At 33.7% G+C, this 72,089-nt stretch overlaps 2 protein-coding genes across 2 annotated transcripts; both read right to left on the bottom strand.

Moving 5' to 3' along the window:
* Nucleotides 1-20,157: 20,157 nt before the first annotated feature.
* Nucleotides 20,158-22,201, bottom strand: LOC115976032 (protein ELF4-LIKE 4-like). Its single transcript, XM_031097104.1, has 2 exons — nt 21,958-22,201; nt 20,158-20,800 (listed from the first exon to the last, which is right to left on the bottom strand). The coding sequence occupies exon 2, from the start codon at nt 20,758-20,760 to the stop codon at nt 20,416-20,418; it is 345 nt and encodes a 114-aa protein (XP_030952964.1). The 5' UTR covers nt 20,761-20,800; nt 21,958-22,201; the 3' UTR covers nt 20,158-20,415.
* Nucleotides 22,202-40,152: 17,951 nt separating this feature from the next.
* LOC115967851 (zinc finger BED domain-containing protein RICESLEEPER 1-like) lies at nt 40,153-52,467 on the bottom strand. Its single transcript, XM_031087008.1, has 4 exons — nt 52,369-52,467; nt 42,319-42,390; nt 40,219-42,134; nt 40,153-40,171 (listed from the first exon to the last, which is right to left on the bottom strand). The coding sequence occupies exons 1-4, from the start codon at nt 52,465-52,467 to the stop codon at nt 40,153-40,155; spliced, it is 2,106 nt and encodes a 701-aa protein (XP_030942868.1).
* Nucleotides 52,468-72,089: the final 19,622 nt, after the last annotated feature.

The raw sequence follows: 72,089 nt of genomic DNA, 5'->3' as shown, positions 1-72,089 counted from the left end.
TTATTTAGGCTTTTTCTAAGAAGGAAGTCAGATCTAACATCTTCACGAAATAGGCTTTAGGGTTCTATTTTGCCATTGCCAATATGTACGCAAGCATTAAATCTGATCTAAGAAGCTTTACTGCGAAATAAGTTTAGAGTGAGTTCGGTTCAACTTTTCAAAAATGGGCTTTTTGAAAAAGTGGGGTTTTCAAAAAATGCAGTATGAAAAAGTGTTTTTTAAAAAAGTTAAGTGTTTGGTAAAAGCTATAAGAAAGTGTTTTTTGAAAAAACTTAGTGTTTGGTTAGTACTTATAAAAATGGTGGTTTGAGTGGTAAATTACCAAAAAGGACAATGTATATATAAAATATTGTGAAAATACTTTCTAAAAAATTATTCTAAAATGTACTTTCAAAGTTTCTAAAAAAATTATTTTTTTTAACCAATATTAACTAATAATAACCTACCACTTAAAATTTATTGTAAAAGTATTGTAAAAATATTGTGATAGCATTTCTCAATTTTAATTTCTCATTCTTTATTTTATTTTCCCTTATTTCTTTACCTTTTTTTTCATCCATATTTCCTTCTTCTTTTTTCATCCATATTTCCTTCTTCTTTTTTCCCCCCTCTCTTTTTCTTTTTTCCTTCTTTACCCTTTTTTCCCTACCACTTCCTCCAAAACATTCCAGTGCAGAGCTCTCTTTCTTTTTTTATTTTTCTTCTTCCTTTCTCTCTTTTCTCTTACCACTTCGTCTGCAAGTTTCTTTCCCTCTATCCCATCAAAACACACAAACTTATAACTCTATTTCACATCCTCTAAACTATTACTTCATCAAAGGGGAGAGAGTGAGAACTGAGAAAGATCAACGATGACGGAGTTCAACAATGATTGAGAAACCCAAAGAAAATGCCGCTAGGTGAAAGGTCAAGGTACAAGGAATCCCGCTTCTGCAGCATAGAGACGAAGTTCAACGATGACATGCCTCTGCTCTTGTCTCACAATCTCTCTTCTACTGGCTTCAACTTTGTCGTTGCTACTTTGGTTCGTATAATCGCCCATAGAGACGAAGTTCAAACTATTACTGTAGGGGAAAGATTTTTTTTTTTTTTTTTTCCTTTGCTGATTTGGGAATTTGTTATAGATTTTTTTTGTGTTTGGATTTGAAAATTTGTTATTGAATTGAACTTGGGTTTTCAATAAAATGTGAAGGGCAATTTGGTGATTTCCTTAGCTGATTTCCTTAGCTGATTTCCTCAGCTAAATTGAACTTGGGTTTTCCATGATTTTTTTTTTTCCTTAGTTGATCTCTTTTGGGTTTTCAATAAAATGTGAAGGGCAATTTGGTAACTGAACACAGAGTCCAATGGTAGAATTTATGAACGCGCATTGACTTTTGGAAAATGCTATAAATAGCTCCAATTTCAGAACGCGCATTCTCTTCACATTTTCAAAACGCAACTTTTTCTAAAATGTTGCTTTTTAGACCTCACCAAACGCATATATTAAGTTTATGGTTTCAAAAAGTGCTTTTTAGGTTAGAAAAGTGCAAACAAACAGACACTTAGTTGAAAGTACTTATTAAACAAATGTTAGTTTGTAACATGTTAGCATACATACTCATAAAAAATATATATATATATATATATATTGTAAAAATATATATGTGTGAGTTTCTCAAATAAAAAAAAAATATATATATATATATATATATATTGTAAAATGAAATAGCACAAATATAAATATAATGCTTTGTGCATAATATAATAGGCCAAAAAGGTCTTAGTTCCAACTCCCACAACCTTGTTGCTAAAGATTAGCTCAAAGCTGTGAAGTTTGGAACGTAAGTCAAATTGGCCATGAAGCTCGAAGAGGAGTGTCCTTTTTGGGAGAGAGGGAGTACTTTAGTGGTGCATGCAAACATATTTTACTAAGGGGTTTCTCTACAATTTCAAAACTACGTGCTGCTATTTTTCTCTACTAGTACCTATGACTTTCTCTGTTGTAGTTGTTGTTATTCTCTTCTCTTGTTCTATTCTTATTTATACACAAATTTTGGGACTTTCCTACCCCTTTTCCAGTTGACTCTCTTCCTCCATCTTTGGCAATTCGTATTACAAAAGAGGTCTTGATTTCTTTCTCTATTTGGTAAATACACTAATCTTAACGCTAACTCTCAAATCCCAGCAACCCTTCTTTTCTAACGAGGATTATACTATTTAACCAAGGTTCAATCTTAAGATTTTCTAAGCATGCACCTTATGGTCCACCATGTTCTCCATCCATTCGGTCAAAACACTTCCCAACAAGTTTTTTTTTTTCCGAAAGGACCATGACGGAATTCCAAAAACCAAAGAGTCTCTCCCTTCACCAAGCCATAACTCTCGAGCTTCAATCAGCGGTAAGTCCTCCTCTCTTTCCAAGTTTGGGATGCAAAGGAGCAGGACCCATCCTTTCCTTCACACTGCTCAATGCCTTAAAATCCATAATTGCTTCCTTGGACCATTTCTTTCACGTTCTGCAGCGTTTGATATCTCCTTTCTTATCTCATTGGATCTCATTCTACAGCATGAAACCTAGGAATTTCCCGTTCTGTAATGTTTGGACTTGGGGATTCTCCTCCTTTCAAGGCATGTTTTCCTCCGTTCTATCGTGTTTTCTTCCGTTCTACCGTGTTCTTCTATTCTCCTATCTTTTCATTGGAATGCCCAGTGGAGGTTTTATGTTCCTCCAATTTCTTCTAACTCCTTTATACAAAGGGGTTAGGTCTTTTTAGGCCTGCTTCATATTATTCCCTAATGCAAGGTCTTGGGTCACTTATAGGCCCACTTACTCTCATACCCAATGTTATTCTATAGAAGACCTTTTGTGGGCTTTTTCTATTTTCTTTAATATATTTGGGCCATTCTCGTGCCTAGGTGCTAACTCTCTTTTCTTTTTTTTCTCAAACCAATAGGCTTTGATTCATTAAGCCTTAAGGCCTTACTTGCTGGCCCAAAATGTGTGAAAATTTGGATACCTACAAAGATAACAGAGAAAAGAAAGTGAGAATTTGTTCTTATTTATAATTTGACAAAAGCAAAATGTTTGCAGGGTGTTATGTCCCTTTTACCACCTTGCCACTTGTATAGTGTAGACAAGCTCATTTTTTGGATTTGGGTTTAGTTGAGAGGATCAAGTTTACTACTCACATCAACATTGGAGGTGATGACAACTATCAATGTGTAATTAATTGCGTCCAAACAACATGCCAACAAAGGGTGAGAAGAGAAAGAAACAAACTAACTATAAAAAAATTGCTTTTACTATGACTGGTGTGATAGGAAAATAAAGGTTTTAGTGTGAGGATGGAGAAAAAAAAAATGACGGGCTGCCAAACAAGGTGAAGACTTGATTCTTACATCAATTGAATGTTGCGCACAATTTTTTTTTTTTTTTTTTTTCCTAATACAATAATTTTTAAGAGCGAGAAGATTTGAACCTTCAATGTCTCCATTAGAAACATTAGAAGGTGTTAGTTGACTTATAAGACTCTTAGCTCTAGGCACAAAACTTTTGAAATCCAAGTGTTAATGAAAGATAAGGATAGGTGAATTAAGTTAAAATTAGAGTACCATTAAAAATATATATTTTAAAATTTAAGAGGGTTATTTTTTTGGGTGGGGGTTATTTTTGTTGGTGGGGGGGGGATGGGGGACTCTAATAGCATCTTAAGGGTGTCATGAAAATCCTCATGTAAAGAAAGTGAGTCTATTTGGATCGAGGATATTGTCAAAATTTAGGCTTTATTTGGAAGTTGATAAAGAAATGGAATGTGTAAACTATAAAAGAATATAACTGAATGGAATGAAATGAAATAGAATGAGTTTAAGAAATAGAACAGAATAGAATATAATTGAAGCCATATTGTTTGGATTTTTTTTTAATAGTAAAGGAGTGAAACTTAAACAACCCTGTTTAAGAGAACCATGAGAAGAAATGGGAATTAATAATTTTGTAAGTGATACTACTCCTTGTATTAAAAAAGAAATTTTCATTTGTTATAATATTTTTACTGTTATTTTCATATAATTATTAATATTAATAATAACTCAAAATAAAAAAGAAAAAGGATAAAAAGTGTAAAAAACAAAAACAAATTGATTATGATGATGGCTTAGAATTATAGCCCATTTAGGGTAAAACAACAAGATTCTGATACAAAAATTAAGAAGTAGAAAAATAATGAGAAATAATAAGTGATGGCTTAGAATTAATTCCCATTTTTTAAAAAAAAAATACTCCTCTCTTATTATTCTATTTTGATTAAAATTTCATTTTATTCTATTTTCTCCCTTTCTTCTCAATTTTGAGAGAAAAAAAAAAAGTGTACCTTCATAATCATTCAATTCCCTAGTTTGTGCTTGTGCGGCTGTGGGTTGGGCTAGTAGCCCTTCAAAGCTCGTTTAATCAAGTGTCAGAGATTGGGTCTCCAATGATTTTCGGGCCTTGTGGAATGCTTATTTAACTGGACTTATCTGGGTGTACAAAATTGGCCCCAAACAGATTTCAAAACTGTTCCAAAGCACTCTTTAATTTTGCACCCTTTTTTTTCTTTTCTTTTTTCGATTAAAAAAAAGAGCCTTTTTTTTGTATTTGTTGATAATGTTTGATATCTTGTACCTTGTTATTGCGATATAGAATTTATTCTCTCTATCGCCAAAAACTTTTTCAAACAAAAGGTCTTGCAATACTGATGGTAAAGGAAAATTAAGTTGATGTGGGGGAGGCAATGATTCAAGCAAGAAAGATAGATTTGTGAAAATTGATTTTGTTAATATTACAAAGGACATAAGAGTTATGGAGAATGAAGGAATGAGAATGTATGCCAAAGGACATAAGAGTTATGGAGAACGAAGGAATGAGAATGTATGCCAAAGGACATAAGAGTTATATGCTTTTGTTGTTTGAATTTCAATGATGTTATCTTTTGGCTAAATATAAATTACACCATTTAAGTTTGGTGATTTATCATTTTCGTCTCTTAGATTTTACTTTGTTATTTTAGTTCTTAACGTTTATGTTTGTTATCAACGTTTGCCATTTTGTCTATAAAATATGTTAACTATTAAAAAAAAAAAGTCTTCTTAAGCCTTCATTTATTTTTCACTTGAAAATATTATTTGAAATAGAAAATATTTTCAAGTGTTTTGTAATATTCTTAAAAATGCTCAAAAAATGATTTTTTTTCAACTACTTTCAGTCTTTCACGCATATTCTCAACTTCCAAACATATGTATAAGTATAATAAACAAATTCCAAAATAAATCCAAAATAATAGAAAAATATTAATGGAAAAGAAAAGTTAAGAGAGAATGTGGGATCGGCAACACAAAGATGGAGTCTCATGGATCAAGATTGAGAGAGAAAGACAGAAAGAATGTGTGTGTGTGTGTGTGGAGGTTGTGGTTGATAAGTTTTGTACAAGACAAAATATTTTGCATGAAAATAGAGGCGCATATAATTTTACTCCAAAATGCTCTAGATTGACCAACATTTCCAGTTGTACCAAACACCTTAAATTGGAGACTATTTTAGGTGAAAAAAATCCAGTTAATACTAAAAAATTAATAAAATTTCATTTTAGTATTAAAAATATTTTTAATGACAATTCACCAAAACTTAAAGTGAGTAAATTGTATTTTCGCCAAAAATAAAATGAAAATTTAGTCATTTTTTTAGTATAAAAAATATTTCTTTTTAATAATAGTTAACCAATTTTATGGATGAAAGGACCAACGTTGACAACAAACATGAACCTTAAGAACTAAAATGACAAAAATGATGATTCATCAAATTTTAAAAAGTGGAATATGCATTTTAGCCATTTTTAAAAAAGAAAAAAAAATAGAAGAAAATGTCAATTTATATTCATTCTTTGGTAATATGTTCTAAATAACCTTTGTACTTTTGACATTTTGGACATATCTAGTGTTGGAATTAAAGGGAAAGGAGAATCTTTTGAGAAAATAATAATAATAATAATAATAATAATAATAATAATAATAATAATAAAGGGTTATGTGGTTTAGTATGACGACTTACATGATCTAAAAGAGAAAGTATAAGTAGCTACAACTTTTTTTTTTCTATAATTCAATAGTTGGGGCCTTGGGGGAGGGTCGATATAAACCCTAAATGAATTCATTTGAAACATTAAGAAGTGCCAACAAATTTAACTGTAAGGCTCTTGGCTAAGTAGCTACATCCTTATTATTCTTGGTTGTCTTTACAATGAATCCTAAGTTGGTATATATAGAGGTTAGGGTTAACCTTAATTGGACGTGCAATATAATTTTCACAAAAATTATAAATCTAGTAATACAAAAATTTCCACAATTTTGTTGTTGACAAGATCCATAAATGATGCATAATAAAAATAATGTCAATTATAAACCCAATTTAAATTAAATTTTTTTATTAAAAAAAAGAAAGATGCAATGGGGTTTGATTGATACTCATGGTGTCTACTTTAGGTGAAGACCAGGGCCGGCTCAACAATTTTTGGGGGCCTTAGGTGAAAATTGTAAGCGGATTTTTTTTTAAAAAAAAAACTTTAAAGTCTAAATTTGTACAAATAAAAATTAATTTATTACATGGTTCAATAAATTAGTATCACTATAATACAAATGAGTTGATATAATATACATCAAATTATTAATTAGTGTGATAATTTATAATAATTAATAAAGTAAGAGTTTGCATTAAAAAAAAAAAGTGATAACTTATTAATTAGTGTGGGGCCGTGTGGAGACTAGCTTAACTTAGGCCTTATGATGTGTTGGGGCTTGTGGACAAGACAATACTATGTGCGTTGTGCAGTCTTGTCCTATCAAGTTGTGTGTGTATTATTATTGTGCAGTATTCTGCATTTTATGATACAATATGACTTTTTTAATGCATTTTATTGACCAATAAAAGTTCCTAAATTTTTTTTTTGGTAATTAAAATATATAGATAAATATTATATATATATATATATATATATTTTTTTTTTTTACAAATGGGGGCCTTTTTTTATTTGGGGATCTATTGCATCAATTGCTTATATGGTTCAGCCGGCCTTGGCGAAGACACCAATAAGTTCTTCTTGGTGTATTGCTAGATTCGAATCTAGATCTCTTACACAACAACAACAAAAGATAATTTACTAATAAGCCGTGAAATTGATGTATTACTTCCATCACAATCTGCAACTTTAGCAAGTTACAAAATGTGTCTCTAACATTGCCAGGTGATTTAAGTACTTTTTTTTGTTTGAGGGAAAAAGATAATTCAGATCAAAGATCTTTCATGATCTGAGGTATTCAAGTAATTGGTATTTAAGCCATGACGTTGTTGATCCAACTGATCAAAGCCAGCATTAAAGCTCTTTGCCTGTTGCCCAAACCCAGGAAACGTAGGAAGATTGTGAATTTGTGATCATTCATGATATGCACTTATGGCTTATTGTCTTCTATTGATTGCATTTGCATCTCCCAAGGGCAATAGTAGTCAGATAGATATTTTTGTTTTTCTTCTTTTGGTTGGTCTGAACTCTGAACTTAGACTGGCCCCTTTTTAGTCCATATCAATACCATTTTGCAGTTCTATGTATGAAGCCAGATAATGGTCCAGACTGAAGGTCTTTTGAACAATCCCTCTGGCTTTGTATCAACAGGGACAAGTGCACTATCCCTGAACGATGGACTACAGAATCAGACGTAATAAAGAGAACATCATGAGACTACAGTAGTTTCTACTTGCCATGCCTATGGAGTGGTGACTACAGAACAAGACTAGCTAGTGCTAGCCACAGTTGAAATAAGGCAATAGTATCACTCCAAGTCCAACATGCTCTTTTTCACTATTTGTTGACTTGTTATAGCATTCGGGTAAGTTTGCAAAACCTTTAATCTATAAGATTCTACTTTTTTTTTTTTTTTTTTTCCTTTTCGCTTTTCAAAACATTCTAGGTGAAATTTTCTATTTTACATTAAATTTTATTAAAATAATAAATTTTCTTGATTTCTAAAATTATTTTTCCTTCTTTACATGCAAAAATCATTGTCTACTCTTTTTTTTCTTTCTTGAAATACATAAAGAAAGAATAAATAACTAAATACAAAATAAATAGTGTTAGTATAAATTTACTCGGTTTCTGTAACAAACTTATAAATTTACATAATTATATACATATTGATCTTAGTCTTTTTGGGCAAAACTGTGTAAATTCTATACATTTTTTCCATTGTATATACACAGATGCGAATGACCTTTTTTTTTTTTTTTGACCTTAAATTCCGAGCAGTGCAATTAATATTATTTTATATAGTTTAATTACTAATAATTTTTTATTATGAATTATGTTAGTACCACATAATTGGGCAAAGTTTTGTACCACAATTCGCTGCATGACGAGTTGTGATTGGTAAAAGTGTATCCCCACATGACCCATTGACACTAATTTACCAATTACAACTCATAATGTGACAAATTGTGGCACAAAATTGTACCTAATTATATAATACCAGCGCAACTCTTTTATTATATACTAATCATAAATATCACCTGAATTGAAATTTTTGTTTCATGTACACAGTCAGAGGAATGTCAAACAAGACCCAATTAAGCACTTATTCCAAAACAAGATGTAAAACAAAAAACACATGGCATGTTTTGCTAATGTCCTGTTAGCACGAGAACAGAATGCAAGTATGCCTCGAAATGAGGAATATTCGATATATTAGAGACATGCGTTTAAATATATATTTTCAGTTTTTAAATATTATATGTATTTTTATATATTTTTTCACTCATACGTATTTTTAAAAAATACAAATACTATTACTAAAACAACATTACCAAACGGGCTTCGTTACAAGAGAATTTTACAAAATAATTCGATGTTTCTTATGTTAATATGTATTATCATATAACTCTATAGCTTTTTTACTGTAAATTTTGAAGCATAGAGGGTGCATTTACCAAGAAGGGCGGAGTGAAGATTTTAAACTAGCAGAGTTTGGAGTAAAAAAAAAAAAAAAAAACTTCAAATAAGCATCTATATAGTATTAAAAAATTATAAATATATAAAATCGTTGTTTCTAAATACATTAAAATGTATATTTACCAACAAAGATAAAAACAAAAACAAAATAATGTTTTTTTTTTTAATACTATACTGGTTAGAATTTTCATTTTTTGGTTGAGGTTAGAGCATTCAGAGTACTAGTGGTGCTAAAATTTTAGTTTTTAGATAAAAAAAAATTACTTTATCTATTTTACCACTTCACTTTACAATACTCTCAATATCAAATGTTATTTTTTTTTATTACTTCATTTAAAATAATATAAAGAACTCGTTAAAATAATAAAGGAAAAGAGAAAATTTGAGTTTTTTAATTGAAGGAAGAGATATAATCTTAATAAAATATTGTATTTTATTTTTAACAACTTGTTACAATCAAATGGTATCCAAAAAAAATTCAGTTTTAGCTTTTCCAATAACACATGATATTTTGGTTCTTTAGTGGTAAAATAGCAGTTTTTTTGCTAAAATACAATCACCATTGTGAATATTTTTATTGTTTTTGTTAAGTTTTTGGGTTGGATAGTTACTATTTGGGTGAGGCTAGTTAGGCTTATTGAGAAGAAGAGGGTCTAAAGTTTTGGAAAGGGCCCAACTACAAAAATTAAATATATTAGGGCTCGTTGGTAAGAGATCTCTAGTAACATTGTTTGTATTTTTTGGAAATACGTGTGGGTGAAATAATGTGTGAAAATACGTATAATGTTGTTTAAACACTGAAAACTGTTGTTTAAACAACGATAACAAACAGACGCATAATAACTAAAAAAAAAAATGGACCTTGAGGGGCCTGGCCCCCTTGGACCGCCACTTAGGTCCATCCCTAATTACCAATATATGTGTATGTTAGGTTTAGCCGTTTAGGTGTAATTAAGTGATTGCTAAGGTTAATAAAAACTTCTATTTCACGTATGCAAATAATAGAAGTTGCATGTTACAATAACAATAATTTTTTTTTTTTGAGAAGATTAGAGCATTCACATTAGTTTCCTCTTAGAGCATTCACATTAGTTTAACTATTTATTATTTTCATACACACACCTCAACCTCAATACGTTATTAATATTGAAATTTAATGTAGTGAGGATAGAGGCTCACTATATGTAGCGAAACAATAATACTTATTAGAAGACACATGAAAAAGGTAATACTAGTGTTTTAAGCCGTATTTATAATACATTACATAATCAAAGTACAACTACAAAAATGCCTAACCTTTATAATTATAAGCTGGGATTATAAACAGTGGACACTAGACACACAACCAATTAGGGGTGGCAAAATCTGACACGACTTGCGAACCCGACATGACTAACCCGTTTATAAATAGGTCATAAGTTAAGGCTAAATGAGTTTGGGTCGTATTCAGGTTGACATTGCTAACCCGTTTAATAAACGGGTTAGATTCGTATTTAACATGCAAACCCATCTAACTTATTTAGCTTACTAAGTTATTAGTTTTTTTTGTTGTTGATATTATTGCTAAATTTATGGTTGTTTTTATATGTTTGTTACTATATTTATGGTTGTAATTGTATTTTAATTTTAGATATATGAAAATTGATAAAAATTATATAGGTTAGGTATGACCTATTAATCAAATAGATTATTAAACCAGTTATTTGTTTTGACTTTTACATGACTTGTCAATTAAACGAGTTAAACGTGTCGTGTCAGGTCGGCCTGTTTAATAAACGAGTTGTGTTCAGGTTGAGGATTCCTAAAACGTTTACTAAACAAGTCAGGTTCAGGTTAATCCATTTAGCTGAATACTCATGGCTTGACTCGACACGAACCCGACCCGCGAATACAAATTGCCACCCCTACATTCAATATGGGATAAACATTAGTGAGACTGATATGAATGCTCAACAATAACAATATTAATATAGTTTGACTGTTAATAACAATATTGATATTGTTTTACTAACAATAACAATAACCAACAAAAAATAATGTGAAAATATGGTCTTATATATGATTTTTGTCTTTTGCTTCCTTAAGCATTGATTCATATTACCAAGAATGGGCTTAATGCCTAAAGTAGTTTAGGTATTAAATTATTATTTTTAGAATGAACTTGATGAATCTTTCTCTCATTTTTCAAGTTAATTTAAAAAAAAAAAAAAAAAATTAAAGAGATAGAGAGAGAAAGAGAAGATATTTATCATTTGACTAACACACACTTATTTTACTTAAGAAAAAAGAAATAACGATATAATGGTGATGGTAATCACTCAACAACCCAAGCGGGCTTCATTAATTTACAACTAGTCCATCCAACTGTTTCACTAATTCTACCTATAGCAGAGCGTTAAGACTTCAAAATTTTGGTGTGGTCACGATCCAACAAGGACCTTGAGGATAGGTAATGATGGGTCAAACTCTTCTTCCATGACAAAATCCGAAAGGTGACACCACTTTCAAAATTACCAATTATTAAAACCTATATTAAGTTATTAGATTTATGTCATCATATATAGTATTTAATTACAAAGTGAAGAATAATCAGAATTACTTTTTAATTGTGTCTAGTTTTGCACCACATATTTAATATAATTTTCTTAGTTTTAGTGTCAAATAACTCATTCATAATAAATAGCATGAAAGCCGAGGTGTCCATCTCACTCGACTGCATAAGAATAACTCATAATCACCATTATTGAATTTTTCAAGGCATAAGCACGAGTTATAACTTAGTACTTGTTCATTTAAGTGTGTGTTTGCCAACAACCATTTTTTTTAATCAATTTTTTTTTTTTTAATTCAGCTTATTTATTTATGTATGATTTTTTTAGGACATATGAACTGCTATTTAAAATCTATTCTTTTTATTTTTCCCTAAAGAGTGATACTACTACAATTTTAACTACATAAACCTTAAAAAGTGACATCTTACCAATCACAAAAAACTATTAATTTGTTGCATTGTTTAAGTGGCATCACCAATCATATTCTTTTCACTTCAGTTTGTAAGAATTTTGTAATAAAGTTTATAATTTTATAATAACTTTGGCTTTTCCTTTCCCAAATACAACTATACTTTAATCAATTTTCAACCAAAAAAAACGCTAGATCCAAACCGACCCTAAGTAGGAAAGAATATTGATTGGGTCACCGGCTGATTTGGACCATATGTTTTTCTAATGAGCACACTTAGAGTTAAAAGAAAAACAAATGAGATTGGTGAAGAGTAAAACCAAAACATTTAACTAGTATCAATGAATTATAAACTTGTCCAATCAAAAATTTAGGGTAAGTTATATTGAAGAAGTTCTGTTATAGTTACCTAATAATGAAGGGTTTTACTAATGTATGCCCTTAGGGCATATATATAGTAAACTATTTTAGGAAAATTTTTATGGGAAAACGAAAATGTGATTAATTTTTTTAACAGTTTTTTCAATTTTTCATAAAAAATTTCATAAATTGATGGTTAATGTGTGTCCTAAAAGTATACATTAACCGGACCCATTAACAAAAGGAGGTCAATAAAATGTTAAAAGGCATTGCTTATCTTTTTGAAGTTTAAATGGATGTTTGTGTATGGCCAAATAAAAAAGTAGGTTGTTTGTTGAATTTAGAATTTATTAATATTATCATGATCATTATTAATATCGTTATTAGGCCATAATTGGAGATTTCAAGCATGGGCGGGCGTGGATTATTATTGTTTGATCACTGTATCGGGTCCAACTAATGATGTTGATACCTATAATATCCATTATTATTATTGTATAGGTTAAAGGGGCAAACTAGACTTGGGTTCCTTTCCAACCTATTTGCTGGAAATGCAAGGAACAAAAGGAAAGAAAGGCAAAAAGTAGATTCCCACTTCACATGTTATGTTAAAGCAACGCTTTAGTTTGTCTTGGCTTGGTTTGTGTTTATGGACCAACTGGTCTGATTTTCTAGCACTTGATGATTACCTTAAGGAAAAAGTTAACGAAGGCTCTAAGTGTAGTTGTTTAGTAAATTATTTTGAGAAAATTTTTATAGGAAAAAAAAACAATTCATATTTTTATAGTTTTTTTATTTCTTATAAAAATGGTATAAAAACTTATACAAAATAGTTTATTAATAATTGCTCTAACGCTCTGTTTGTTTCAGCATTAACATTTTCTGGAAAATGGTTCATTTTTTAGAGAGTATTTTTTAGAAAATTATCTCATTTTTTGGTGTTTGGTAACAATCTTGAAAATAGACTTGAGAACGTTTCTTGGTGTTTGGTATCCACAATTTTTATAACATTTCTTGTATAATTTAAAATATGTATAATATGTGTATTGTGTAAACCCACCTAATGTAATCTGTGGGGTCCAATAATTTGTGGCCCTGGTCCATTTTTACATTGGGGCCCAAGGCCCGAGCCGAGGAAGGGTATAGCCGAGAATAGGTAATAAAAGTCCAAATAGTCTTGAGACACAGCCAAGGATGATTCTGTCCTCGGCCTATCCGAGGTCCCCCTGGAAGGAAGGGCAAAAACGGTCTAGGAATAGTTTGGGAAAAAATCTAAAATATCTATGTCAATAGAAGATGAGACGCTGGATAGTATAATGACCAAGGACAAAGGGAAGACTGCCATTATTACCATTCAAAACTCTGCACCTGACAGAGCCATACTTTTCAACTTTTTCAACCACCCCCAACCACTCTGGGTATGAGCTGATGAGACAAGTATTAGTCCTGGAGAGTCGAACCTACACGTGGACGTTGGATGAGGAATACAAGCCAATATAAAAGGGGAAGTAAGCAGTCCAAAGAAGGGGCTGGGAAAAATGGCCAAAACCAGAGCCTCCCAGCCTGCCTCCAGGAGAAAGACTCCTAGAGCGAACACAATTTAATTATGTATGAACACCACAGAATACCACTGTCTTGTGACCAAGACTTAGCATTTCAAACTCACGCTCTATAAGTGATATTGTTTGGGCCTTTTTACGTGGGAACCCAATGTTGTTATGGGTCGTTACAAATCGTGTCCTTACATAATCAATATAAATAAATAATAAAAAAACCAAGAAGAATTTTGTTTTCAAACTAAAATTTTGATAATGGATACAATCAAAATTAGCTGTCCAATTTTCATGATCTCAAATACTCATTTTGTTCATGTATATGAACATTATTTTTGATAAGTAATGTAAGAAATTTTGTTAGAAAAAAACCAACCAAGTACACTGGAAGTGTACTATAGTGACACAAATCAAGAGCAATATATATAACCATTAAACCCATAAGTTTCATTTTAAATAGTTCAAAATGCCACATAAGCCAAATAGTCTGATAAATACCAAAAATTGTTATAGAACTTTTGACAGATTTGTGAAGAGGGAAAAAAAAAAAACCTTATTAAAAAATGGTGTTATTGAGGGGAGAAGAAATAGGGAGAAAAAAGAAGAAGAGAGGCAGATAGAGAGAGCAATCTGTGGGAAGAGAAGAGGCCAGAGGGGGTGATAGTGAGGGTGTGAGAAGAGAGAAAAAAACAAAGGGAAGATAAGAAATGAGAGAATTTATTGTGAGAAAGGCTAAATGAGCGAAAAAAAATATTGTTTCCTGAGTCAGAATAAGATAATATTTATAGAAATTATACGCCGCATGAGAGAGAGATTGTTTTCCAATTTTTCTTTTTGGGAAAACAACCTATAGAAAAATAAGTCTTATTTTTATAAGAGTTTTCCGTTAACTAAAGATAGTTTTCTGTTGATCAAATTTTTTTTATGTTACCAAATACTAAAAAATGTGGAAAACTATCTTTATAGAAGGTTTTCCAATGAAACAAACAGAGCATAAGGGCACAACGGAAAATTCTTAGGTACTTTCGGGGTACAGAGAAATGATGTTTCCTCCCCTTTCATTCACAATAGACCTCATCATAAATATAATGAATAGACCTTATCATGAATGTGAGAGAAGAGAATACCATTTTTAATGCCCCGAAAATAAAATTACTCACCTTTAATATGACCCTAATTTAAAACAAAGCACATTTAGTTTGATAATTAATAAAGATTGAAGCCTTGTACTTTTTTCTTTTTTTTTTTGTGATTGAAAAATTAATAATTTCAAATTATAATTGATTCAAAATATTAACATTTACCCAAAAGAAAAATAGAAAACCCTCTGTACATATGCTCAAAAGTTAGGATTTGTTTGATCATGTGGATTCGAGCCTAGTATTTTTAGCTGCATTGGCGGCCGGTGGGAATATATTTCATTGACCATAAATGGTCTTGATTATAACCAACAGTCACCGATATTCATCTTTACTTCATTTATTACTGTTTTTAGCCAAGCCCCAAGTCTGATATTGAAGACCATCAACAACAAAAAAAAAAAAAAAAAAAAAAAAAAAAAAAAAAAATCTGATATTGAAGAAAACAGTATGCTATTAAGGCTTTCAATTTATTGAAACAAAAAAGTTCTTCCGTCTAAATTGACTCCACATATCCTTTTTTTTTTTTTTTTTGCCATTGAAAAAAGATTCTAAAAGAATTTGAATGGCGGACCTCCCATCATCATGTACCAAAAGAGTTACACATAACTTTAAAAATAGTAGTATTGTTTGCTTACTCTTATTAGTTGTCAATAAGTTTGGGTTCATAAATTTTTTATTTTTTATAGAAAAATATTGATATATATATGTAACGGTATCAATATTAGAACCAAGTGAAAGTATTTCGGTTTCAATTACAACTTTTTTTTAAAAAAAGTAAACCATAGAATTATATTCGGTTTCAATTACAACTTTTTTTTTTTTTGGAGTAACTCATAGAATCAAGATTGTCAAAATCGGGATCTTACATAGGATCGCAGAAGGTAGGTAGGATCATAAATTATAGGATCGAATCGTGGATCGTGGATCGTAAGATCTTACTTATTTTCAAATTTGAAGCAAAAAACACATTGATAGTGACTTTGTATATTGAATAATCACGTAAATTATGAATCTTTCATAAAAAAAAATAAAGATTTTGATCATATGATGTAATTTGCATGTTCTACATCGCTACGTCTATACTAATAAAAAAAAATTTAAGTTTTAATTAGTGGCGGCTCCAGAAATTTTGTTTAGGGGGTTCATTAATTTTTTTTTTAATAAAAAGAGATCTTAAATATATCGACAAATAATAATAATAATAATAATAATATGTGAAGTTTTATAATTTTATTCTACAAGTTTTCAAATTTTGAATGTTACATGATAGTTCATTACGAGTATCTATTGCCAATGTGGATAGTTATGAGCCTATGACTATTTTATTTTGTTAAGTTTGTCTTACATTTTTTTTTTTTATACAATTGTTATTATCTATTTGACTTTGTTTTTATAAAAATGTTTTAGACTAAATGACTAATCTCAACTCATTAGCTCCGTATTTGTTATTAACACACACAATCACACTCATTCATATATAAAATTATACATTATGTGTCTACTTAACCAATCAAATGCTTGAATGATCACTAACTTTACAATTTTTTTTCTTGAATTTTACTTACTTTATAACAAAAAAGTTATTATAATATGATAACAATACACACACATGTAAAAAAACCCTCTCTATTATAAAGTTGTATTATATTTATATTGTACACACAAACAACCACATACATCATAATTTACACAAATAACATTATAAGAAAAAGTAATGTACACAATTTATATTAGACACACTCACACACATAATATAGATTTATAAAAAAAGAATTACACTTACAATTCATAAACACGTACTCTTTACTCTTAGAGTAAAAAATACTTGTAATAAAGGTGTGCAAGATTTAAGTCAGGATGTGCAAAAAAAAAATTTAAGAATAAATTAAAGTATTAAACTAACAAAAAAAATATTTTACATATATAATTTTTTTTTGTTAGTCAGGGGGTTTTATTTGAACCCCGTAATTAAGCTATAGCGCCGCCCCTGGTTTTAATGCAATGTATTTAATTCAGTGAATGTTTAATTAGAAACCAACCCAGTACCAAATACTAGCACACTTTTTCCTTTAGCAATAGCTCTTTAACCCTCATCATCACCTAACATTGATAACCAAATGATATAATAGTGATCACACATTCACATTATACACATGTAACTTTTATTTATTTTAAAAAAAAAAAATCTATAAAGGAAGGGATTACAATTGTTAACCAATCTATAAAAAAATCTATACCATCATCTTCTGGTCGACACCCTTTGCTAACCACTCATCATCCGAAGACAAGTTCTTCAAACCAATTTCTTCTTTTGCACTTGATGGTTTATGTATTTTTCTCTTTTATCTTCAAGTTTTACATAACAAATACCAACTCATTTATTTTTATTTTTTATTTTTTTTGGTTTAAGCAATTTTCTTCTTTTCAAGTGTACTTAAAGTTGTACCAATTTTAATAGAGAATTCTCAACTGGGGGATAATATACCAAAGTCATTTGGTCTTACTATTCCAAATGTACTCCAATTACTTTCACAACCTGAAGAGCTATATGTTAAACTCAATATTCTTATAGCACAAAATTTCAATTAAAAAAAGTTATCTCAATATGAGTCCCACCACTTAGTTGATACATTTATGAAGTACAATGTCTTAGTCTTGAGATTACAAATACAACTTATAAAGATGAAATTATAAAAATAAAAAATAAAATAAAACTGATTTTTATGTTTTGGTAGGATTGGTAGGATCCCAAATGATTCTACGATTCTATACGATCTTACATGCGATCCTACAATTTTTACGATTCTTATGTGATTCTAAATGTTTTGATGAGGTGGGATCGTAAAATCGTGCGATCTTACGATCTAGATCGCAATTTTGACAACCATGCATAGAATTATATTAAACTAGGAAAGTGTATTTGGCCAAAGTCTCTCATAATACATACCAACAACATCAAAATACAAAGGAAGATTAATGTTAGTAGATGGGCAATTAAAAGTCATAAAATCTTGATGTTGTGTTACTCCACTCCTTTCGAGCTTGTCAACAAATTAACTGGCTTCTCTAAAACAGTGATTGACCTTCACTCTCAAGATACGCTCCAATAGGTTCTTGCTATCAAAACTTAGTATAAAGTGAGACGATACTTACTAAACTTCCATTCTACAACAACTTTAGCATCCAACTCAACTTCCACCGCTAGTAGGTTCTTCTTAATGCACAACCTTAACCCATCTCTTAAAGCCCATAGTTTCACTTCTAAACCATTAACAATTCCTATAACTTTGGCGAACCCCAAAATTCAAAAGTCATTATAATCACGTATGATTCCTCCTCCTCCTGTCCTTCCTAGGTTTCCAAGCGTAGGTATTCAACTTATACCAATTATCTTTAGGCTTTCTCAACTTTTTTTTTTTTTTTTGAGAGAAAAAAAAAGGGACTCGCGTGTGTCAATCATTGTTCCACGCCCCACGGAACAGTTGGGTAAGCCCATGGCTACCACCAGCTCGAACTGGAGCTCGGAAACTCTGAACCCAGACACACCCCAGGCTCTATTGGTTTCTGGGACTTCTAGAAATTACAATTACAGTCCTCGTGAGAACTCGAACCTGAAATGTGGTGAAACCTCAGTAGTCACCTACCAATTCTACCACACCTGCTGGTGGTAGACTTTCTCAACTGATCACCTTAATAAATGGTAAAAATTACAATGAAAAAAGTTATGTCCGTAACAATGATTGTTTAGTCTTTTGTATCCATCTTTTGCAACAACCAAATTTATTGTAAAAATAAATTCAGTAGGCAGTAGTCAGTACAACAATGTAATTTGAGAGAACACCCACAAGTTCCATAAAGAGAGATCATGCTCTAAACTCTTAAGAGTATAATATGGATGAGTGGCTTGATAGTACAGGGACCAATTTGTAGATGAAAGTAATACGGCCTCACCCATCATTATTCAAAATCTAAATCAGAAACGAGCTATTTCCAGCAATCACTCATGTGGGCCATTCTCCAAAGATCAGGAAATTAGGTTGCCGAATGATGGGGTCCACAAAAAAAGACATGTACTCAATCAGAGAAAGAGAGAGATGCTAGGGGGAATCATCAAGTTGAAGGTAGTCATAAAGGATATTTATTGCATAAAGAGAATAAAAAGGAGCTTAAAAAAAAGAAAAAATTGTATAAAGTTAAAAAGAAAAAGAACCTATGTAGAGGAAGAGATAAGCATGGAGAAGTTCAGTTCCATCTCCAAAAAGAACCTTTGGGTCCCTTTGTCATGTTGTTGGGGGTCACTGTTTATACATATCTGTCTGTCTCTAGGTACTGTAGTGCTTTGTTTTAGACTACCCATAGAATACTTTTATTTCCCTAGCAATACCATCCCAGAGATTGTGATTGGTTGGAACAAAAATAAAATATTGGTCAAAAAGCTCATCATCTCTTATCTGAGATTCTGTTCCTGTGGTGGTGTGTGATTGGGAACTAAAAAGATTATCTAAAGCTGCTTTCTTTCAATTTTTTCAGAGCATCTTCACAGAGATGTATGCATGTTCACTTCTCCACATACAAATTTGAACAGAAAATCATGAACAGTGTGGCTTCTTTGGCAAAGAGAAGTAAAGAAGAAAAAAGAGCTTTGCTAACTAAGGTAGAGATCATGACTGAGAACAGTATCTGAATCCTCTCCATTTCAGTTCTCAGCTAAGGACTAAAAAAGACACTTGCTAATTGGGAGGAGGTTCAAAAGGGGGATAAAGGGTATTATTATGGATGAGTCTTTGTCAAAAGTAGGTGATGATATTACAGGAAAAAGAGATGATACAGCAAATTTATAAAGACCCATATTAGATTTCACCCTTTTTGACGAACAGAAAAAGTTAATAGAAGCCAAAAGCTCTTAAATCTTTTTAGATGAAAACAAGAAATTGTACATGTGTTCAAAAAAATAAGATTACACAAGTAAAAGATTATCTCTCTATTAAATCCCTGAGTTGGAAAAAAAAAAATGGAAGACTGGGGAGGGGAAGAAGAAAGAAAAAGGTTGGAACCAACAAAAAATAAAAAATAAATAAAAAAAATACAAAGAAAAGCTTTGTTACCCATTATCAAGAATAGGACCAGAACAAGAAAGTAGAAGGCATAAACATGCTTAATTTCTCTTTTCAATTAGATCCACAGTTACATAGAGTTACAATGAGGCCAAGTAGAACTTCTGGAAAATTATTTTCATTTTTCTCTTAAGAAATGTAAGAAGTAAGTGAAGAACTAGAGAAAGTTCACTGATACAGGAGAGTTACAGAATAATCTAATCATGCTCTACCACCTCAACACAAATTGTGAAATTCTTGTTTCCCACCATGCAAAAGAATTAAGAACAGCAATTCTCTATGCAGGCCTATTTCGCTTGTGGCCAGCTTTGCCATCTGATTTCAAAGCCCCACTAGAGTCCCCCTCAGAAGAAGCATCCATGGATTTGGTAAAGGAAGTGGAAAGATCTGCATAGAGGTCAACCACCCTCCTGATATTGTTGTTGAGCTCTCTGATCAGACCCACATTCCTGCTGAGGTTGTCAGGGATCTTGGATTCATGGTTCTGGTTTATCTCATTGATGAGCAGCCTATTCTGATCCAAGATGTCCTGGACTTGACCAAAGTTCTTCTGAAATGTCTGCAAGATCTTGCCATCAATCTGGGTGCCATTACCAAGTCCTGAATATGTGTCACCCTCCATTCTCTTTTACAGTCAAAATTCTATCAAATCAAAACCAGTCCTGCATCCACAAACAAAAAGAAGAAGAAGATGATGATGACGACGACCATAGAAGGAACAAAAGCTGAGACAGACTTTTGTTAAATAACTTAAAATTCATTTCTATAAATACCCATAATCATATCTTCTTACCTGTTCATGCTTACACAGTCACACAAAGTCACAAACTAAAAACCACAGACAAAACATGGGAAGGTTTGGAATTTTTTATACACATTATGTTGCACATAAGACAAGGTCTGTGGTAGAAATCATGACCTCCATGGGTAGTTTTCTTTACAAGGGGATCAGATAACCAACTTGAATTATTATTGTTATTATTATTATTATTATTTATGATGAGATGTGGAAAAAGCAGATCCCATTTCCATAAAAGGGAACCTTTTTTAATGTACTCAGAAAATACCCACCTAAAGCTCAGAGCCCCAAAGAAGAATCTCTAAGACCCCCAAAAAAAAAAAAAAAATCCAGTCAATGATGCAGAGAAGATGAGGCCATGAAGGAGGTACTGCTGCACAGACAGCATTATTAATCTTTACAAGCAAAATTCCAAAAACACAGAAAATAACATTCAAAAACCCCCCATTAAACAAAAAAAAAAAATCCAAAATATTGAAAATGAAATAAAAGTTATTAAAAAAAACCATTTAAATAATCCAAATGGGTATTACTTGAAATTCAGGAATACCAGAAGACAAGGACCAGAGTGGGAATTCAAACATTCAAACCGTACAAGAAACCTTGCAGGCTCAGAAGCATAAATTCCAGAAGTAGTAAAACAATTACTCCCCCCCCACCCCAAAAAAAAAAACCCATATTATAATGCTCACAAACAATGAAAACAAAAAATTCCCACATCCACTAACACTGAGAAAAATCTTAAAACAAAAAATAAAATCAAAATCATAATATATAATACGTACAGAATTCATAAATATCTTTACCAAAAGACTGAAAAAAAAAAAAAAAAAAAGCTGATAAGATCAATGCTTTTAGCAAAAGAAAATTAACCAACTAATCAATTCAGAAACTTGAAAGAATCCCGAATAAAAACAAAGAAAGTGAGCAAAAAAAAAATAAAGACTTTTATTTTTTCGTATTTAATTCCAACATGCTTTCTAAAACTGTATTTTTAAAATATATATTAATATTTCGTACCTTGAAAATCTGAAACATTATATTCTGGGAGAAGACACAGATTGAAAGAAGGAGACGAGGGATTCCCGAGGAGAAGTGAGACAAGATCGCCGATTCAATCGAATCTCCGGAACAAAAGCCCCTCTGAAGTCTGAGAAAATTGAGAGAGAGAGAGAGAGGTTTTAGAGAGAGAAAGAGAGAGTTTTAGAGGGAGAGAGAATATGTAGATTTGACAGTCACGCTCGGACCCCTCTGTGTCTAAATATTTTAGCTCTATTCTATAGTCTATATCCATCTGTTTATTTCGTAATTATTAATGTTTTTGTTTTTTTTTTTTTTTGTGTTTTTTTATTTACAATTGTTTTTTTGATTGATTCAGTGGGGAAACTGCTTGTGTCTTTTACTCAGATCCAAAGCATGACTTCTCAAGCTGTTTTGATGTCTAGGCACGTGGCATTTGATTTGTGATGTAGTTTCCATCATGACCAAAGGGCCCCACTTTCCGGGATTTCTTGACAATGTTAAAATAAACTGTATGAAAAGGTTTCCTTCTCATCCACAATTTGCTTCTATTGGATTTTTTTGTGTTAATCTTTTATGTGAAAGCTTTGATCTTGCTGTCATAATGGGGGGAAGAATGACCTATTGTACATTAATTATGCTTAATTAAAATATGTACTTTCTTCCAAAAAATGGTTTTTATTAAAATATTTGAGAAAGCCTTGGATTACAACCAAATTTTACTAACATTTTTATTAATACTTTTGTTTGAAGCTGTGGTGAGTTTCATTATAAATTTTTTTTAGTTAATTTTATTTATGTTTAATAAAAGAGTCTAGAGACGCTATAAAATAATTTTACAATATTTTCATAACATATTTTATATGTTCAAATTGTTGTCATGTTGGTAGGTGAGAAGAAAGTTCATCCAATTTTAACAAATGGTTATTACACATTGAATAATTAAAATCACTTCTATCATGCTATATTTTCACTCTTACTTTGCCCTTGGGTTAGCCTATTTGTTTTGGATTGGCCTATTTGTTTTATAATTTAGATATAATTTCTTAAGTGATTAATTAATTAAATTCAATTATACTGTTGCATTGGCCAATAAATCATATGGTTAAATTTATTGTTTTTGTCATAAAAAACACAACTATATAATTGAATTAATTAAGAAAATCAACATATAGCACCTAACATTTAGATCTTCCCTATTTTTATTTTTTACTTATTTGTGAGTGAGTAACAATATATGTACATGAAGCCTCTTGTCGTCAAATAAAATATTTGAAGTTCGAATCTTGCTTATACCATAAATCAATTGGTATCTTGACCATATGATAAAGAAGTAAATAACACTCATAATGGAGCAAAGGTCTTGAGTTGAAACTCTATCATATTTATTAAAAAATGAAAAATAATAGCTAAATCAACGCCACACTTATTGATCTAAATATATCAAAATTTAATTAAATTTGTCATTTACTTCAAAAGTTATGTTAATAATCAATATTCTCTACAAATCTATGACTTTCGAAATTATTATTATTATCTTCTAGATTATTAATTCCTATTTCTTTCATTTCTATGTCATTATGCTTGGTACAAGGTTTTTTTTTTTTTTTTTTTTTCACATCAATTGTGTTAATTTTTGCATAAGTCAAGATTAGATGAGTAGAAATCTATTGTTATTTTGATGCCTATAGAATCAAAATTATCAAGAATTCTCGCAAGGAATCTGTCAATAGGCAATTACTTTTTCGTCTTGATTAATTAAGGAACAACTATTTTATCATTTTTGGTACTACACACACATATATTACAATGCATTTTTTTAAGGTAAATATGGGAGTCAAGCCCCCTTTTACATAACATTTCAATTCAAATAAAAATGGTCAAAATTTCATCAAAAATAAATAAATAAATAAATAAAAAAGGCCATTTGACCGGCCCATTCTCTCTTTATAGAGTTCTTAAGGTAGATAAATTGTCGTCCTCTACTTTTAACTTTTATTTTTGTTGACTTAAGTATTTGTGCTCCAATTCCTTTTCAATACCATTCATGTTATTGCGCCCCCCCCCCCCCCCCCCCCTCCCTCTAAAAAAAAGTTCCAATTAGCCTAATAAGTAAAGTCTACTTTTGTCTAATAAGATACATGGATTTGAATCTCACTTGCACCAAAAAAAAAAAAAAAAATCATTAACAACTTTACCTGATGATAAAGAACAATAACAGATGTCATATGTTTCAAATCTTATAATACATAATAGAGTCTGAATTTGATAATAATAGGGTGTAAAACTCATGTTTTACACAATTCAATAAGAGATTATCACACCGGCTCTTTACTTAAAACTCAATGCATCCTACCACATCTAATAACGTCTCAATAAACTCTCAATTTAGCTGGTTTTTCAAATGAGTATTAGAATTGATTGAGTGTGGTTGTATTTCTTCTTTAATATGTGATAAGATAATATGTCATATTGGAATTGGAGGGTGTAAAACTTGGGCTTTACATTACATCCTTATAAAATTTAATTTCTATATAATAATGAGAGAGAGAGAGAGAGAGAGAGAGAGAGAGAGAGAGAGATATGGTGTAATTTTAGGAGGGACAAAACCCTATCAAGTGGAGAATGAGATCTTTAAAAGTTTTGAGAATCCCTAACAATCATTACAATTATTATGTTAGTGGTTAGATTTTGTTAGATTATTTACATGTAAACACTATTTACTATCATTATTTTTAGGATTTATTATCAATGATATGGTAAAATCTAAATCACTCATTAACTAATTAATAATTAGGATTTTAAGAAAAACAATGTTTATGTCACTTTTTATTTTATTTATTTCAAAACTTAATAACTCATGTTGATTAAAGTAGCATTACTTTCTCATATACTTATCAATGACACCACTTTTAGAGTAAAGCTTTCATCTGGTACTCCAATATAATAGACAACACAAGAGTGATATATGACATTTATGTGTGTAATCTATATCTCATTCATTACATTTAAACTCTCACTTTTATTATGTTATGATCATAATATACCACTTCAACAATAATGCTGATGGATTGTGAAAAAATTGTGTGAAAGAATGTCAACACAAATTTATCCTCTCTCTTTTTCTTTTTTAATTGGCACCAGGTGTCTACAATAGAGCCCCAACTAATCTTGGGGGTGCACAAGCTCTCGGCAAAGAGTTTCCGACAAATGCGCGTCGGGTAATTCAAGGAGCAATTAAATTCCCTTAATCTAGTAGCTTCAAGAGAGTGAATGCACACGTAGCTGCTTGAACCCAAGACGTCCAGGTTTCACGGCTTGTCCCAAAACTTGGGGTTACACAAATTTATCCTTTAAACTCATGAGAATATGAATTCAAAATAATGTGTACAAAATTGAAGCGGTTGGCATTAATATAATTCTTTTTGGTTACCCACAAATGCTGACGTCCAATGAGGCTAAAATGGTCATGAAAATAGTATTGGCTTGGCCTGCCCCAAGTCCGCCCGCGGATCTTCGTTTTGGCCGAGAATGGGAAGTTAGTGCTCATAAATATCATATTATATATAAAATCTACCGAACAACTGTTTCCACCCAATAACATGCACACACGTGTCCAATGAGGTTCGGGAGATCTACAGCTTCGGGTCCGAGCCTATCCATATTCCCGAGCCAGCTGTGATTTTCCTCTGCTCCCTTCCCTGCAATTCTTTTTCTCCCCCAAAAAAAAAATGGGGTCCCACATCCAAACACGCCTCAGCCTTATTTTATACATAAAAGTTAATACTAATATATATAAACAGAACCTGTGCAGTTCAGTGGACACTCTGTTCAACGCTGATGTTTGGCTCCTGACGGTACCTACGGACACCATTTACCATGCCTCCATCACACTTAACAGTACTGTTTCAGTCCCCCATCATTATTATTATTAATAGTAATGATACATGAACAAAAATTTTAATTTCATAACATTTTTCAAAAACAGGCTGAGTAGTTTTTATTTAAACTTTTTTTTTTTTTTTTAAATTTGTTATTAACAATTTGCAAGTTTTTATCCATGTTGTATCTATCCTATGTGATTCTTAAATAAAGTTTCAGTCTTTTCATCCAAAAAAAAAAAAAGCAATTTGCAACATCCACCAGGAGTGAAATTTTGTTTCTATAAACTCTCTTTGTTAGAACAATGTTATATAAACAAAAAATTCATATTTTTTATTTTCCACAACAGTTGAGTTAGGAAATTTTTTTATTGGTTTTCACTTGAACTCAATATTAATATTATATTTTTACTTATTATTAATAACTTGTCACATCAACAAGTGTTAAATTCTTTTTACATTTATAGACTTTCTCTTATTATTATGATTCATTTCACAAGAGCCTACAGTAGTGACTTGTGATTAAGGTTGAGTTTTTTTATTAGGGAAAAATTAACGAATATTCTAAGCGTATTGGTTTATGAAATATTTAAAAAAAAATTTATGAAAAAGAAAAAAGAAAATAAATTGTTTGATAGTTTTTTATCCCATGAAAATGGTATCAAAATTTTTATAAAATAGTTTATTAATAATTTATCTAAAGGCAACTATTAACACGATCATTTTTATTATAATTGATCAATTTTTTGGGTGCAATTGCACATTGATCAGTTAAAGAAATATTTATTTATTTGTTTTTATTACTTTCTAATGTTGTGGGATCTAATAAATTTTTCTTTGATGGAAGCATGATGGCACCTGTGCAAGCCTGAAATGAGACTGTAGGGCTCAACCTCACTTGGGCTCACAATTTATTTATAAAGTGAGTTTTAGGATTTCCTACTTTGGGTCGTTCTCGGCACAGAGACTCAAAATAATATTCCTCCTCTCTTTCTAAATCACTGTTTTTTCTCCTTTTTTTTGAACCCTTTCTTCTTTCTCAACTTCTTCTATTTATGACTTTAAGTTAGTGGGGAGATCATGATTACTGCCATTGTTAGTACAATTGGAGGTCCAATATTATCTGTTATAAGTGGATGTTTAGGTGAGAGTGGAGTGTAACGATTATGGCCTTGGAACTTGGTTCCAACTCAGGTGAATTTGCTCGGTAGTGATGTTCCCCAAGCATCCTATGGTACGCTCGGACAAGGTTTCACTGATCGTTTGGGAAGCTTTATGCCGAGCATAGTTCAGGAGCTGAGGCCCAAAACTCGTATTCTTTGAAGGCAGTTTCAAGCAGAGCTTAGGGCGATGGGGCCGTGTCATTAGGCCTGAGCCCAGGGCCCATCTAGGTCTTGGGACCTCGGTGCCGTACAGCACCCATTAGTCTTATTATTAATTACAAAATAATCATTTTCATACTTAATGTTTGTTCTTGTTTGGTGTAAAATAATCTAATTTATAATCCACCTTGACACATTAATCTAGATGATTATGGGCGATGTAATTAGGCACATTTATGATAAATAAGATCCATATTTTTTAAAAATCACATACCAACAATCTAATAAACTATCATAAACAATAATGATGACTCACTATTAATTGATCAAGAAATTAAAAATAAGGCCAATGGTGGTGACCATGCACACTTATAATAGTGGTGGCCATACACCTTGACTATTAGGGTATAATTTTTAAATAATAATTTTTTTTTTAAGTTGGAATATTGTTTATATAATAATTAAAGGATTAAAAAAATCTTTTTTAAATTCAATGAAAAAAGTGTAATGCTTTTAATAATTTAGGGATGAAAAAAATCAATTTTTAAATTTGATGGACAAAAATCGAAATTCATGCAAACCTAAGGGACAAAAATAATATTTTAACATTTTATTTTTAAATTATTAAATGTGCCCAATCACATCACACGCATCAATATCCATACTAGTTTGAAGTTTAAACACCAAAGTGGTTTAGTTTGCAAACTTTTTAAGGATGTAATTACTAGTTTTTGAACTTTAGAGATCAAATTTTAAAAAATGGCATAAACTTCAAGTATCAAAAGTGATTTTTGCCTTCTTTTCTATTTTCCTTCGTACAACTACTCCAGTCTATTTTTCTAAAATTTTATCACTATTGTAGTGACTTTTAATTTGATTAATATCATTACTTATTATTATTATTTATAATAAGTAATGAAATAGGAACAGGTGATTTGTATATATGCCACAAGTAGGCCCTTTTTAACAATACTAGTAAGGGTTGCACGTGCAATGCACGTGCTGTCCCTTGAGTGAAAAAATTTAAGATAGTTTTTTTTTTTTTTTTTGAAGTAGTATCAAACTATGTATTTAAATTTAGAATAGTTATTTAACATATGGCTATCTATTTAGTATGATAATTTCTTAGGAGAATGTATTTAGTATCAAAATCTAATAAGTGTGAGACATGTCAATAAAAAATACCTAACCCACTAACAATTGAAAAACATGTGTTAGTAGGTAGTTATTTTCGCACACGCATATTTTGTTTATTGGATTTTAATACGGATGACGTGATATCATTTGATACAAAATACTTTTTCATTTCTTAGAACCTATTTACTACAGACAACATATACTCACCAAAAAAAATTTATACTAAGAATAATAACAAATGTCGTCATCTTCCAACTTTCAACAACTAAGTTTTGAAAAACATTGTCACAATATTTAAATTTTCGCAATAAATGATGACATATGCTACAATTGAAACTCTTCATCAAATTAAATATCTACAACCATTTGCAATGAATATTTTGTTATTCACACTTCCTTCTTTATCATTTTATTTTATGAGCCTAATTACGATACTTAGATTACTTAATTTTTAATGAACCCCTTTTTAAGAAAAAAAAAAAAGAACAAATAACAAAAGACATACGTCATTGAAGTTTCTATTAGATAAAATTATAAATCTAGAATATTTAAACCACTAATAAATTAGTGTTCTCTAGGTAACAAATAGAATACCATACATTGCCATTTTTACTTTCTAAGTATGACTAACACATAAAACTCAAAATAAAAGAAGAAAATTTTTGGGACATTAAAATTTAATGAGACATTTTAGATATTACATAATGAAATATTCTAGGAATCATATGATTTTGTTAGGGTTTAACTAAGAGGGCAATAGAAGGGACTATATACTTGTCTACAAAATATAAATGAGGAAATTATTCAACTTTAAAGTTGGGGTGATGAAACTACCCTAAACATAAAGGGGGAAGTACTTTTTCCATAATTCTTTTTTGTTGGTAAAACTATGTGTTTTTTTACTTTAAACAATGTGTTAAAAAAATAAAAATAAAAAGTTAGCCCCAAAAAACTATACGTAAAACTATGAATTTTGGCTCAAAAAATTGGCTAAAAAAAAAAAGTCAGGAACACAATAAATGTCACGGTATTTTCTCAATACCTTTATTTTAGCTATAGTGGGCTCTAATATGATATTTTATAATTTTATTTTAGAGTAATGCTACATCTAGAACATTTTCATAGCAAATTCTAGGTAGAAAATTGTTATTGGTTTTTAATTAGAACAACCACTTTAAACTATGCATTAAAAAAACAACAAATAAAAAACCAACAAAAGAAAATTGTGCATGAAACAGTAAATTTTTGCTCACCAAATTTGACTAAACCAAAAAAGAAGTCTAGGAACACAACAAAATGTCACAATATTTTTACAATACCTTTTATTTTCAGTTGTGAAAAGTTTCAGTCTAATATATTGTTATTTATTTTATAGAAATGCCATCTCAATAATATTTTCATAACAAATTTTAGTTGGCAAGTTGTTACTGATTTTAAAATGAACCCATGACTGATTTTACTTTTTTATCCATCAATAGTAGCTTACCTATGATTTATTGTGAAATTAATGTGAAAATATTGTGGATTTAGCATTTTTTTTATTTGATTTATAAGAAACTGAGGTTTCAATAATTGTGAAAATATTGTGATAACAAGTGTTACAACACTTTTACAAAATATTTATTTTCAGTTATGATTGGTTACAATCTTATATTTTATTATTTTATTTCGATCTATAAGAAATTAACATTTCAATAATTGTGAAAATATTATAAAATTTTTTGTGTCAATATAATAATATATATGTCAGCTTATATAAATATTTAAAAGAGGAAAAAAAAAAAAAAGCATTGTAGCTACTGTAGCTACAATACCAGTTGAGCAGACCAAAGAAGTATTGTTTGCGCATTAGCGCTTCTTATATATAGAAAGTGGTTTGAGGGATGGGTATTTATTAGTTTGGTGATGGCAAAGTTTCATTTTAATTATTTTTAATGATAAGGTTAGTCCTAATTCGGTACGAAAGCCTTTTTCTTTTTCTTTTTTTTTCTTTCTATTGTCAGCATGATAAAAGCTAGTTGGAAGTGACATCATGAAGTCATTAGTTAGATCATTACTAAGTTTATATAAGATAATTACTCTCAAGATATTATTAAGAATATAAATAACAAAGCACTAAAGAGTAAATAAAAAGAAATCATGTCTTATCAACAAAAAAAAAAAAAAAATCATATATGCATGGTAGTACGGCAAAGGATCACTTATTCTATGCCAATGCTCAAATGAAAATAAAAGCCTGTACTATCCAGACTATGTTCCTTTTGTCTTTTTCTGGGCAGAACTATCTGACCATGCTTTATTCTTAATTATAAATCCAAATTTATCTTAACTAATTAGGTCAAGCTTCTTTTTTTTCATTTTTTTAGTGCGGAATGGTCGGTTTGAGACCCATTTATTTTATTGAAATTGAATTTTTTTTGTTAAAAAAATTGTAGATAAAAGTAAAAATTAGTTGAAATAATACAGTGAGATACATAAATAATAGTAAAAATAAGTTATATAGTAAAATAAATTGACGAAATTAATCATGTCAAACGGACACTAAAGCTAGTGCGAAAGAGAATGCGGCCTTATCGCTTATAATTTTGTAATTCAATGATACACTACGCTCTCATTCACTAAGAGAACTAGAGTTTGACTCATTCCAACCTATTATTGTAATGATTGAATTATAAAAAAACATAAATAAATAAGAAGATGATGGAACTTACCTGTGGTTTTTAATTAATTTGTTAATTCCAATTTCACCTCAAATAGTACTATAATCCCCATACACACTTATCCTTTTTTTGTTGTTGATAGATACATAAAATTCAACGTATGACGTCTGTTCCATGATAATTGATCTTTATTATCTGACTAACTCACTAAGACACCAATTACTGGTTGAGTTAACTAGAATTCACTATACACACACATCCTTATTCACTAATGATGGTTAGGAATGTGGGACATAACTTATAATTGAGTTAACTAGAACATACAAATATATATGTTTTAAAAAGTTTTTATCACATGTCATATATATCATATATAAGCAATACTATTTACCAATTTTTTTTTTTTTTTTTGAGAAAATTTACCAATATATATAAACTATAATATAATAAAAGTTGGATTCTAAAATCTCTAATTGCATCTAGTCGTAATCTTTGATTAAAGACAAGTGGATACACTCACATTAATTATTAAGATAGTTTATTTAGAATGAAACTCTATTACAAAAATATCAAGTGCTTATTAATTGATAGAATACTTTATTTTAGATAAAACTCTACCTCATATATATATATATATATATATATATATAGGGGGTGTCCACAAATCGATTCAAGTTGGGTTTGTGCCTAACCCAAACTTGACCCGACCACTTCAAGTGGGAAAGATTAGAACCCGTTGCCAATTGTGAAGAAAGTCAAATTGGACGAATCGAGCCTTATCGAGTGGCGGGCAAAGTCGGGTTTGTGGTAGGGGAGTTGTGTAAGGTTGAATTTAATCAACCATTTTGTTGACTTTATTTCATACCAATTTGCTTGTAATTCAGCATTTAGAAATCCTGTATTTAGGTGGAAATCATATAAGGGTAGTGTGTAAGAGGGTGTGAAGAAAAGCTCAAAAGTGTGCAACTTAGCAGGGCCTTGCGGTTGGCAAGTCGTCAAAGTAGGCACATGTGTGAAGCATGTAGGGGAGCTGAAAAGTCATGCCAGCTGTTGCACTACAGGACAAATCTTCCAGTCTGGTCAGGCAGTTAGCTCGCGACTCATTCAAGTCGCGAGGCCAAGTCAGAACACCTTGTTTGTTACAAAACTGACTTTTCACATTCCATACTCACCCTACTATATATAGACCCTTATACCCACGAAATGTAGAGAGTTTCCAGAGAGAATTTTGAGAGAGAAACTATAGAGAAAAACAAGATTGACTCATCTACAATTTTCAACCTTTGATTCTCCAAATTCCTCTACTCCCACACTCTCCATTATTACATCCTTGAGAGGTACACTAGGCAAAACCTTTTCTCACCATACTCATATCTGTGAGGAGGTTGTTTGGTGCTTAGGAAGTAGTTAGGAAGGGACCAATTGATATTGGTTAACGTTATGGGCTATAGCAGGATCCGGTAAGCTAGAGAAGATAAAGGTTCGGCGTAACCTCGTTGGAGCAAGAAGCTTGGAGGGCTTAGGTACACTGGGTAGATTAGGTTTGGAGGGTCTTTTGCTATTCATGTATCCCAACTTCATTCTCTAGTGGATTATTGATCGCTTGGAGGACAGCGGAGAGGTTTTACACTGAGGACTTCGGTTTCCTCTTCGATAACACATCGCTGTGTTGTTTTTGTGTTTGCACCTCTCTCCCTTAATCTTTGCCATTTAATTTCTACTGTGATTGTGATTTTATTTGGTTTAAATTGTTTTATCAATTCTGTTTTAAGCTTATGTTCATATTCCACACATACATTGTTTGATAATAAGCTTGAATTGGTAATTTGTAATTTAGGGGTCTAAACGTTCAAGGTGTTTTACACACTATTTGAACATTCAAGTTGATTTTGTCGGATCTGGTCAATATTTAGCAGGATTTGGCTAAAATTTGGTCGAGATCTCATTATATTGTCGGAGAGAGAAAGCTTCAATCTTATCTAAATAGAGGCAAAATCGATGATAAATGATCGAAATATTGGGGAGGACAGTAGATGAACCCTTATATGGACGAAGAACTTGCTAGAAAAGGGTGGAAGAGAGGAGTTTTGGACAGGTTAGGTCTGTCGGGTTTTGAACTCTCTAACCCATCATTCAAACTAAGTCGAACTTGCATAATCTAAAACCGCCATCAGCCACCATGCTCATCAGATTGGTTGGAGTTTGGTTGGTTGTTTATGGGTTGGACAGTTTTGGTAGGTCCGTGAACACCCTTTTTTACATAACTTAATTTCCCTTGAATGGAGACATAACTTAATTAAGAAAAAGAAAGTTCAATTGTATTTGAAGAACTAAAATTTATTTGATTTCATAACTTACTTTCTTATAAGGGTGGAAATTCGTGTTTGTGTGTTGGGTTCGTGTCGTGTCGACTCATAAGTATCTGGCTATATGGGTCAACACTAACTCGACATGTTTATTAAACGAGTTAAGATTTCTCAACCCTAACATGACCCATTTATTAAACGGATTAGTCATATCGACTTGTTTATCAGATTTTATCCAAAAAAAAAAAAAAATTTATTATTAACCAAATTGATATGGATTATGAAAAACCAAACAAATACATATTTTTAATATATAATTTAGAACTAATGAGTAGCTGCATCACAAATAATCATTCAAAACTAAAACATATCTTAATATCACAAATAATCAATCATAATATGTTAAACAAAATAAACAACAACAACAACTAATAAGTTTATATACCTAGGGTTTGATTGGTATATTGGTAAAATATCATTTAATTAAACGGGTCAGACGAGTCAAATGGGTTCCATGTGATAGACACTAACCCAACCCGTTTATTAAACAGACCAATCATGTCAACCCAAATATGACACTAACCCATTAAGCCTCAACCCATAACCTGCTAATTTTGTGTCGTGTCGTGATGGGTTTGCGGGTCGTGTCTAATTTTACCACCCATACCTTCTTATCTATCAAGTAGTACCATATCTACATTAAAGATATATATATATATATATACACACACATATGAAAGTATTCCTAAGAGAAAAGGCCTCACATGAAGAATTTCGAATTGAATCAAAGTTAGGTTTTTAATATACTAAAAAGGCCTCACATATTATTACTATTGAAAACGGAGTCATCAAATATCTGTTGTAATTTTCTTCTATCTCAACTCTTTCTTTGAGTGGCAAATGAGATCACTCCTTTTGCCATTGGAAGCCCATATTTATCTTTTCCCCAATACAAAGTCTCAAAAGATGATGATCAAGAAAGTGTCTTTTAACTAATGCCGAAAACTATCAACCAAAAAAAACTGTTAGTTGCATCTATCCATCCATTATCTAATGATTTTTTTTCATAACTATTTTTTTTAGAAGACTTATAGTTATAGGACTATTCTTATGGTAAAAGTTAAAAATATACGTGTCGATTAGATAAGATATTCACTTAATGAAACCATGACTTTTGTGACCCAATTTTTATTACCAATGACACAATATTAATCTAATATACTAATTAAGTAATTATATAGATTGCTTATTGATTTTTTAATCCTAAAATTCTGTGTAAAAATAATATTTACATAATTAAGAACAAACTCTTTTATCCTTGTTTCTCAAAAAAAAAAAAAAAAAAAAAAAAAAAAAAAAAAAAAAACTCTTTTATCCTTTTGTCGCATACAAAGCAACAAGAACTGATTAAAAATTTAAGACCATCAATATCCTTCATCTTTTTATTTTTTTAAAAATTCGGTTCTTAATTTTTGACATTGGGCTAGGCACAGCCACTTGTTAGATATCAATCATATAGCATTACTTCTCAAGTTCTGATAGATCATTTTGATATTAATACTCATCATATTTACCTAATCAAAACCCCGAGGGCCATGCCTATTAATTAAATCAATATTAATGCTAAAATGTGGGTGGGGGCATCGTAGTCAAGCTCAGGGAATGAGAATCTATTGGGCATTGTTGTTTTTCATAATATATATAGATATAATGAACAAACAGCCTTTCACTTTCTGGGGGTTTTGATGAAGAATATAAATTAATAAACAAAGAAAGCTACAGTACACAACCGTGCGCCATATGCGTATAGTTATTATCCTGTTTTGATATTAATTTCTTAAACTATTGTTTACAGCCCCAAATCCCCAATGACTTAAATGATTATCTGTAACCTCCACGATTGGTTTTCTTAATGGGAGACAATCTAAAGACAGATGCGCGTTTTTACGTTAAGTTTCTTTAGAAACTCTCTCCCCTTCCATGTGTGTTAAAAACTATGAAGCACGGGTGCGTTTCGAGACTCGGGTGCGGGTGCGGGACTCGGTAATTTTTGAAAAAGTAGGGTGCGGGTGCGGCGGGACTCGGCGATTAAAAAATTATTAAAAATATTTTTATTTATATTTTCTATATATTTTTACTATTAAAATATTCTTAAAAAACACATTAATATACTTGATTCACAAAACAAAGAAAGAATAAGGCAAGAAACGCATCTGAGGCCAGAATTTCGGCCTCTCCGGCGATTTTCACGGCCGATTTCGGCCGATTCCGGCCTGTTTCGGCCGTATCGGTCGCCGGCCGATATGGCCGATACGGCCGATACGGACCGATTCGGCCCGATTTCGGCCGAGTCGGCCCGATTTTGGCCGCGTCGGCCCGAGTCGGGATCCGCCACGTGGCGCGACGCGGCACGACGCGGGACGGACGCGCGGTCTGCGGCGTCCCTCCCGCGTCGCCGCGTCCCGCCGCGTCGGACGCGGGTGCGCTGGCCTGGGAGCCGCGTCCGTGCATCCTTGGTTAAAAATATTAGTATTCTCAAAAAAGAAAAAAGAAAAAAGAAAAAGACAGAGGCTTCGGTTCCACTGATTATAAGAACTTGTTTATATAGTTGCAATGTGAATATCACAGATCTCCTTAAGGTTTTTGAAATATTCTTTTACTCTTCCCAGGCTGTCTTCCATAACATTTACTAGTTTTTAAGAACTAAAAAAAAAAAAAAAAGGTTCTTTAGATTTTTTTTATGTGGTGGTTTATTGCTTTCAACAATTCTACACACAATATACAAAAACTTTTTTTTTTTTGTTTATCCATCTTTCCACCCCCCCCCCCCCAAAACAAAAAGAAAGAAAGAAATAAACTAACAATGATTTTAATGTCAAATTAATGCATAACAGAAGAGCTCCTATAGCTAAATTGATGTATTCAGCTCTTTACTGTTATTTCAATAATAAATAGCAAAATTAATAAATTATTGCTTTATTCACTAGTATAAATTAATTTTGGATAAATTATGTTGACACCCTAATGTATTGCAAGATTAGATTCGATAGACTTGATTATCCATTAATGACATTGTTCCTCCAAATTTTCAATATAATCGACACCTTAGAGCATTCATAACGGGAATTGTAAATGCCATATGTTAGCAATATTTAGCATCAAGTCTCAAAAGTACTCAACAGCCGGCTTGCTAAACTTGTAAAATTGTAAATTTTTTTGGCATTGTGCTACAGTACCATCGTAAATGTATGATGGTACTATAACACAATACCAAAAGATTACATTAATATTTTACTCCTAAATATCAATCTCTGTATCTCTTCTCTCTCTTGACATTCCAAGCCTCTCTCTCACATATCTCTCTCACGGTGGTGGTTTTTTCTGGTGTGGGTCGTGGGTCTGGGGTGGGTCTGGTGGTGGCATGGTGTGCTGTGGCGTGGCGTGGTCTAGTGGTGGTGGTGTTGTCTAATGGGTCTCTCATGGCGATTGGCGTGGCGTGGAGGTTTGTTGATGGGTTGATCGTGAAGGATCATGACTAGTGGTTAATCTTTCCAACCCCAAACTCTCAACCTCTCTCTTCGATCTAGTGGGTTTGTGGTGGAGATCGTGGCAGATCGATGGTGGGTTTCTTTGGAGGTGTGGGTTATTTTGGCGTGGGTTTCTTTGGTGGCGTGGTTCAGGTAGTGGGTTTTGTTTGGCATGGGTCAGGTGGGTTATGGTGTGGAGATTGTTGTCCGGTGTGGTGGAAATCGGCGTTGAGCTGTGGTGGCTGTGGAAAATCGACATGGAGTTGTGTGTGTGGCTCTGTTGTTGGCTCCGATGGGTCTCCGTTAGTTATTTATTTATTTATTTTTGGGTTTTTTGGTATATGTGGGGTATTTTGGTTTGGTTTGATTTGATGGTTTGATTTTTATTTTTTATTTTTTTTAAATGCGGTTTTGCTTTTGGTTTAATGATCCGATGGTGGTGCTGGGATATATTTGGGGTGGCAATGTGTTCACTGTGTTGTTATGGTTGTTTGGTAGTTGGTTGGTGGTGAGAGAGAAATAGTAAAAAAAAAAGAATATTTAAATAAAGTAGCAAACAAATAGAGTTGGGGATGTTCGGGGAGTGTTGTAAAATTGTATGGTATAAACGATAAAGTAGGTTTTTGAGCTGGTAAAATAGAATAGGATAGGATTTGCGGTTGTGAATGCTCTTACCCCCTTGACTTCCTTCTAAGTTAAACAACGTTAAATCATAACACTGATTCTTTATTGTTGTGTCTCAAATAATATTATCACCAATATTAACAATCCAAAATAATAATCACACTTGGGTTCCAGTTAGCTCAACTGGTAAAGTCTCTGATGGTTGAATAAAAGATATATAACACAGATATTTACATCAACATGAGCAGATGCCATAAGTTGAAACTCTTTTTAAAAAAAAAAACAAAAGAACAATCACACACAATAACTCAAATATTTACATGAAAAATTACGGGACAAACGCTGAATAACAACACTTTGCTCTCTCCTCTTTAACTTCTCTTCTTCTTTCTCTTTTCCACATATCTCTCCTTGACTATTTCTCTCTCTATGTGGCACCTCTCAACATCAAACAAAACTTCACAAATTCTCCTTGATTTGTATACTTTACAAAAAACGTTGTTGACAAAACTCAAACCTTGTTGTTTTTCTCCTTGCGTTACCTCTTAAGCTAAAATCCTCTCTCTCTCTCTCACTCTCTCTCTCTCTCGGTTTCACGCTCTATTTTCCCTCTCCTCATAAGAAGGACTTTTGGGCCAATGCCATCAAATTCTTCATAGAATTGTCTATTTATAAAACTTTTTTTATGTTCTCTTTGGAACAATAAATACTTTACTTTTTAAATAAGGAATAACCCTTCTTTCTACGCTAAGGAATAGCCTTTCATTCCACACTAAGGAAATCCAAATTAACTTTTCATTATTCAATTAGAAAAATCAATTGACTTTTCAAGTTACAACTAGAATTTGGGGCAATTTCCCAACAATTTTTCCAATAAAACAAAAGTCAAATATCCCAAACACTATTTTAATGTAACCAAACACTCCATCATCCCTTTACAAAAACAAAATCTTAAAACGAAAACAAATTCGAAAGAGAGAAGAAGGACATCCAAGAGAGCCAACAATTGTGGGAGTAGGCTTGACTGGCGTATGGGGTGACTATTGTGGGCTTTGGTAGGCCTGTCCACGGGACGGGTCGGTTCGGGTTTGGGCCTGAACCGAACTCGACCCGTTTGAATCGGGTGGACGAATTTTAGACCCGTATCCGACCAAACAGTCGGGTCGGATTCGGTGAATCGGGTCATCGGATGGGCGGGTCGGAGCTGTCGGTTAGGCGGGTTGGGCCATTAATATGGGCCCAATTTTTGAACTTACATGAAATTTTTGTAGGTAAAAGTTTACCAGCCCTTTTAGCCCACTTTTAGCCCAAATTAAGAAGTTGGCAGTTTTAAAAATTATTTGGGTGTCATAATTTTTTAACTTTCCATATAAAACAGATTGGGCCTCTGTTTTCCTTAATTTTTTTTTTAAAAATGGGACTTTCAACTAAATTAAAATGAAGCAACTTTGCTTCCAAATATATTGGGCCATCAGAACAAAATCTTCCTGAAAAAATAACCTCACCAAAGGTCATAAAATAAGCCAATTTCTACCCCCTGTTAAGCATTAAATATCCTGGACAAAATACTCCACAACAACACAAAATAAACCTATTTTTTACATCTGTTCAGCCTCCACACATGGACCACAAAAACTAAACAGCCACAACAACACAAAATAAACCTATTTTTACATCTGTTCAGCCTCCACACATGGACCACAAAAACTAAACAGCCACATTGACTACAAATTAAACAGCCACATTGACTACAAATTGACTAAACAGCCACATTGACACAAAATCCCATTTTCACCACCTGTGACTTGTTAAACAGCCACATTGACTACCCAAAAATCACCACAACAAATAACCTGGACAAAATAGCAAAACAATACACAAAACGTGTATTTCCATTCCAACAACCACACAACAAGTGATTAATTATAAGGCAGTAAAATCAATGTTTCCACAAGGCATAAGGCAGTAAGTCATAAGGCAGCAACCTTGCTGGCTATACAATGTTCCCAGCAATATAATTAATTACAAATTATAAAATACCATAGGTATTTCCAAAAAAAAAAAAGCTTTTCCTAAACATTAAAAGGCAAATTCTCAAGCTTATAACTAATAGAAAAGAAAACCTATATGATTCCTAGGATTTCTTTCCTATAAGCATTAAGACTAGTATTGTTAGAAGAGCAATTTACAAAAAAGCTTCCAATAGGTTCTGCCTCCTTCACAAAATAAGGTGATTCTGCCTACAAAAGACAAAAAAATATTTAACAAATAATACATTTACTACCAAATACAAGACCAAATATAAAGGGCAGCAAGCCAGCAAGCTAATAACAATAAGAGACCAAAGGCAGTAACATACCAACTCAGTTATCAATCTTCAACACTAATTATGGGTCGTTTGCCTAAGCTAGAACCCAATTTGGAGCTGGTACTTGCTGATGCACTTGATGATGACTGTTGATTTAAAACTAGAAAAGAAAAGGAAATGCATACAACATATTAAATTTTGTTTGAACATGAGACATAGACTATAGGTTCTAGAATTTAAACATATTAGCATATTACCTAAATCATGAAATTCCTCCTCCAATGCCTCAACCTCATCCCTTGATTGGCGATGAGTAATTGATATCGTGGCTTGAAGCCAATTTTGTGCACATACAAGGTTTTGAACCATGAGAGGAGAGAGAGAACTTCGAAATGGATCAACAATGCGGCCTCCGGTGCTGAATGCTGACTCAGATGCAACAGTCGAAACTGGTACAGCCAGCACATCCTTAGCCACTTTGGACAACATTGGGTACCTATTAGAATTTTCCTTCCACCACCCCAACACCTCAAAATTCCCATCCCTTCTACCATCACAATTTTCAGCTAAATACTTGTCAACCTCATTACTACAACCTATAGATTGCTCAGCTTCTAAGAAAAGCTCATACCGAGAGTGAACCATCACATATGGATCACTTGCATCACCCACCACCATTGGTGTCCTCTCACCCCCACTTGGTTCTTCCACATTTGGGGAATTAACAGCACAGAAAAAATTATACAACTTCATCAAAAGAGCTTTCACCTTATCAACCATCACACTCCCCACTTCATTCCCATAAATTTCAGAAAAAGAGAACTTCAAAAACCTCAATTTTTTTCGTGGATCAAGAACAACAGCCACATACAAAAGAGGATTAATCTTATCACCTTCCCCCCAGTACTTCTCAAATTTAGTTTGCATGTTTGTGGCTGTGTTTTTCAAGAGGGTGTTTTGGGATTTAACTAACTGAGAAATACTCTCCTGAATAACAAAGATTTCATCAAAAAAGGCATTTGAGGTCACATACAAAGAGCCAGAAAATTTCTTTGTTGCATTGTAAAAAAGCCTCAAAAAAGTCACAAATGCCCTACAATTTTGGAAATCACTCATACAAGGAGATCCCAAACCACCACTATCTTCCTTGCTCCTAAAATATGATGAATAACCATCATCTTCAAAGTCCATCCTAAGGAATACTTTCTCGAATTTTTCAGCTGTTTCTAACATAAGGTAAGTTGAGTTCCACCTAGTAGGTACATCTAAACAAAGAAGACTCTTGGACTCCATACCTAACCTCTCCATAAAATTCCTAAAGATTTGATTTCTATTAGGCGAGGACTTCACATACCTCACAGCTTCACGCACCCTACCAACAGATGCATCAATTTCTTTCAAACCCTCCCCAACAATTAGATTTAGGATATGGGCACAACACCTCATGTGCATTAACTCATTTCCTAAAACTGTCCCATTCCAATCTTTTGTTACCCTTTGTAAAAATTTAACTGTGGTTAAATTGGAACTAGCATTATCCACTGTCAAAGTGAATATGCCATCAATACCCCACTCACGCAAAGACATCTCAATCTTCCTACCTATAGTCTCCCCCTTATGATCTTCAACTTGACAAAAATTTAAAATTCTTTTATGCAACTTCCAAGTATCATCAATAAAGTGACATGTGAGACACATATAATTCAAATTTTGTAGAGAAGTCCATGTGTCCGTAGTAAGACAGACCCTACAACCCTTCAAGGATTTCCTCAGCTTCTCTCTCTCACTATTATAAATTCCAATTACATCTCTAGCCACAGTTTGTCGAGATGGAATATCTTTTACACGAAGTTTAGGTTGTAACGTAGTTACATATTTCTTAAACCCATAACCCTCAACACACCTAAAAGGCAACTCATCAATTATTATCATTTCAGCTAGTGCCTTTCTAGAAGCCTCAACAGAAAAAGTTGTTGACACAAGTTTGAACCCTTCATCTCCATCATTTTTGGGTTCAAAAGCCAAGGTTTTCTGCCCTTTATCTTCTCTATTAGGGTTCTTAGGACAGATTGTCACATGAGCTAATAAATTGCTAGTACCACAACTCTTACTATCAGCCAGATATGATTTTTTACAATAATTACATACAGCCATAGTGACACCATCATCTACCTTTACTTTTTCAAAATGATTCCAAGCTAAAGACTTTTTCCTACCACTACCAGTACCAGTCTTACTCACTACACTAGGTGGAACTAGGGGCAACTCACCATCAGTAGCTTCAGCTTGGGTTGCAGCAGCAGCCTCTTGGGTGGCAGTGGCAGTAGCACCATCTGCTTGGGAGGCAGCAGCACCATCCGCTTGGGTGGCAGCAGCACCATCCGCTTGTGTAGAAATGGAGGAATCCATGACCTAAAAAATCAAACATAGAAATTAGCTAACTAACAATTAATAATAATAATCAAACAAACCAAAAAGAAAAATCTTTGATACTTGAATCTAGATAACAACATTCTACATAAAACTCTAACCAAAAAAAAAAAAGAACAAAATCTCAACTTTTAACACAAAACATAAAGGGAAACAAAAATCATACCTTAAAGAAACTAGGGGGTGTTGGAGTTATGAATTTGAAGACTGAAAACCCCACTTGGACAACTTTCAATTCCTGAATAAAATTAAAATAGGAACAGAATTAATCAAACAAATAAACAAAGAAAAAAAAAACTTGGGAGTTTATTTGATTTTTAATAGTATAAATTTTACTAAATAATAAAAGCTGAAACATTGAACACATCCACAACAGCTTAAGTTACATGCATCAACTCTACGTCTCTAACAAAAAAAGAACAAAATCCCAACTTTGAACACAAAAAACAAAGGGAAACCTTAAAAAACCGTGGGTGTTAATTTCAAGTTTGAAGACACTGAAAACCCCACATGTACAACTTTCAATTCCTGAATAAAATTTAAATAGGAACAAAATTAATCAAACAACTTAAGTTACTGAACAAAGAACAAAAGTAAATGCTTAAGGTTTCAACTATTTCTAGTTAGGGTTTCAAACTTTCAAATTATAAAACTTAGGGTTTATTTGATTTTAACAGTAGATTTTCATAACATATTATAATCAATGAGAGACTGAAAAAAAGAGAGATGAGAAAAGGAGAACACATACCCTAGGTTCAACTCATATGATCGGCGGCAGGGAGAGGAGTGGCTGCTGGTGGTGGCGGCGGCGGCGACGACGGCGGCTAGGTGTGAAGAACTTGCAGTGAGAAGCTAGGGTTTGGACCTTGGAGTAGAGAGACGCAAAGTGAGAACTAAGAGTTTGAGAGTGTGGTCTGTTCATTGTTGAGAAGACCGAAGATGCAAGCTTTTAAAGGGTGAAGATTGAAGACTGATGATGATGGAAGATTTGAGTCTTGAGATTTCGTATGAAATTGGTGAAGGGACTGTAGAGATTAGAGAGTGAGAGGCAGAGAGCATTCGTGTGACTGTATGAGACTAGAGGATTTGGTGAAGTGATTCCAGGTTTTGAGGATTTGAGATTGAGAATCTGAGATAGAGAAAGAGAGAGAGATGCAGAGAACGTTCTTTGAGAGTGAGAGTCAGAGGTATGAGATTGCCATCAGAGAAAGAGTGTGATTGAGGTCTGAGGTCTGAAGCCGTGGATATGGGTGAGAGAGTGATTAGGTGAAGAATGAAGAGATTTAGGCCGTTGATCACTTGATCAGTGATCTTGATTCGGTGAAGAGAGTGTTGGGATATGAGATTATATCAGGCCGTTCATCACATCATCTTCAATTGTGACCGTTAGATTTTGATTGTAATTTAATTTCAACCGTTGATTTTGTTATTTTGAAATCTGACTCTCTGTGCTGTCACCGCTGTGCTAGGAGCTGTACGGTAGAGTAGATTGAGGCCTAATATAAATTATAACCGTTGATCAACAGCTCTTTCTTAATAAATAAAAAAAAAAAAAAATTGAATGGTTGGATTTAAAATTGGAAAGTTGTGCCCAGTCCAGCAGGTTACCCACTCCACTACCCGGAGTCCCAGACGACAAGACTTGGAGCTGACCGAAACTGAGTGGCAGCAGACTAACAGTAACAGTGATTTATTATTTTATGTTTTCAAATATTCGGTCGGGTCGGGTTATTCGGATTTTTTATTGTATAATCCGAAACCCGAACCGACTATTCGGTTCCTCTTAAAATAAAAACCGTATTCGACCCGTATATGCACTCGGATTCACCCGTGGGCCTTCGGGTCGGGCGGATACGGTCGGGCGGGTCGGATTACACGGGTCGCTGGACAGGCCTAGGCTTTGGTAAATTGGCAATAGTGGTGATTTGGGAGTGTTTGGTACATCCACTCAAACACACATTTTTAATTTTTAAATAACATTACATGTATTTTCATATATTTTTTCACTCACATATATTTTTACACATATTTTCAAACAATAAAATATATATTTTTATACACATATACCAAACATCCTGAACTTTCATAGACAACTAGTGTCCTTTTTGGATGAGATGATTAGCTGATTATTTGGTTATTTGCCTCTTTTTAGCTATTGTTTGCCGGCCCCACGATTTTGGAGTAAAAAAGAGCTTATTTTATGATGTTAGCTTTATACGGGTCCCACTCTAACTTAGTCAGAGAACCAACATGCTTTGAATTGCTTTTTGCTTAAAAAAAATAAAAAGGTTTTCATGGGACCTGCTAAAAAATCATTATGCTTAACTTATTCCATTCTCCAACTTTTCTATGATATTTTCAGAAAAAAAAATCAACCAACTTATTTTATTTAGTTTTTATTTACAGTATTTTTAACAAAAAATTAGATAAAGTATTCTCAAATAGAGATCATGAAAGAATTGATAAATCAACTATTGGGGATTAGGTTCTGATTATTGGTGGCTATGGTAGGTTATGGTTTCTTTTGGGAGTTTTTAAGATTGGGGATACTTGGTGATGTGATTAGGTGTTGTTGTAGGAATATTGTTTGGTTTTTGGGTCATTTGAGTAATCTTCAAGTTTATGAAATTCACTAATCTTAAGGCAATACTTTGTTATCGTAATTTCAACCTTTTTTAAGGAAATCTTTTCACATTGATTTCAAACAAGATTTATTTATTTTTTACTTCAAAAAGTTCCAGGTTATTAATCGCAACTGTATTTGCTTTATTTTGAGTTTTATATTCTTGTAAAAAAAAAAAAAAAAAAAAAAAAAACAGCTTGGCAGTTCAAATTGATTGTAAATAAAAAACATAAAAAAAAAAAAAAATGAAGAAGAAGAATTGTTTGGCTAAAAAAATAGGGCGGTGGAGTGTTATCTTACATTAAACAAGGTTTTTGAGATATTTGACTTTTGTTTTATTCTGTGTTAAGTTTTAATCTAATTTAGAAGGAAATCGAAGGGTGGACTCTCAATTATTTTGAGAATCTTCCCGGACAATGTCAGTTTTGGAAAAACGGATATTTTAATTTCATTTGTAGTTTATCCAAATATTTTTGGTATTTTTATATAAAATACTGTAAAAACTTACAGGTAGTGCACATGTACCAACAATATTTTCAACAATACTTTAATCTGTCGTGACAATGTGGGACCATATTATTTAATATATTGTTTTAGATTATTGGCAATCCAACTGCCTGTATGTATAAATCCCACATGGATCTTAAGTAAACTTCTATATATTATATGGTTTTTGCATTTTGTATTGGACGTCCGATACCTAACAACAGCTAACACTGTAGAAGATACAGTACCTATCAGCATTCGTTAGTATAATAAATGTATTCTTCTTTTCCAATGTAACGCTTTTAGTTAGCTCCCCAAAAAAATGACTTTTAGAATGTTTAGCCAAGAAAGAGAGAGAAAAACAGAAACACCTTTTAAGCATCTCTAACAAACTCTTTAAACCTAAAATTTGGAGAGTATCTCCAGCAATACTTGTATTTATTTTTAAAAACTTGCTTGCTCACATGGGAATATATTTTATTATTTTTTTGATGGGAGGGAATATAAATTTTTAGTTCTTAAAATATATATATATATATATATATATATATACACACACACTGTATTAAATAGGATATGCTTTAAATTATTTGGAAACCTTTCTACTAATGCTCTGTATTCAACATATCCTATTTAATATACATACTAAATTAGTTTAGTATATATACATTCAACATATCCTATTTAATATATATATACACACACTGTATACACATTGTATAAATTATTTTTTTGTGTTGAATACAGTGGCTAATAAAGACATCAATTAGTTTCATTTTAGTGCAAGTGAGATTTGAATATCTGTCCCTTATAGTGCGGGCTCTAAAGTATAGGTGAAAGAGGCAATCGTTTAAGGCCTTCAAGTAAATAACGACCCTAAATTTTAACCAATATGATTATTTCTTTCAATGTAATAATATTAATTAATCTCAAATATTAGTCAATAAATAAAATAATATTTTTTTATAAAATGAAGAACAAGAAAAAAAAAAGGATAAAAATGCTACGTTCACAATATTTTGGGATAATTACACTTTACCCACCTGTGGTTTACCTCTAATTCTATGTGCCTACCCGTGGTTCAAATTTTGACACTTTACCCACCTGTGATTGTCATCGTTTATGTGCCGTAACCCACCTCTGTTAAAAAAGAGGGGTAAATAAGTCTTTTTACACCCATTTTATGTCTCTCTCCTCCCAAAACAAGAAAAACAAAAAAAACAAGAGAAAAACAAGATTAAAATATGATATTGGTTCCTCATCATTCACAAACATGAAGAACATGCACAATCATGAAGAAGATACACCCAGAAAATTAATACAAATCAAATGAAGCAAAACCATGAGAGAGAGTTCTTCGTCTTCTTCCTTATACTTATTTTTTTGTGCCTGAACTAAGAAATTTATTAAAATCAAAGCATAACACAATTTACAACATGACAATAGGGAGGACCAACAATTTCCAGCACTTAATTTCTAAAGTTTTGATTTTCAACATTCAAGATCTCACTCACACAAAGCCACTGTATATACATTGGCAGCACCTAAGGGGAGGATCGGCAAAGCTTGACCAAGGGAATAGAGATATGAGAGAGGAAGGTTTCAAAGCCAAACAACAAACCCACCAGAAGATATCACAACATCGTGAACAGTAGAATATAAATTACTTGATTTGCTAAAACAGATCAAACGGCGGCGCATTCTCCTTGATCGAACGGCGGTGGAGGTCAGATCGAACGGCGATGGAGACAACGATGGAGGTCAGATTAAAGGGCGATGGAGGTTAGATCGAACGGTAATGGAGACGGCAATGGAGGTCAGATCGAAGGGCGATGGAGGTCAGATCGAACGACGATGGCTTGGATTCGAAAGGGATGGAGGTAAGATCGAACAGCGATGGAGACGGCGATGGAGGTTAGATCAAACGGCGATGGAGACGGCGATGGAGGTTAGATCGAACTGCGATGGAGACGGCGATGGAGGTTAGATCGAACAGCGATGGCTTGGATTCGAAGGGGATGGAGGTCAGATCGAACGGCGGTACATTCTCCTTGGTCAGATCTTACAGCGATGGAGGAACTCAGATAGAAACAACATCCCTCATTGTTAGTCTCTGCCTTGGATCTGATCAGACGCATTCTTGGATAACTTCACAGATGACATCAAGCTCATTATTTCATTTTATTTTATTTTATTTTATTTTTTATTTATTTATTTTTTATAACCGGTCAGAAAAGCTTATTATTTCTAAAGGACTTGAGTGTCGAATCAATCAGGTAGATGCTCCACTTGTCATTTAAACTTACCCAGTTAAGTTTTAGATCTTTAGATTTAGATCTGGGTTTTCAACTTTTCTGGGTTTCCAGTTTTTGGACATGAAGAAGAGTTTCAATTCTTGTTGTTTAAACTCTTCTGGGTTTCTAGTTTTTGGACATCAGGAGTTTCAATTTTTGTTGTTTGAACTTTTTTAGGTTTTCAACTTTTCTGGGTTTCTAGTTTTTGGACATGAGGAGCAAGAGATTTGATTTGATTTGATTTATTTGAACGTTGTTGAGTTAGATTATGAGTTTTAATTTTTATCTAATTTTTCTCATACGGCTTTATCATGCTTTCAGATGTATAATTAGTTTATTTGTGGTTGAGATGATAAGTTCAGATACAAGTTGAAATTCTAAGAAATTGCATAATATTTTTTACCAATAGCACATTTTGATCTTGTTTTCTCTTGAATTTTTACGTGTTTTATGTTTTGGGAGGAGAGAGACATAAAAATGATGTAAAAATACATATTTAACCTTCCTTTTAACGGAGGTGGGTTACGGCACATAAACGGTGACAATCACAGGTGGGTAAAGTGTCAAAATTTGAACCACGGGTAGGCACATAGAATTAGAGGTAAACCACAGGTGGGTAAAGTGTAATTATCCCCAATATTTTTTATAACAAATCCTAAATGGTAGGTTGTTATTGGCCGTTATTAATAGGTAAAAAAGTAATTTTACTTGTGAGTTCAAATTAAAAATTAAAACTAGTAACAACATAACATCTATGATTGTTGTAAAAATGTTGTGCACTTCTAAAAAAAAAGAGCAATACACAAAACTTTTCACAACAGTTGAGTTGATAAACTTTTACAAGTTCTTATCTAGGTCTACTGCTAGTATCATCTTTTTACTCACCACTATGAATATACTATATCAACAAGCGTGAAAAATTGTCAATTTTTTGTATTTATAGACTTTCTCCAAAACAAAATCTACATGGTTTACGTTAATTAGCAATTTTGCATCTAAAATAATGGAATACAGTTTTTAAAATTTTTTTTAAGTCATATTTAAATATATAAAAGACCTCAATTCTGTTTTCACCTTAGGCCTCCAAATGTATCAAGTCATCACTGGTCCCTTATCTGAGGACAAGAAATTTTATTAATTGAATTAGTTAAAACTCATAGCATTAGCATTTGTGGTGTCAAAAATTTAGTAATTTGGCATCACAAAAAATTACTTTATCTATTTTATCACCTCACTTTACAAAATATCTAATATTAGTAGTTTTATTTTAGCAATCAACACAATAAAATAATATATCTACTACAATAAACAACCACCACAACCACCAACACAATAAAATAATATAACTTTTAATAAAATATTATTATTATCTTTTTTACCATCTTAAACGGCCCAATTTTTTGCCTTTCCCTCCACCATTGCAACATACGTTTTAGTATTGGTGGTGCTAAAAATAGCAATATAACTTTTTAGCACCACCAATACTAATGCTCTGTATTATTCCAAATGGCTATTTTAACATAACTTATAGAAAATCATTTCTTTAATTTATCTTACATAAAAAGCATATTAAGCCATGTTTCAAACGGCACTTTTAATATAGACAATTTTTTTTTTTATTTTTTACAGTTAAATTAAATACAGAATTTATTATTCTAAAAAAAAGAGCAGAATTTATATATGGTATTGCCTTATTATCATTGGGAAAATTATTAGGTACTCCTGGAGTATCATAAATGCATAATCACCACTTTCACATGAATGGTAGGTCCCACCATGAATTTAATTAGCGGGACCCATCATTCATGTGAGAGGAGAGAGTACGCATTTATGATACTCTGGGAGTATACAATAATTTCCCTTATCATTGCTATAGGTCTAAATGCTTTAATAATCATCTCTAAAAGAAAAAAAAGTTTTAATAATCAGGTTTTTGAGTTAAATGCTCTCTCTCTCTCTCTCTCTCTCTCTCTCTCTCTCTCTCTCTCTCTCTCTCTCATAGGTGTGGTTATAATGAGTGAAATTGGATTATTTATTTATTTACTCCCTCCGTCTCACTTTTTTTGTCCTGTTTGAAAAGTCAAACTTTTTAAGGGAACATCATTTATTGTATTGTTTATCTTTTAAAAATGTATAAGTTTCCAAAACTACCCTTAAAAAAATTTATCAAAAAATTGAATTAGTAAATTAATAGGGGTATAATAGGAACATTAGTAAATTAATGACTTTTATTTTTAGAAATAGGACAATATTTTGGGACATCTCAAAATGGAATAGAGGACAAAAAATGTGGGACGGAGGGAGTATTTTTTAACAAAGCAGATTCAGAATGATTTTTCAATGCACAACTTGTATTCATGTACTTAGTGGAAGCGAGAATGTCGCCGGACTTGAGTAATGCAAATATTGGTGAGAATTTGATGCCTTGAAAACCCAAGGGCTCTTGTAGAAGGTTTTATAATTACTTCCTTTGAAAGTATAACTAATTTACAAAGGAAATAAAATGTTGGGAGTTGCAATATTTTTTTCCCCTTTTTCTCAATCTCTTCTATTGGTAATTTGGGTTTTAATTTGGAGAAGGGGTAGTAATTACTAATGAATAATGCCAGAATGAAATTTGTCTATGTAAATAAGGAATCACTTAGGGATTGCTTGGATATGCTGTTTCCATAACTCATAACTCTGTTTTTATCACCTATAACTCAAAAATAGTGGGACCCATGGTTGAGAAGTCTGTTTGGTTTTTGTTTTCATTACTCAATTCTCTAATTTTCAAGTGATGAGTTATCGAAATTGAAAACACATTTTAGGTGTTTTCAGTTTCCATAACTTTGTTTTCAATGGCATTTCTGTAATTAAAACTACATACTGGGTCTCACGGTTAGAGTTTAGTCGCAACTTTTGACCTTTTTTTTTTCTTCACTAGGTTCGGTGAGTTTGGTTTCTTCATCTTCTTTTTTTCCTTTTTTCTTTCACACTAGGTGGCTTCTTCTTCTTCTTCTTCTTCTTCTTCTTCTTCTTTTTTCCTTTTCCCTTTCATGCTGGGTCTTGGTCTTCTTCATTAAGTTTTTTTTTTTTTTTTTTTTCATTGGGTTGGTGAGTTTTTATTTTTTATTTTTTATTTTTTTTTCATTGGGTTTGGTGAGTTTGGGTACTAGGGGTTGAAGGAAAAAAAGAAAAAAAGAAAAAGTAAAAGCTGCACCAAGTTATAGGTATGAGATCCACAAATAGTTGAAAATTTTGAGTGATACCAAGTTGAGTGATTGTGCCAAACAGGTGGGGTGTAGGGAGTTGGGATATTTTAAGTGATGAGTGATGAGTGACGAAAATTGAGTGAGGAGTGATGAGTGATAAAAAAAAAAAAAAAAAACTAAATAGGCCCTTAGTTCTTTGGTCAACACGTATTAAAATATTTTCCATTTAAAATAAATTCATTTTGTGATATAGATTAAATATTATAAATTTAAAGGTGAATACATCACTATATCATTTAATTTTAATGGTAAAATGAACTCTTTCATTTTCTGGTGAAATAGAGATTATCTTGTTTTGGTGAGTTGAGACTAGAGTCCTATATTTTGGTGACCGCGTGGCGATGAGGGACAGCAGCCTGAACCTCATTCCTCGCAATCATCTACGAGAACATGGTCATGGTGTCATTTTGCGAGAGTTAAGATCTTGTTAATCCCGCCCTTCCCAATGCTCATCCACTAATCATTCTCGCACACGAACAAAGAATTCCTTCTCACAGGTCACAAGAAGCTTCCCACAATTCCTAATCAAACTTTCGATATGGCTTTGCAGGTTCTCTCTCTCACACACACACACCTTTTTGTTTCTTCTTTCTTGATGTATGTGTGTAAGTTTGTTTTTGTGTGCTCGCACGAAGATCAATATGCATAATACATACTTCGGTTTCGTGTGAAGGTTTAGATACAAGAAAACTTTTAATGCATGCCTTATTTATGTTTTGATACAAGAATGCTCTACTTAGATTGAACTCAACTACTTGGGGGTGGATATATCTTATATAGCATTTCATACAGCTTTCTAAGAATTTCATATTGATTATTTGACTTAATTGTGGATCTGATCACTTTGTACCCTTTAGCCTCATCAAATACCCATTTACATGTATTTGATTTTGCGAAATCCAGTCTTTTGAGGAGTGGATTCATTTGGATTTAACCATAATCTATAAAACAGGAGGAATTCAAAGAATATGCTGACAAGGCCAAGTTTTTGCCACCAACAACAAAGGATCCTGATAAATTAATCCTATATGGGCTTTACAAGCAAGCAACAGTCGGCCCAATTAACACTAGTGAGTTAGAATAGAACACTCTGACCTTTGCCCATCCCTCTGTGAACCATGATCTAATTCTTATATGTTATAATGCAGATCGACCAGGGATTTTTAGCCCAGCGGAGAGGGCAAAATGGGATGCATGGAAAGCGGTTTAAGGTATAGAAAAAAATCAATTAGTCCTTTGAAATTCAGGATAAAGATATATAATAGAATCTCACTATTTCTTGAAATATATATGTTATATGGAATTTATGTCATTCAGGGAAGACCAATGAAGAAGCAATGACTGATTATATTGTAAAGGTGAAACAGTTGCAAGAAGTAGCTTCCACATAAATGGTCAATCTAGTTGAACATGTTTTAAAGTGCTTATGTGATCTTTGTGTATTTTAAGTAGATTGATACTCTACAGTCTACACTGCTGGTGGACTTTTTAAGTTTCTTGACAAAAATAGTAATAAGTTTGTGATTTGAGACTGAATTTTCCCTCAATGTGAAAGTTACTGGTTTGTCAATCTCAACTCTCCCCAGTAGGAGCTTCTCCCTCTCCCTGCGGTAAGAGAAATTTCCCTCTCTCCCTGTAGACGAGATCTCCTCCCCCATTTTTTGTGGGGCTTTTCCGTAGTCTTTCCCAACCATCCCTTCTAATCTTTCGTTACTTCCTCTTAGAATGCCATGGAACAGGAAATGATTGATGGGTTGCAAAATCTGTGTCTCACGAAAGAAGAAGAAGAAGAAGAAGGAATACCCATTACAACAAGAAGTAAGTCAGACCTGTTGGAAGAATGTTCTTTGAGTCTCTTTGGCCGTCTACTCTTAGATAGGCAGCAAAATCAAAGGGCTTTCAAGAACACTCTGAGATCCGCTTGGAAGATGGGTTTGGAGCTGAAAATGGTCGATGTAGGGAATGGTATTACCCAGTTCAAGTTCAGTTCTAAATATCAGTTGGAGTGGGTGGAGAATAGTGGCCCATGGAATTTTGAGAATAATTTGCTCCTCCTTTGCCGGTGGAAGAAGGGGCTCTCCACAGCAAATATAGTCTTTACCCATTCTCCCTTTTGGGTACAACTTTGGGGCTTACCCTTTGAATATATGAGTGAAGATGTGGGTAGGGACGTCGGAAACAGTTTGGGGCGCTTTCTAGAAATGGACAAACGCCATTGCCAATCGGATCAAGCTTTGTTTATGCGTATTAGAGTCGAACTACCGATCGAGAAACCACTTCGCAGAGGGGGTAATGTGGTGAGTCTTGATGGAGAAAAATTTTGGGTTAGCTTTAAATATGAGAGGCTTCCCACATTCTGCTTCTTGTGTGGCAAGCTTGGCCACGATGATAAACGCTGCCTGGATTTCCCAAACTGGCAGTCCACTCCTAAGCAATATGGTGAGTGGCTGAAGGCAGGCGGGGTTTTCAAAGGGAACTCAAGCCAACAAAGAAGTAATTTCAGAGATAGGCGTGATGGGGAGAATGTGAACATCACGAAAGGCAATGGACAGCCCATGGATCGGAACCCCCTTTTCGATATTGCAGACGGTGGAGGAAATACAGTGGGAATTGGTAGTGTTCGAAATTCAAAATCTGCAGATCACACGTGCAGAGGTGATGTCTCTGAAGGTCAAATGTGTCAAACAGTAAATAGTGGAGACAGATGGGACGGGTTTGGAAAAGGTGACCAACTTTTGAATTTGGGGTTAAACCAACGAGATGGCACGAAAGCAAATAATTCAGAAACTGGCGTGGATACAGAGCTAGAGAAAGAAGCGCAGGATGCTTTTTCTAAAGTGGGCTTCCCATGCCAAAGGGTCGAAAACTCCAATGAAGTAACCAGCCCAAGCAAGCCCAAGAAGCAGTGCCAGGCTAATGTCACGGCAGTGGATCACAATTCGGCCCATGAGGTAAGTAAAATTCAAAAAAGGAATGGGCGTTTAAAAAGGGTTGCTAGGGAGAAAGGGCAGGCCCAATCCCAAGGGGCTGAAAATAAAAACCAAATTTTAGGAGTTAAACGTCTAGGCTCTGTTATTTTTGCTGAGAATGAAGAAAATATAGCTTACAAAAAGCAGTGTGGTGGCTTCTCTGAAAGCTTGAATGAAATAAAGATATCGGCGGTAGCTGCTAGGCAGCATCGCTGGGAGCCATGAATTCGTTATGCTGGAACTGCCGGGGGCTTGGGAACCCCCGGTCAGTTCGTGCGTTGCATGATATGGTGCGACGTTTGGATCCCAGAATAGTGTTTCTTTTAGAGACTAAGCTGAAGAAAAAACATATGGAGAGAGTTAGAGACAGATTGGGCTTTGCAAATGGTCTTCTTGTGCCAAGCCGAGGCCGTAGTGGAGGTCTGGCCCTTCTTTGGAAGAGGGAAGTAAACCTGAACGTAAAAAGTTTCAGCAATTTCCATATTGATGCAACTGTTACAGAGGTAAGCTCTAGCCTAGAATGGAGAATTACTGGTTTTTATGGTCATCCCCATACTCATTTACGCCACAATTCATGGAATTTACTTTCTCTCCTCTGTGGTCAAATGCAACTCCCTTGGTTCTGTTTTGGAGACTTTAATGAGATTGTTACTATGGAAGAAAAATGGGGAGGTGCGAACAGAACACAAATTCAGATGGACGGATTTCGTAATGTCATCAACTCATGTGGATTCAAAGATTTGGGTTATAGTGGACCTGACTATACTTGGTGCAATATGCAAGAAGGGGCTGGAAGAATTTATTTAAGGCTAGACAGAGCTTTAGCCACGTGTGATTGGATAGAGAAATTCGGCGAAGTTAAAGTCCATCACCTGGTTGACTCTACTTCAGACCATTGTGCTCTTTTCATCTCTAACTCCCAGATTATTAAAAGACCCAGATCACGACGTTTCCATTTTGAGGCATTTTGGACAAAGAAAGAGGATTGCAGAGGAATCATTGAATCGGTGTGGGGCTCTACCAGTGATATGAACACTCCTGAGGGCATGGCTTCTGGGTTAAAGCTTTGTGCTTCTGAGCTGGCTTCTTGGAATTCCTCTACCCTTGGGCAGATTCCAAAGCTGATTCAGGAAGAAAGGAAAATGCTATCCAAATTGACCGAGCAAGACAAGGAAGGTTTTCTTGGGATGGAAATTAACATTGTTAGGAGAGAGCTCAATGAGCTCTTGGAAGATGAAGAAATTTTTTGGGGGCAACGCTCTAAGGTTCACTGGCTAAAAGAGGGGGACAAAAATACAAAATTCTTTCATGCTCGGGCATCTGAAAGAAGGAAGCAAAACACGATCTCTGGAGTCTGGGATAAGTTTGGGCGGTGGTGTGAAGACAGAGATAGCATTGCCAACGCTGCTGTCACTTACTTTGAAGACATCTATTCCACTTCTAATCCGAGTATGGTTGATGAGGTTATAGCAGCAATTCCCACCATGATAACTGAGGAGATGAACACGGAGCTGTCTAGATGCTTCACCAGGGAAGAGATTGTGACTGCCCTCAAGTAGATGCACCCCACAAAATCTCCAGGGCCAGATGGTATGTCCGCTATATTCTTTCAAAAATATTGGGATATTGTTGGTTCTAATGTTTCAAACATGATCTTAAATGTTCTTAATTATGGCATGTCATTAGATGTTATCAACAAAACCAATATTGTCCTCATCCCTAAAACAAGCAACCCTAAAAGAATGACTGACTTCAGGCCTATCAGTCTATGTAATGTAATTTACAATCTCATCTCTAAAACTTTAGCTAATCGTCTTAAAGCTTTTCTTCCTCTTATTATTACTGAAAATCAAAGTGCATTTACTGCAGACAGACTCATTACTGATAATGTCCTCATAGCTTACGAGTTAATGCACTACCTAAAGCATAAAAAAGATGGGAAAGACTGCTTTATGGCAACGAAGCTTGATATGAGCAAAGCCTTTGATAGGGTTGAATGGGGTTTTATAGAAAGGGTCATGAGGAAAATGGGGTTCAATGAGGGGTGGATTAGCTTAATTATGAGATGTATTTCCTCTGTTTCTTACTCTGTTATTATCAACGGTGAATCCTTTGGTAATATTGTCCCCACTAGAGGGCTAAGACAAGGAGACCCCCTCTCACCCTACCTATTTCTTCTATGTGCCGAAGGTCTCTCGGCTCTCCTCCATGATGCAGCTAGAAACCAGCTTTTGAATGGCATATCTTTAAGTAGAGGATGCCCTAGGATCACTCATCTTTTCTTTGCCGATGACAGCCTCCTCTTCTATAAAGCTAAAAGGGAAGAATGTGAGAAGCTCAAGGAGATTCTTGAGATATATAAGGCAGCCTCTGGGCAAAAGGTCAACTCAGATAAATCCTCTATTTTCTTCAGCCCAAACACAACCCCTGAACTCAAGGAAACAATCTTTAACATCTTAGGGCCTATTCAAGATTCAAGGCACAATAAATATTTGGGTCTCCCTTCCATCATAGGTAGATCCAAAAAGCAAGTCTTTGCAGAGATTAAAGAGAGAGTGGGGTTGAAATTGGCGGGTTGGAAGGGGAAGTTGCTCTCTTCGGGTGGGAAGGAAATTCTCATCAAAGCGGTGGCCCAAGTTATCCCCACCTACACAATGAGCTGCTTCCTTCTCCCAAAAAGCCTCTGTGATGAGCTTGAAAAAATGATGAGGAACTTTTGGTGGGGGCAGAAAGACCAAGAGTCGAAAGTTGCCTGGATTAGCTGGAGGAAGATGTGTAAGCCAAAATCTCTTGGAGGCTTAGGGTTCCGAAACCTTCATGCTTTCAATCTTGCCCTTCTTGCTAAGCAAGCTTGGAGAATTCTCACAAATCCAGGTTCTCTAGCAGCTCGTATTCTCAAGGCAAAATATTTTCCCTATGGAGATGTGCTTAATGCTAGCTTGGGTAGCAACCCTTCCTACACATGGAGGAGTATTCACAATAGCCTTGAGGTACTTAAAAGAGGCACTCGATGGAGAGTTGGGAATGGTCGGAGGATTCATATTTGGGATGACAAGTGGCATCCATCCCCCTCGACATACAAAGTCATTACCCCCCCGCGAATCACTGAAGACTACCCCATGGTTTCCTCTCTAATTGACTCGGATACTAGATGGTGGAAAATCGATTCTATTAGAGCTCTCTTCCTTCCCGTAGATGCAGTAGCTATTCTCAAGATTCCCTTGAGCTTCAATCTGCCTGATGACAGAATCATTTGGATAGGAAATAAAAAAGGAGAGTTTTCTGTTAAAAGTGCCTACTTTGTTGTTGTTAATCTCCTTGAATCAGCTGAGATAGTGGAATGCTCTTCGAGGGATCCCTTTTTGCCTCTTTGGAAGAATCTTTGGAAGCTTGATCTCCCTGAAAAAGTAAAAATTTTCGCTTGGAGAGCTTGCTTGAATGGCCTACCAACAATGGCTAATATGCACATGAGAGGCCTGAATGCCAACATATTCTGTCCTGCCTGTGATGAGGAGGTTGAATGTTTAAATCACTGCCTTCTCACTTGTGACTTTGCCCTATCTGTTTGGGCCCTTTGGCAAGACTGTCCGCTTAGTTTGCTGCTGGAATCTCGTGACGTTAAGGCCCTTGCTCTTCATTTCCTTGCTAATTCTCCTCCTCGGCACCTGCTGATCTTCTTTGCCATTTCCTGGGCAATTTGGCATAATAGGAACCTGCGTGTTCATGATGAAGATTGTCTTTCGCCCCTCCAAACTTGGGAGATGGCTCAACGATTGATAGATGACTACCATGGCGCCATTAAATTGGATTTTCCCTCTTTGCAGTCCACTCTTAGGGGCTGGTCTGCCCCTCCTCCTGGTGTGTTCAAGGTTAATGTAGATGGGGCATGCTCTATAGATCCTGTGGGGAGTTCAGGGGTTGGTGTTGTTATAAGGGATGAATCCGGCATGGTTATTGCAGCTCTCTGCAAGCTGCTGCCTTCATATTTCCCTGCTGAATGGACGGAGCTTTTTGCTATTGAGCAAGGCCTATTGTTAGCGCAAGAAATGGACCTCCCTCAAATCATGTTGGAATTAGATGCTCTTTCAGCGATTCTTGCTATTAATCTTAGTAACTTTGAAGGTGAAGCTGGTCATTTAGTGGAAGGCATTCTGCAGACCAAAGCTTTGTTCTCTTGTTGCTCCTTTTCCTACTTGAAAAGGGACTACAACATGGTTGCTCACAAGCTTGCTCAATTTGCCAAGTCTAATCTTTGTTCTCATGTTTGGAAAGGTGTTACACCACCTTTTGTTTCTCATTTGATTTTATCTGATTTAGAGCTTCATGCTGGTGGCTCTCTGTTGTAGCCCTTTTCTGGTTTAATGAAAGTATTTTCCTCTCAAAAAAAAAAGAAAAAGAAAGTTACTGGTTTGTCAAATATATGACTATATGACTAGGTTCCCGGAACCACAATCATTATTGGAGCAAGTTTAGCATAGCTTTCAAAATTATGTGGGTTTTGAGACAGGATCCATGAACTAAAAAAGTAAGCCCTATGAGAGTTGCTGCGGAGAAGCATTGAATAACCCAAAAATAAAGTCCAATTTCATCACCTCATTAAAGTCAATATGGGCCGACTTGACTTGGGTTAAAATCTCAACAACAGAAACAAAACCCAACCTTCCTCCATCAATTAACAACTACCTCCCCATTTTGTATTTCAATACGTTTTGCGGGATGTCATGCATAGTACATCTTTTAAGAAATATAATTTACATAAACACTATCATTTTGTTTTAAAAAAAAAAAAAAATCCAATCCAGACCCAAAAAACAAGGGAATTATGAAAATGAAAAGAGATTCATTAGCAAGTAACTTTCCCTTATTTCTTGATAGCTCTACTGTGCGAAGTAACTTTCTTGCCATTTAGTTCGCCTAAGGGTGAGTTTGGTTCAGCTTTTTGAAAAAGTGCATAATGAAAAAGTGGAGTTTTGTAAAAGTGCATAATGAAAAAGTGGAGTTTCAAAAAGTTGAGTGTTTGGTAAAAACTGTTAAAAAGTGCATAATGAAAAAGCTGAGTGTTTGGCTAGCACTTATAAAAGTGGCTTTTTGAGGGGTAAATGACCAAAAAGGACAATGTATATATAAGGGAATTTATTTCATACCTTTTTTTTTTTTTTTTTATGTGAGTTTGTTTCATACTTAAATCAATTACTTCATCATACTTAAATCAATTTTTCTCTTTCTAAAAAAATTATTTTTTTCTTACCAATATTAGCTAATAATAACTTACCACTTAAGATTTATTGTGAAAATATTGTAAAAATATTGTGATAAAAATTGATACTAATTTTAATTTGAACGTACTATTAAAATTATTTTTTTCTCTTTCTAAAAAAATTATTTTTTTTCACAAGTGTTAGCTAATAATAACCTACTACTTAATATTTATTGTGAAAATATTGTGATAATATTTCCTTCTTTTTCATTTTTTTTCTCCTCCACTCACTTACCGCATTTTCTTCTTTTTTTTCTTTTTTTTTTCCTCTTTTTTCTAGTCCACACACGTACCCACTCTTTACCTTTATTTCCTTCTTTCCTTTCTTTTTCCACATCACTTCTCCAAGCTCCAGAACGTCCCAGAGAGCTCTCTTTCTTCCTCTTTTTTTTTTTTCCTTAGCTCTTCGTCTGCATGATTCTTCCTCTCTTTTTTTCTTTTTTTTTTCTTAGCTCTTCGTCTGCATGATTCTTCCTCTTTTTTTTTTCTTAGCTCTTCGTCTGCATGATTCTCATCAAACGAAGATAGAGGAGAAATCCAAAAGGGAGGAATGGGTCAGATCGGTGCTTGATCTCTGCCTTCACCGCTGCCTGTCTTCCTCTCCACCGTTGCTTGATCTCTTCCTCACTGCCAACGACATGCAGCGGAAATGGGTCAGCTCGGTTTTTTTTTTGGTTATGATTTCATTATTGGGTTCCTTTGTAAAATTGTGTAAAATTGGTTTGATTTTGTTGATTTTGTGTTTGGATTATCAAATGTTGAAATGGGTTGTGGTGGTAGACCGGTGATTGTTGGGTGGTGCGCTGTTTGTATTTGGTTGATACTTTCTTGACCGGTGTTGGTCTTTAAAAGAGGAGCGGAGAAGAGAAAAGGGCACAGTTTATTGGTGATGGGTATTTCGGTATTTTCAATATTGCAACGGTAATAACACAAAACGCGCAGAGCGCGTTTTCATTTATGGACCCCTGAGGGTCCATAAGCCATTCCGCGTTTTCCCTTAGTATTTTCTAAAAGTTTAAAACGCAACTTTTTTTATAAAAGTTGCGTTTTGAGCTTACCAAACGCAAAACTTGTTTGAGCTTTTTTGAAAAAGTGCTTTTTGGGCTTGAAATGCTGAACCAAACGGGCACTAAATTCCAAGAAGCTAAAGGGCATTTCCCTTTTTATTTTTATTTTATTTTTTGAACTGTGATGGATGAATTTAGATTGAGAGCTCGATTGTTTGGCCTGGTTTGGGGACGTGAGCTAGATATATATATAAAACTGAATGAGGTAGATTTTGAAATGTTTTCAACTTAAGGGTTTGTTTAGGATCCTCTTATTTTATTGAAATTGAAATTTTTCTATTGAAAGTACTGTAGATAAAAGTAAAAGTTAGTTGAAATAGTACTGTGAGACTTATGAATAATAGCAAAAATAAGCTGAATAGTAAAATAAGCTAGCTTTTTAAGCTGGTGCCAAATGCATACCTTATCTTTTATTTTTCTTTGCAATAGAATATTGCATGTATATATGGAGCAAAAGGGTATTGATACTGCAATATTAGAGCATCCACATTGGTGGAGTCATATGTTAAGACACATGTGAATCATGTTAGAAATATATCTCAATATAGAATTGGTTAATCATTTGACAAAACGCACTTTACTTGTAATTGGGTAGATCTAGAATGTGTTTAATATTTCAAGGAACAAAGTTTCAAGTTCAAGTGTTAAAACCATGCAAGTCTGTCCAAGAAACAAGTGAAGAAGTGTTGGATTTTAAAACTCGATAGATAGTATCTATTGAGATTTAAAAGGTTGTTCAAGCTTGATACTCGACAGCTGCTCGATAGATAGGGTATCTATCGAGGTTTAAGAAAATCAGATTTTCAATTTTGATTTTCATCCAATCCATGTATAGATGTTTGGGCTTTCTTTTTTCAGAACCCTAAACATATATAAGGATTGTTTTAAGGGCCGTCATAGCTAATGCACCTCAATGCAAAAGTTTTTCACAAGCATATTGTGAATCGAAGACATATGCCCTAGTTCATCTTTCTTTTCAAGAAGCTACTGTGTTTGTACATTGTAGGGTTTTGTAACCAAGGAGTTTCATGATCTTCATCGTGTTGATGAACTGAAGAACTTTGCAGCCAACATTTTTCTCAAGTTGATGTATAAAACACGTACTGGGATTCGTGCATTGAATTGGTTAGTCACGTACTAGGAGTCGTGCATTGAAAGTAGAGATTGTCACTACAGAACAAGTCTAATTGGGTATTGGAATAAGAGTTCAACTGTAGGTTGGTATAAGGTACTGAGATTCCTTTACTTGTAACTGTTTGTTGTGATAATAGTGAATTCTCGGGAGGAGTGACCTTAAAATCACTTGGTGGGGTTTTTGCCGTGTAGGTTTTTCTCATTCATAAATAAATCACCGTGTCAATTTATTTTCTGCTGCATATTAACTTAGTTGGTGATTTTTTTATGCAACCACGCTCATTGCATGTTAATTGAATTAATTAATTAACTTGGCCAATTAATTGGTTAATTCATCATAAGGGGTCAATATATTCTTGATCTATCAAGTGGTATCAGAGCAGGCATACTCTGATTAGGTTTTAATCTTTGCTGTGTGATCCATTGACCCCTATTTGTCATGGATAGAGGACGGTTTCTTATTATACCTTTTTTATTTGATGACACTAACTATGCATACTGGAAAGTATGTATGAGATATTTCTTGCAATCATTAGATGAGAAAGTGTGGCAAGCTATGGAGATAGGCTGGACCAAGCTGAAGGAAGTGCCGGCCGATTGGGATGATGCTAAGATCAAGTCGGCAAACTTTAATAGCAGGGCATTGAATGCTTTATTCAGTGCGGTCACAAATAAGGAGTTCAAGAAGATATCATCTACTGAAACTGCGAAGGAAACATGGACCATCCTCCAGAACCCATGAAGGAGCCAAGGCTGTCAAGGTTTCAAAACTTCAAAGGCTTACCACGAGCTTTGAAGAGATTACGATGGAGGAGGATGAGTCATTTGATGAGTTCTATGCCAAGCTCAAGAACATAGTGAATTCAACCTTTAATCTTGGGGAAACCATTCCCGAACCCAAGATTGTTAGAAATGTATTTAGATCTTTACCCAAGAGATTTCATGCCAAGATCATTACGATTGAGGAATCAAAGGATATTGAAAAAATTCTTTTGACAGAGCTGGTTGGCAATCTACAGACCTATGAGTTGGGTTTGACAAGGATTGGGAAATTTAGTAAGGGCAAGAGCATGGCATTGAAGGCTAAGAGCAATGACATTGATGAGTCTTCAGACGATGAAGATTCTAAGTTGTAATCCTATATCACCCGACAATTCAAAAAGTTTATGAAGAATGCCAATGCTAAAGGATTTGACGAAGACCGCAAGTAGTCCAGCTCGTCTTAGTTTAAGAACTACGACAAAGGAAAGAAGGATGTAGCTAGGGATGGCGGTCAATATACTGTTTCCTCAGGACCAAAGTGCTTTGTCAAGGATTTGGTCACATGAAATAAGAGTACCCTATGTATCTCAAGACCATTGGGAAGAGCAAGGCACTTGTTGCTACTTTGAGCGACACCGAGCCTGAAGATGATTTTGATAATGAGGATGATGGAATCCTAAATGCCTTCACTACCACTGTAAATCCTACTGAGAGGATTGTTAAAGATGTGGATAATGAAGAGGACTTGGTGGATTCTAAGTTCGAGAAAATAGATGATCAAGATGATATCCATACAACCTATGAAAAACTGTATAAGGTGTCTAAGAAGCATGAAAAACTATATAGGTTGGCCACTAAGAAGCTGAGTGATTTGGAACTTGATCGAGAAGAGCTTTTCACAAAGTTTGATGAAGCCAATCAGACCATTGGAGCACTGCGATTTGAGAATAACTTCTTGGTTGAGAAGACCAAGAAACTTGAGGTAGAGCTATTCCAAGTCAGAGCTCAGTTGGAAAGGACTTCAAGTGCAAAGTTTGATGAGATGCTCAGTTTTCAGAAATCTGCTTCCGATCGAACCGGTTTAGGGTATGATTTCTCTTCTCCTAGTATTACTTCTACTAGTACTACTATTTTTGTTTCTCCTATTAATAACGTTGAATCTGAAAACAATGATGTGAAAAATGTGGTAGCTAGTGAGAACATAGACAAGGGTAAATCTATCTTAGGAGCACCCCTTAAGCAGGATAAGAAAGAGACTAAAAACCCTAGGGCTAAAAAGGGAAACACTCAAAAGCTTAAACAGAAGAAGCAGCATCTTTGTCATCATTGTGGAGCGGCTGGACATACTCAACCTAATTGCTATAAGTGGTTAGCCACTCAACAGAGCAACAGTATGATCTCATTGGGAAACTAGATTCAGTTTCCATCCTTTTTTGCTCCTCTTGGAAATCTACTAAAAGCCCTCATGTTCCTTTTGAACTTGAATGGTTTCAATTCTTCTCCCTCACTGCCGGATTAAGAGTTTGCTAAACGGAAAGGTTCTTCCAAGGTATGGAAGGAAAAAGGCTCCAAGTGATTTAGTCACTTTTTTTTTTCTCTCTCTCTCCCCTTCTTGTTTTTGATTTTGCATTACTTGTATGTTTTGCTTTCTTGTTTTTGAGCCAGTCTAGTTTTATGCATTGCTTTGTTTAACATGTTTTTGTTTGTTCATTTTTAGTTTTGCTTTATTTTATTTTTCATAAAAAAAAAAAAAATTTGAAAAATCAGAAAAATACAAAAATAGTGTGTGTTTGTGTACATTGGTACTTGTTTACCTTGGATGGCCATTGAAACAAAGTCTTCTAAACTCTATATCTTTTGTAGCTTAGATGAGCATCTCTATGCACAACTAAGCAAGTAAGTTTTGTGGCTTTTGTTCGTGATGAATAAGATTAAGTAATCTCTTGTACTTAACACTCGTATCACTCTTTTTGACGGGAAGGACTAGAAAATTTTAAAAGAAAGGCATAAATAACCATCTCACCACTATTGCCCACAAATCATGAAATGACATCTGTGTGCTTCAGTATAGCAAAAGTGCAATGTCAAAAGCTTAACATCATTGGGTATTTCTTTTCTTTTCCTTATATGCCTATGCATGGTTTGCTTAAAAGAAAATATGCAAAGAAGAATAAAAGTAAAAAGAATCAAAATATTTTTTATATGATTGCAAGCGTGTCTTTTAGGAGATGTGACAGTTATAGGATGTACCTCGAAGGTGATAGTTCCCATTAAACAATTATGATTGTGTGTGAGTTAAAGTGATTTTCTTATATCTCAAAACGTTATAACATGTAGACACTTATGCAATCTTGCGATGTTTTTCACACACAACACACAATATTCTTTGCTACTTTTGATACATGTGCAGGTACAATGTGATTTGGCCATCACAAGGAATACATGTGTTAATGTATGCTTACTATACTATCTTAACTTGTTTTTGAAATATAAATTGGTTAGACTTGTTAGTGTGTGTGTGTTTTGGATTTAAATGCTTGACATTTTTCTTGATGATAGATGTTTTTGAGAGTTTAATATGTTGTTTGGATTTTTGGTTGAGTAGCATGTTTGATTGCATTCTTGTTTGTGTTTTTCTCTTCCTTGAAAAACTATTTTTAAGTAATCTCGGCAGCTTCTCGATACCTCTCGACAGCTAGGCTATTTATCGAGCCTTTTGAGCTTCCTTTCTCGATAGTTGTTATCGCAATCTTGATCCATCGAGATTCTGGAGATTCAATCTCGATAGCTTCTCAACAGCTACTTGATTTATCGAGGAAGTTTCTGGATGCTCGATAGATGCTCGATATCTTCTCGATCCATCGAGGCCCTTTTGCTATGGATACCTCTTGATAGCTCTTCGATAGCTATTTCTCACTTTTTTATTCTCGACAGCTCTCGATCCATCGAGAAACTGGGATTTCTATATATAGGGTCTGCGCGACATTTCTCTCATTTCTCCTCGATCTTTCTCGACAGAACTCGTCTTCTCACCTTCCAACACATTTTTCTTTCACTCCAAACCTCTTTCCTAAGTAATTTTTGGTTAGATCAAGCTTTTCTTCTCTGGTAGGGGTTCTTAATCCTTCATTCTTCATGCATTTCACATGATGCTTTTAATGTTGCATGTCACATGTTCATGCATTTTTCATGATGTACCATTTTTTTGTTTCTATCATTTGATACTGAACTGTTTGGTGCTTTTTTGCGTGTCTCTCTCTCTCTCTCTTTCTTTTGTTAGTTGCTTTATGGCACCTAAATGCAAATCTACTCCATCCCGGAACCTTCTTCGTTCTAGGGCATCTTCTTCTTCTTCTTCCCCCTCTGACCTCACTCCATCTCACGTCAAGTTCCATGATGATAAAGCCTGTAAGGACTTTTTGGAGAACTTTTCATGACGAGGCATTCATTCGGAATGCCAAGTCGTTCTATCGGATATTTCCGATACTGGCCTTCCCACTGTCATCTATAGTCGGGATTGGGAGTCACTGTGTGGCATCCTGGTCACTTGTCCCTCCGTGATCATATAGGATTTTTACTCCAATATGCACAGATTCGATATTTCAGTACCTCGTTTTGTTACTTGCGTTTGAGGTGCGCGCATCATAGTCACTTCGGATATTGTATTCGAGGTGCTACATGTTCCTAGGGTAGCGCATCTTGACTACCCTGGCTGCAGTCGTCTGAGGACTGTGTCCAAAGACGAACTCTCGTTTCTTTTCTATGAGACACCTTCTTCTTGGGGTGACCGTTAAAACACCCCTTGCTCGGGCTTTGCAAAAGGTTTGAGGTTCCTTAACATGGTGATGACATTTGTTCTCCATCCTTTGTCTCACTATAACTCTATCATAGAGCTTCTTGCTCGATTTTCGTTGTCACTTCTTGAGAGGCTTACCATTGATTTTCCTTCTCACTTCATTCTTTCCCTTATAGATGTCTACAGGGATACAGCGACCCGTGATAAGCTCATTTTTCCTTTAGCTATCACGTGGATTCTTCGCCAGTTTTCTGTCTCCTATTCGAGTCTCTTCACTTTACAATTATGTGTGCCATAGACGTTGCTACTATCAGATAGAGCGAGGCCTAGCTTCGACTGAAGCGGCCATGAACAGAGACAGTGACTCCTCCAGCTTCTTCTACTCCTTCCACATCCGCACCTTCTTCATCGGCGGGTGGTGTGACCTTTGTGGTGGTCATGGCGCAGCTGCAGTGCATGGATGCTTGCCTTGACACACTCAGTGATGAGTTGTGTCAAATGAACACCTATGTCAACCATATTGCTCGGCGACAGGCTCGCCTTGGTGGTTTTGTAGAGTCTCCCTCTCCTTCTCCAGAGGCATCTGAGGACGAGGATGATGATGGTGACTCCGATGACGATGATGATGGTGAGGATGAGGATGCTAACTCACCAGTGACGACGAGATGACTGCTTGATTTACTTACCCCTTGTCATTCATGACAAAAAAGGGGAGTAGTTTTGGGATATGAGAGTAGTCATGTTCATAGGGGGAGAGTTAGCATAGGAGATGAGATTTTTGTTAGGTATGAGGGAAGTAGTGAAGACTTATGTATTTTTTTTTCTTTTCTTCTTTTATAGATACATTGTTCTTACTTTGTGATAGCAAACCTTGTACTTATGATGTTATATATATATATATATATATATATGATAAGGTTGTTATTACAGTTCTTTCACCTATCTTTTCATGTGTTGTTTCTTTTCTCTCTTTATGCACATGCTTTTATAAATAGTATGTAATCTTTTATTTCTGTTTTAGACTAAGATGCCTTAATGAGTTTGTTTTAAAGTGTTTCAAAAATATAGGTTGTTAAAGTCTTCTTGTCATGAACTCTCTTCTTGCAAAGTTTTTCAAGAGTTTGTGTTGGGATAGATTTTATTGTATTCAACAAGTGAGTATGAGTTGAGTGATTTATGACTTCTCTCATATGTTCATTTGTTTGTTGTGGTTTTGTCACGAATTGGCAAATGGGGAGATTGTTAGGACATATGTGAATCATGTTAGGAACATATGTCAATATAGAATTGACTAATCGTTTGACAAAATGCACTTTACTTGTAATTAATAGATCTAGGATGTGTTTAATATTTCAAGGAACAAGGTTTCAAGTTCAAGTGTTAAAACCATGCAAGTTTGTCCAAGAAATAAGTGAAGAAGTGTTGAATTTTAAAGCTCGACAGCTAATATCTATTGAGGTTTAAAAGGTTGTTCAAGCCCGATGCTCAATAGTTGCTCGATAGATAGGGTATCTATCGAGGTTTAAGAAAATCAGATTTTCAGTTTTGATTTTCATCCAATCCATGTATAGATGTTTGGACTTTCTTTTTTCAGAACCCTAAACATATATAAGGATTGATTTAAGGGCCGTCACAACTAATGCATCTCAATGCAAAAGTTTTTCACAAGCATATTGTGAACCAGAGATATATGTCCTTTTTCATATTTCTCTTCAAGAAGTTGATGTGTTTGTACACCGTTGGGTTTTGTAACCAAGGAGTTTCATGATCTTCATCGTATTGATGAACTGAAGAATTTTGCAGTTAACATCTTTTTTAAGTTGGTGTGTAAGTCGCGTATTGGGATCCACGCATCGAATTGGTTAGTCACGTATTAGGTGCCGTGCATTGAAAGGAGAGATTGTCATTACAGAATAAGTTCAATTGGGTATTAGGATAAGGGTTCAACTGTAAGTTGGTATAAAGTACTGAGATTCCTTTACTTGTAACCGCTTGTTGTGATAATAGTGAATTCTCGAGAGTGGTGACCTTAAAATCACCTGATAGGGTTTTTGCCATGTAGGTTTTCCCCATTCGTAAAAAAGTCTTTGTGTCAATTTATTTTCCGCTACATATTAACTTAGTTGGTGATGTTTTTATGTTACCACACTTATTGCATGCTAATTGAATTAATTAACTTGTCTTATTAATTGGTTAATTCATCACAAGGTGTCAATATATTCTTGGCCTATTACCATAAATTTAGTAATATGGCTCCACAAAAAGCTATTTATCTATTTTATCTTCTCACTTTACAATACATCCAATATCAATGGATTAATTTTTTTAGCTATTTGAATAAAATAATATAAAAAATTCATTAAAAAGCAGTGTGAACACAACCAAATAGATTTTTTTTTTATTAAAAAGCAATGTGAACACAACAATATAATAAATTTTTTTTTTTTACCTATGAGTCACTGTGCACAGCCAAAAGTAATTGTGCATTGTAGTTGTGGAGTCAAAAAATAAGGTTTTGGATCCACCAATGTAGCCACATTTTGGTATTTGGTGGTGCTAAAAATAGAAATATAGTTTTTTTAGCACTACCAATACTAGTGCTTTTGGAAGTGGTTGGCTTTCAAGACTAAGGGTGGGGAGGTAGCCGTACTAATTGTTTCTTTAGAGGAAAGGTTTTTACAGATGGGCTTACAGTAATATATTTAGATTCACAATAAGTGTCTGTTTAGCATTATTAATTTTGTTAACTTATTTTACTATTCATCTTATTTTTGCCACTATTCATGGGTCCTACTACACTGGTATTATTCATGGGTTCCACTATACTATTTCAGTTAATTTTTACCTTTATCTGCAGTACTTTCATCAAAAAGTTTTCAGTTTTAGCAAAATATGTGGATCCCAAACAGATCCTAAAAACCTTTTAAACTGGCTGATAAGAATTATGTGGATCACTAGCTTTTTGAGTATCTCTTAAGCATTAGGATGCGGTTGTGATCAGTAAGTAGTAAGTCATGGTCATGTATTGTTGAGTATGAGATGTTTGTTTCTCTGATACAAAATATGATGTTGGTTTGTTTAGATTCAATTCATAGTGGATAATTATTGGTGGTGAATTATTGTTGAAAGGCTTAGGCATGGACAAGACTTAGGGTCTGTTTTGGGATCCGCTTATTTTAAAAAAACTGAAAACTTTTTGCTAAAAGTACTGTAAATAAAGGTAAAAGTTAGCTAAAATAGTATAATGAGACCCATAAATAGTAACAAAAAGTGCAGTAGGGCTCATGAATAGTAGCCAAAATAAGCTGAATAGTAAAATAAGTTGGCTTTTTAATTTGGAACCAAACACACACTTAATAAAATTTGGATGTGGGAATGGATTGAATTCAATGGTTTAACTACTACATAAAATAAAGGATGAGAAGAAATATAGGCAATCATACCTAGGTTTACTTAGCAATCATGCAAAGAAAGCATTACAATTTACACCCCACTCAAAACTAGAAAGGACTTTAAGGTGGGTGGAAACTCTCATTTTGACCCTAACTATTTTTATTTTTATTTTTTATGATAGCTCTTTATTATCAGACCAAGACACCAATTGATTTTTAGTGTAGTTGGGGATTGAACCCCAGATCTATTATTTAACCATTAGAGACTTTACTAGTTAAGCTAATTGAAACCCACTTTTGACCCTGTCTATTTGACAAGTTAAATGCTATTTATATAGCCTTATGTTGGTCCATATTAGAAGTGGGATAGAATCAGCCTTAAGGGGTTGGCTTAGTGAAATAGTATAATGAGACCCATAAATAGTAACAAAAAGTGCAGTGGGGCTCATGAATAGTAGCCAAAATAAACTGAATAGTAAAATAAGTTGGCTTTTTAATTTGGAACCAAACGCATACTTAATAAAATTTGGATGTGGGAATGGATTGAATTCAATGGTTTAACTACTACATAAAATAAAGGATGAGAAGAAATATAGGCAATCATACCTAGGTTTACTTAGCAATCATGCAAAGAAAGCATTACAATTTACACCCCACTCAAAACTAGAAAGGACTTTAAGGTGGGTGGAAACTCTCATTTTGACCCTAACTATTTTTATTTTTATTTTTTATGATAGCTCTTTATTATCAGACCAAGACACCAATTGATTTTTAGTGTAGTTGGGGATTGAACCCCAGATCTATTATTTAACCATTAGAGACTTTACTAGTTAAGCTAATTGGAACCCACTTTTGACCCTGTCTATTTGACAAGTTAAATGCTATTTATATAGCCTTATGTTGGTCCATATTAGAAGTGGGATAGAATTAGCCTTAAGGGGTTGGCTTAGTGGTTTCTAAGGCCTTATGATATTCATAAAATATTAGGTTTGAAACCTCTTGCTAGTATCTTGGAGCCACCCCAATGAGATTTCTCCTTGTAATAACATGCTGCATGTGGGATGAGGGGATTGCATACACTCAAAGGAGTAGTCAGATACTCAAAGAGGTCTGGACACACTCATTTGTAAAAAAATAAAAAAAGTGGGATAGAATCTTTATTTTGGAAACTATAAAATTTTGGAAAATTTGACTAACAGAACAAGCTTTTAACAACTATGTTCAGATATAAGGAAAAAGTTTAGCTACAAAATTGGTTGTAACCTAAGACTACAACTTCCTTTAATAAAATTAATATTATTACAAATTTTGAAAATCTAATTGTTGAATTGCATGTTTTTTATGCTTTTAATACACACGTCAAATTATATGCCAATTAGATATTATTTACTATATGATCTATAAGTTTATATTTTATGCATAATTTTAAATTACAAAAACTTGCAATCTAAACAATTTATTGATGACATAGCTATTAATTTTTAATTTTCTAGAAATTTTGCATGGAAGATATAAGAAGAAAATGTAATCCAATAGTGGATTTGTCAAAATTCATCTCCAACTAATTAAAAAATATTGAGTAAGGTTGTAGCCTTATATTACAACTAATTTTGTAACTAAACTTTATCCCAGATAATGGCTCAAAACCATAACTAGATGTGCATAGTACTAGCCAAATAAATGTCATATATTGGCCATTGCTGCAACTCATTCCTACAAACCATTGGACAAAATAAAACATATGAAGTGTTCGTTTGGGAATAGCTTATTTAACTTTTTACTGAAAACTTTTTACTAAAAGTGTACTTAGGTATACTTGTACCTTGAAAAAATTTGAAAAAGTGAGAAAAAAAGGGGGAAAAAAAAAGAGGTTTTAAAAAACTATATATAAAAACTAAAAGCTAAAAACTAAAGTTGATGCCAATCAGGAAGAGAACAAATCTATATTAGAAGCTTCTTAAGATCTATCATTTATCTATAAAAAAAAAGGCTTCTTAAGAGGTAATTTTTGGTATGTTAATATTCCACAAGGCTGTTCATGGGGATGGAGAAAGATTCTTGACAGCGGCAATCAGAAAATTTCTTCAGTGGGGGCCAAGCTAAATATATACAAAAGTTTAAATTCAAAGAATAATATATATATACACACACACAAACGCAAACATAAAATATGTTTGTAACATGATTTAACATTTGTTATTCTCTTACATTTATGGGTGTTTGTGGTGCGATGTTGAGCCATTTTTGGCACCACATTTTGCGGTGCGGTTTAGCTAAAACCATAATTGCACCATACCTAATTTTTGCGCTCACATGTGTGGTGCAATGCGGTTTAGAGTTTAGCCAAAACCATGACTGCATTGTATCTCATTTTTGCGGTCATATGTGCAATGCGGTGTACAAAATGCCGTTTGAAGAAGGTATATTTTTCAAATTTTGGGTTTTTCGTACCCAGCCCAAAACTAATTTTTCCCTTTGTTTTAGGTCAAGTTTTAAACTATTGAGCTATTTTTTCTTTATTTTGGGCTAGCTTTCCTAGTCAACACTTGCTAGGGTTATCAAACTATATATATATATATATATATATATTTGAAAACTAGGGTTATTAAATCATTAATAATATATTTAATATTAAAAATAAATATATTAATATATAGAGAGGGTGCAGTGCGGTACGGTTTTCTTATTATAAAACCGCAAACCGCACTGCACCATGCAGTGTGGTGCACTATTACTTGTGGTGCAGTGCACTATTATTTGTGGTGCAGTACAGTTATGCCATTTTGCGGACTTTTTGGTGTGGTTTATGCGATTTGTGCAGTTTGGTGAACACCTTACATTTAACAAAGTATATACATCAAGTATGTATATAACATTAATAAAAATTAAAGGATTATTTCAAC

The sequence above is a fragment of the Quercus lobata genome, chromosome 2 (genome assembly GCF_001633185.2).
Source record: "Quercus lobata isolate SW786 chromosome 2, ValleyOak3.0 Primary Assembly, whole genome shotgun sequence".
NCBI classification, from domain to species: domain Eukaryota; kingdom Viridiplantae; phylum Streptophyta; class Magnoliopsida; order Fagales; family Fagaceae; genus Quercus; species Quercus lobata.
The sequence above is the reverse complement of the archived record's forward strand: the minus strand, read 5'-3'. Positions and strand labels throughout refer to the sequence as shown.

Bases quoted from the DNA above. Each gene is read 5' to 3' on its own strand.
- LOC115976032 (XM_031097104.1), bottom strand. From the start codon at position 20,760: ATGGAGGGTGACACATATTCAGGACTTGGTAATGGCACCCAGATTGAT.
- LOC115967851 (XM_031087008.1), bottom strand. From the start codon at position 52,467: ATGGGGGAGGAGATCTCGTCTACAGGGAGAGAGGGAAATTTCTCTTAC. The intron at 42,391-52,368 runs GTAACTTTCACA...AATTTTATTCAG, and splicing joins GAGTTGAGATTGACAAACCA to GAATTGAAAGTTGTCCAAGT. The intron at 42,135-42,318 runs GTATGATTTTTG...TTGATTTTTTAG, and splicing joins CACCCCCTAGTTTCTTTAAG to GTCATGGATTCCTCCATTTC.